Genomic DNA, 72,089 nt, shown 5'->3' on the forward strand with positions numbered 1-72,089 from the left:
GCTTTCCCTCTTTGTCCCAGGGCTTCACTTTCGCTAGTTGACGGTGTGCTTTCAACATGATCATCAAAGGTTGATGACACCGGATTGTGCAAACGAGGAGACTAGTCCCTTAGTATCCGAGGGATGCAAGGACAATCTCTGTGAAAGTGGTCTCCTTTGCAAATGACACATGGCGATTTAGGCCTGGTCGGTGCAGTGTGTGGATTTTCGTTAGACGACACTCGTTTTCCCCCATTCGCCTTTGGCTCCTTCTTCTTCTTCTCTTTCTTCTTCTTCTCCTTCTTCTCCTTAGGAACTTGACTTTTGGCTTTTCCAGCCCCATCAAGCGAAGAGGAAGGAGGAGAGGAAGAATTAGAGGAAGTAGAAGGTTGGTGGGCAACTCTGGACTCATCTAATTGCTGATTCGATTGTTCAGGAATAGTGGTGTTCTGAACGACATTGGTTGAGAAGATCCATACTGGCAAGCCAATTGTCAGTCCTGGAAGCGACAATGTGGCCATATGGGGTGCACCAACATCTCCCCAAGAGGAGAAGGGACTAGGATTTCCACCAAGGGGAATTCCTTGGTTGGTAGACTCCATTTTCTCAACCTAAGATCAACGTAGGAAAAGGGTATGAATATTCCATTTAAAATAAATTTTAAGACGCTTTGACACAACTTGTTTTTTCAGTTTTTAAGAGTCGAGAAAAAACAAAAGATGACTCTAGTCTCCTTCGATTTTTAATGAGCCTGAAGTGACAAGTGCTCAGATGGACCTTTTCCGTTAAGGAGTCTGAAAAGGAACGAAAGGGACTGCTCTGGAGATCTAGGTAGAGGGAGTACCAAACCAATCGCAAAACTGCAGAATACTTTTTATGGTACGGCAGTCAATCTTCCCGAATGCTGTGTTCGGTGTATTGCGATCAGTAGGGAGGCCGACACGGCTTCCTATGGATAAAAGGTTTTAAGCCTATAGGGGTCTCCCAATATATACTCGACGGTACGTGGGAGCACAAGTCCGTACTGGCACTTATCGTCTCAAAGTGGAGGAATCACCCAACCATCAGTGAGGACAACAGTTACCAGGCTTTACGACGTCGGAATACGTCTCTAGCCTAGACCTCTAAATGTTGTGTGTTAAGTTCCAAAGCGTTGTTAGATTCATTCAATTTTATTTTAAGTTGATCTTTCTTAGAAGTTTGCCTTTTCAGATCACCACGAGATGTAGATGTAATTCCTAAAATGCAATCTAAAGATGATAAGCAAGCTTTTATCTCTTTTCAGCAATGAAAATCCTAGCTACAAAGGGGAAAAGAAAGACACAATCTTTTCTCAAAGAGCAAAGAGCACACTGTCAATGCACTTTTCCTAAATCAAGACAAACAGACTATCAATATGCAAATGCACATATGCATGTATTTGTTTTCACTTTCTTAATATTGATGCCTAAAAAGAAAGTTGATGTACAAATCTGAATTTGCTTTCAAGCGACAAACACAAACAAGCTTCTTTTCGAAATCAAAAGGTAAAGAAGATTACGACACTTTATGATTTTGAAATAAACACTCGTTTCGATGCTAGAAAGTGACAAATTCAAACCAAAGGCAAAAGTAAAAGCATAATCGACTGTCAACAGCAAATAAACTTTCTCCTAAGATCAAAATCGACACTTACGACAGATCTAAATCCAAGGACGACAGTATGACTATTCTACTCTTTCAATGGAAAACTGTAAATGATGTAACAAACACACAAAGAACATCTACAGTCTTTTTGTACAAAGGAGGCAGAATTAAGGCAAAGAAAAGGGGTTTTTAAACAGACACACACTGATCACAGGCTGCAAAATCAGAGACAAAACTGAAAAAATGAAGCAAAGAACCTTAGTTGCACAGGGCTAGGCTGATCAGCGCACCTGTTACACAGAGAAACTGGATTGCAGCGCAGGTAGCCCTCTCGGGAACTACGTTGAAGTGCGGAATCTCTTCACAGAGCCTGCATTGGGGCAGAAACTAGAATTATATCCGGGTTCTGGGTCACGGTTTGCAGTTTAATCTATGGATTTTGGCCGAGTAAAAGCAATCAGTAATGCACAATCAGAGGGTGGATTTAAAGGAGGTCTAAGAGCTATCACAAAGGGTAATCAGATCATTTGTGAATCAGCTGTTCAAATCATAAACAAATCCAGTGAATGGATTGAAGTAGCAGGTGTCTACTTTGCATTTGATAATGGAAAATGTAGTTCGATTGCTACTTCTGTGTTTATGAAACAAACAACAAGAGAAACACAAACAAACTAACTAGACACGATCCCTAGTGGAGTCGCCATTTTGTTAACGGGAAAAGTGTCTACTCAGAACGCCCCTATCCCACTAAGGTGTGACAGTACCTTAGAAACAAACAGAGAAAACTATTTTCATATTCTTCTTTATGAACTATAAACGAAGAGGAATAGGATGAACCAACCTGTGTCTTGCGCTAGTCCTTTGATCCAATCTCTCTCCTCTTTGACAGCTTCCAGCTACCTGCTCCCTTATTGTCCCAGCTTCACCAAGTTCCTGCAAGATCACAGAAGAGGAAAACTATACAAAGACATGGATTTATATTCATAAATAGCTTAGGATCAGATTTAAGCTAAACATGCAAATATAACAAAACATCATTGATACACAAGCATGTAGGAGAAACTCAAATAGTTTTATTGATATAACAAGAAGATCCAGGAGGAGTTACAACCGATGATTCCCGATCCAACATCAATCCCCCAGCAAAGGAATCCCCTCTTCACCTCCAACAAAGCATAAATCACCCAATACTCTGATCTCTATCTCAAAACCAACAGCAATTCTCTGCAATGTACAAAATTCCAGCCTTTGGATCTCTGGGATGAGGGATCCATATATAGATGTATGCAAAGAGGATGAGTCAGCTTATGATTTGACTAGTGGCTTCTCTCTGTCAGTTCTTGCTTCCACTTGGAGACTGAGAGCCTCTTACTCATCCTTGGTCGAACTCAGTGAGGCCAGTGTCATTGGGGAAGATTCTGGAAGCTTCCATTGTCTGTCCACCTCGCGGAATGACACTGCCATTTGTCATTTCCCGCCCAGTGCACCCTGGTAGTGCTTTTAGGTGCGTTGTAACGCACTTAGCTACTGTACTTGGGTGCTATGCAACGCAGCTAGCTAGTCGAGCAGCTGAAATGATCCTGATTTGACTGATTCTGAGCAGTTTCTGGTGGAGAACTTCTGGGAGAAGCTGTAATTGGTTGACCTTGTTCCTCTAGGGGTAGGAAAAACACTTTTAGGGACTTAGGATCCCTTGGTTTATGGACATTTCATGCTTAGAGCTGTAAGGCACAAAAATGTCTATAACAATGATGTTGGTACTGTATGAGCCAATAAAAAGGTAAAAATGATAGGGAAAAATAAAAATTTAATACTTTCAGTAGTACAACAAAAACAAAGAAAACCCACACTACTAACTTTCTGGCAGGTAACATTTCAGGCAAGGAAAAAGGAGGTAGAACACTAGACGATTGCATAAATTTTTGGGAGACATCAGTAATTGGTATAGTGATAGATGTTGTGACCAGTTCAGCTAATCTAGAGGTAGAAATACTTCACGAATGAGAGACATAGTCTGAATTTTAGAACAGCCCAACTACTGAAACTGAGATACCACCACTAGAGACTGAGTTTAGCTTGTCAGGGGGCAGGAATATGGGAAAAGGAGAAGGTGAAAAAATACGAGGAAACCAAGGAGAGAATGAGGATAAGGCAACTTTTGGTTTTCTTATTGCTGATCACACTACGAATATTCATATGGAGAATATCTGTCCCTTAGTATTTCCATGTTTTCAAGGATTGATAAGTGAAGGCCCCGGTAATATTTTATTTGACTTTGATGTTCTATGTCGTAGCATGGGTTATTCAATTGATGCAAAAAAACTAAAATTATTCCCTACTAATCTTAAAGATGTTTCACTATGTTGGTTCATTGAATTCTCAGAAAATAGTAATAAAACCTGGGAGGAAATGAGAAAAATATTTCTTAAAAAATATTAGGATTACTATAAAGCCAAAGAAATGAAAGAAGAAATATATAGGATGGTCCAAAGAGAAGATGAAATTTTAGAGGACTGCTTAGAGAGATATTTTATATAACCTTCAATGTGTTAGGCAACACAAGCTATATATTGAAACTCAAAAAAATATCTTTTTAAAGGGTGTTTTCTAAGAATCTATCAATATTATTAATTTAATAGAGATAGGGGATATCTCTAAGTTTTCCGTTGATGACATTTCTGATATTTATAGAAGATGTTCCCTAATCCAAAGCAGAATTGGAAAAGGTCTCTGAGACAATGTCCCTAGAAATATTAAGGCATCCTCTACTGGTGTAACTTGGACCAAGATGGTAAATTTATTAGAATGTTTTAAGACTGATATACTAAATACACTCATTTTGTAACTCGACACTTTAATATTAAAAAAAAAACAAGAGGAAGAACATGTATCACTTGTTATTTTTGTCCTAGATGTCAGAAGAAGCACCTAAAGAAATATTGTCCTCTTGATAATTTTTCTGTTTGTGCAATGTGTGCAGAATAACACACTACTAAAAGTTTTCCATCCTTATCAGGGCTCGAAACAGTGTACTAGGGATATTTCTAAGCAGCAGAACAACCATATTCATTAGCAACTAAAATCCATGGTAACCTCGACCACAAGGTATGCATTTTGATTTATCTGTAGTAAATTTTTCACACTTACCTAGACAAAAATATATACCTTGGAATGTTGTAGCACCATGGAAAGCATGGCGCCAACAATCAACTCAAAATCAACCTTAGTAGCAAGGTTAGAGAGGGTTTGGTTATGGGACTGTGCCTTCACATCCTTACTCTAGACAACCTCAATATCCCATGCAACCACATTATTTTCCACAAGCTTATTTTCCACAAATAGTAGCACAACAGCTACAACCCCCAAACACACAACCTCAATAGTTGCAAATACCATCCACCCAACCTCCTAGGCCGAATCATTTACCAATCCATCATGTTACTAGTCCAAACAATAAGATATCCCAACTTGTTTTGCAAGCTGAGTTGTAGCCCTTCCCAACTTACACCATTACTCTGGTAGAGGTACAGGAAATTTATTTGAGGACTGGGAAGATGCTCCAAAACCATAGCCCCATTATTATCAAAGAAAAAAAAAGAAGAGGAAGACCCCACTCCTACAACTAGTAATAATTCTCTTATTGTGATTTAACAACACACAAGCCATTTCGAACAACCTTATTCATAAATGAACCCACCTTATCCAGAAAGGTTGAATGTGAACAAGACAGTGGTTCTCCTTGAATACGATTTGGTCACTGAGCTTAGGAATTTCTGTGTTATAATCCCTCTACTTAAATCTATTAGGTCATACCAATTTATTCTAAAAAAGTGAGGGAGATATGGTTGAAAAAATCTAGGAGAACAAGGAAGGACCCACGTATCATACATCTTGTTGGAGAGTGCATTGATTTAATTCCCAAATTTTTTTTAGCAAAGAAGCACATAGAACTTGGTAATCGTATCATTTATGTGCACATAAATGGATTTTTCATACCAAATACATCGATTGACCTTGGAGCAGCCATTAATATTATCACCGTGTAAACCATGAGACAACTTGAACTGCCAAATCTTCATCCTACCACAATTATTTTTGAGTTAGCTGATAGATATAAGGTTAATATGGAGGGAGTTTTGGATGATGTAATTGTTTCACTAAACTCATGGGAGTAACTTGTATATTTTATGGTTTTTTAGACTAAGACTTCAACATGGGAGCATCCTCTAATGTTAGGGAGACCATGGACTGCTTTTGTGGATGCCTTTATAGGATGTAAATTTGGTAGCACATTTATCTCCCATGGGGGTGTATTAAAAATATCTCATGGATTCAAAGGAAGTCTCATGCTTCAATGATTCAACAAGCGATGAAAATTTAGTTCAAACTATGTGTACAGTGGATCAAGTAAGGAATTTTAAATAATGTATAGAATAAGATCGACTCAATTCTTTCCTATGTAATTCTGATTTTTTCCATAACGCTGATGCTCATCCATTGGAACAAATTTTAAAAGTTGATGTACAAGAAATTAAAGATTTAATAGTTTTGTATTCATTATATAATATTATAGAAGTTTCTTTACATAAAATGGCACCATACTGTATTCCTATTGAAATCAATCCTAGGAAATTTTTAAATATTAGTAATGAACTCACTAATGTTTAATAGAAGGAATTGATTTAATTTTTACAAAACAGATAAAGGAATTTTCTTGGGACTACTGTGACATGAAGGGAATAGATCCTCATATTTTTTGACACCATGTTTACATTTATATTGATTCCCATCATGTCAAGAAACCCTAGAGGCACATGAACCCATCATTCAAGGAAGTGGTTAAAGCAGATTTATATAAGATTATTGATGTGAATTTAATCTACACAACATCCAAAATTAAATGGGTTTTACCCTTTAGTTATGGTACCCAGACCATGAAGGAAATGGTGTGTATGCGCAGATTTTTGGGAACTAAATAAAGCTACCATGAAAGAATACTTTCCTCTCCCTTTCATTGACCAGGTCCTATATAACCTAGTAGTAAAGAAGTATTTCTCATTCTTAAATGGGCACAATGGATATAACAAGATCGAAATAGCACCAAAGGATCAGAACAAGACTATGTTTACCTATCCTTGCGGAATTTTTTCTTACTAGGTGCTACATTTTGGTTTGTGTAACACCCATGCCACTTTTCAAAGAAATGTACTAGGTATTTTCTTAGACCTTATTCATGATTTTGTAGAGGTGTATATGGACGACTTCACTTTTTACGGTGACTCATTTGAGGAAGCTTTGAAAATCTCAAAAAAGTGTTCATAATATGCTAAGAAGCCCACATTTCCTTAAGTAATGTGAAATGTCGTATGTTTCTAACTAAGGGTGTAGTGCTCAGTTATGTGGTTTCTACTATAGGAATTGAGGTAGATCTGTCCAAGATCGAAGTTCTATCTCAAATACCAATCTGTAAAACAAAAATAGGTGAGCAACTTTCTTTGTTTCACTAGATATTATAGATGGTTTATTGAGAATTTTACAAAAATTTCCACACCTTTACTTAAGTTATTGTACAAAGATGTTTCTTTCTTTGGAATGATTGTTGTCATTATGTTTTTGAGACTTTAAAAGAAATACTTTCTATTGCACCTATATTGAAGGGGCCTAATTGGTCCCTCCTTTCTCATATTTCAGTAGACGCCTTACGCACTGCTTCGGGTGTCCTTGGGAAGAAAGAAGGCCAATACTATAATGCCATATATTATACTAGTAAGAACATAACCCCTGTTGAGTTGAATTTAACTATGATAAAGAAGTAGTTCTTAGTGATGGTGCATTCTATAAACAAATTTTGGTATTATATTATAGGTTATGAAGTTTTAATTCAGGCTAACCACACAACCATATGATACCTAATGAATAAATTGTTAATGAACGTGAGGAGCATGAGGTGGAGTTTTTTATTGGAAGAACTTAATGTCACGATTATGGAATGACCTAGTAAAGAAAATTTGGTTATTGATTTCTTTTCTAGATTGCAGAATGAAGGTGACATTGTTCTTGTAGATGTTAATTTCCTTTATGAACAATCATTTCCAATGTATAATCACTTGCCTTGGTTTGTAGACATAGAAAATTATCTAGCAACAAGAAAAATTCCTCAATAGATCTGGATCATGACAAAGGAAAATTCATAAGTGTAAGTGTTGCATACTCATGGATTAATGATGACCTATTCACACAGGGGTGGGCCTCATCTTTCGAAGGTGTGTCTAGGAGGACAAAATGCTTGAAATCTTAAAGGCATTTCACAATGAGCCATGTGGAAGTCTTTTTATCGACAAGCAAAAAACATACAATATATTGCAATCTAGATATTATTGGCCCATCCTTTTCAAATATGCAATGAAATATGTAAACCAATGTGATAGTTGTCAAAGAATGGGAAAACCAACATAAGTGAACAAAATGTCATTGCATCCACAAGTGTTGACTGAACCATTTAAGAAGTGGGCCTTAGATTTTGCAGGCCCCAGCATGCCAATGTCAGAGAAGAAAAAATGTATTGAATATGTATTGAATGTGTAAGAACCTGAATCCTATTATTAAAGCCTCTATTTTGTTATACACTAACAGATCTATTTTCCTGTTAATTTATAAATAATAAAAGGAGCTTGCTGACCTTTTCACATAGCTTTAAACATTTAACATCTTATCATTTTATCATAAGCAACATAAATTAAGGTAAGCATTCCATTGATATCAACTTAACAAGAGTAGTCCATGGAAAAATACCTGTTCCGGCGGTTGATGATGATACCTTTGTCTTATAGCTCCAGCTGAACGCTCCCTCTGGCCGACCCAACCGGATTTACCTCCCAGCCAACTAGGAAATAAATTCCTAGCCCAGGAAACCTCCAGAGGTTCCCTAGCCCTCCGTGCCCAAGTCCAACCAGATATAGCGTGTCCTCAAGAAGAATGTGCAAAACTAGATAATGATTTCATTTTTGGGATTCAACTGCGTTAAGTAAGTCATTCAAACGTATGACCATTTCCATGAGAGGTAGTCGTAACTGACTAATTTCTCATGACTTTTGAATAGTTCACTTAGCACTCATTGCATCGGGTGATGCTCACAGGGGTGAAGAAGTGGGATTGAAACTAGTGAAATGTGGAGAACGAATCACATAGCATCAATCATCACTTCCGGGGCTTGCACTCGGTAACCAGGACTTCCCAGGAGGTCACCCATCCCAGAACTCCTCTGGCTCAAGCGCGCTTAACTGTGGAGTTTTTCCCCACAATCAAGCCCACTTAGCTTGCTACCCCATTTGCAAAACCTTAGCAAGTATTGTGCCTCATGAACCATTCAAGTAGAGATCCCTTGACTCTTTTATTTACGCAGTGCATTATATTAGATTTCATTTTTGGGATTCAACTGCGTTAAGTAAGTCATTCAAACGTATGACCATTTCCATGAGAGGTAGTCGTAACTGACTAATTTCTCATGACTTTTGAATAGTTCACTTAGCACTCATTGCATCGGGTGATGCTCACAGGGGTGAAGAAGTGGGATTGAAACTAGTGAAATGTGGAGAACGAATCACATAGCATCAATCATCACTTCCGGGGCTTGCACCCGGTAACCAGGACTTCCCAGGAGGTCACCCATCCCAGAACTCCTCTGGCTCAAGCGCGCTTAACTGTGGAGTTTTTCCCCACAATCAAGCCCACTTAGCTTGCTACCCCATTTGCAAAACCTTAGCAAGTATTGTGCCTCATGAACCATTCAAGTAGAGATCCCTTGACTCTTTTATTTACGCAGTGCATTATATTAGATTTCATTTTTGGGATTCAACTGCGTTAAGTAAGTCATTCAAACGTATGACCATTTCCATGAGAGGTAGTCGTAACTGACTAATTTCTCATGACTTTTGAATAGTTCACTTAGCACTCATTGCATCGGGTGATGCTCACAGGGGTGAAGAAGTGGGATTGAAACTAGTGAAATGTGGAGAACGAATCACATAGCATCAATCATCACTTCCGGGGCTTGCACTCGGTAACCAGGACTTCCCAGGAGGTCACCCATCCCAGAACTCCTCTGGCTCAAGCGCGCTTAACTGTGGAGTTTTTCCCCACAATCAAGCCCACTTAGCTTGCTACCCCATTTGCAAAACCTTAGCAAGTATTGTGCCTCATGAACCATTCAAGTAGAGATCCCTTGACTCTTTTATTTACGCAATGCATTATATTAGATTTCATTTTTGGGATTCAACTGCGTTAAGTAAGTCATTCAAACGTATGACCATTTCCATGAGAGGTAGTCGTAACTGACTAATTTCTCATGACTTTTGAATAGTTCACTTAGCACTCATTGCATCGGGTGATGCTCACAGGGGTGAAGAAGTGGGATTGAAACTAGTGAAATGTGGAGAACGAATCACATAGCATCAATCATCACTTCCGGGGCTTGCACCAGGTAACCAGGACTTCCCAGGAGGTCACCCATCCCAGAACTCCTCTGGCTCAAGCGCGCTTAACTGTGGAGTTTTTCCCCACAATCAAGCCCACTTAGCTTGCTACCCCATTTGCAAAACCTTAGCAAGTATTGTGCCTCATGAACCATTCAAGTAGAGATCCCTTGACTCTTTTATTTACGCAGTGCATTATATTAGATTTCATTTTTGGGATTCAACTGCGTTAAGTAAGTCATTCAAACGTATGACCATTTCCATGAGAGGTAGTCGTAACTGACTAATTTCTCATGACTTTTGAATAGTTCACTTAGCACTCATTGCATCGGGTGATGCTCACAGGGGTGAAGAAGTGGGATTGAAACTAGTGAAATATGGAGAACGAATCACATAGCATCAATCATCACTTCCGGGGCTTGCACTCGGTAACCAGGACTTCCCAGGAGGTCACCCATCCCAGAACTCCTCTGGCTCAAGCACGCTTAACTGTGGAGTTTTTCCCCACAATCAAGCCCACTTAGCTTGCTACCCCATTTGCAAAACCTTAGCAAGTATTGTGCCTCGTGAACCATTCATGTAGAGATCCCTTGACTCTTTTATTTACGCAGTGCATTATAACTGCGTTAAGTAAGTCATTCAAACGTATGACCATTTCCATGAGAGGTAGTCATTCAAACGTATGATACTTTCCTCCTCTCAAACCCAAGAAACCTCCACAGGTTTCCAAGGTCTCCCAAAATCATAACAAGGCCAAACAATCACAACCAACCCCCACAATCCTAAGCAAGACTCCAACTCCCCCTTTTCTTCCTTCCCCCTTCCCTTTTATACCCTCTTTCCTCAACCACCTCTCATTAATGTCATTAACTCTCACCCATCCTTGGTTGACTTCTCTTCTAAGCTAAGAGTACATTTGGAATTGTGACATGAATATAAAATTGAGAATTTAATGGGAAAGGATCATGTCTTCTCCCAAGTAAATCTGAAAAGTACATTTGGGAATGTGAAGTGTAATTACATGGAGAGGACCATGTCTTCTCCTTAGTAAATGTGAGGGTACATTGGGGAATGTGAAATGAATAAATATATATTGTTGATAAGATGGAGAGGACTATGTCTTCTCCCAAGTAAATGTGAGGGTACATTGGGGAATTTGAAATGAATAAATATATATTGATGATAAGATGGAGAGGACTATGTCTTCTCCCAAGCAAATGTGAGGGTACATTGGGGTATGTGAAATGAATAATTATATTTTGAATTAATGGAAGGAGACCATATCCTACATAATATTCAAATTGAGAAGGTAAGTGGGGAATTTGAATAATGGAAATCATAAATTTATTTTATGACCAATATTTTCAGATAATGTAAATATTAACACAATTTGTAGGATAAAATTTAAGTGGGGCATTACAGAATGTACCACAAAATATGTTGAGGCTAAGGCCTTACCATGAGTTAATGAGCAGACAACTGCAAACTTTCATTATGAAGTACGTTTTACCAGATTTGGCATGCCTAGAGAGATTGTCACAGATTAGAGGACACAATTTACATATAGACTTATTAAGACTCTCATGGAGCAGTACAAAATCAGGCGTATAAATTCTACCCTATACCACACTCGAGAAAGAAGTCAAGTGGGGTTTACCATTAAGGTAGTGGAAGCCATTCTCACAAAAGCAATGCAGATTCATCACAATTGGTGGGAGGATTGGTTGAATGAAGCACTTTGGGCTTACATTACAACTTGGTGGAGTACCATAGTATGTACGCCATATGAATTAGTTTATAGGAAATAGTCCTCCTTCCAATATATTTTCAAATAAAGACTTTTTAGACTGCAACCTAGCTAGGAATGAGTTTGATAGAGGCATAATAATAGAGGTTACTACAATTAAATAAATTAGATGATATTAGGAAAGATGTTTTCCGGCATACCACTTTGTTGTAGGAACAAAGAAAGAAATCACATGATAGATTTATCCAATAGAAGTAGTTCGAGTCAAGAGACTACCACTGGGCTCTCCTCTTCAAATCAAGGTTTAAATGTTTTAAGGGAAGATCTACAACTCTATGGATGGAACCCTATGAGATATATACTATTGTTTAGAATGAATGAATTAAAATTAAAACCAGGGAAAATTTTAGGGGCTAATATTCGTCAGTGGGCTAAAATTCCATTCATTTTCCAAAAAAAGATTAATCAATTTCCATTTTTATAAAAAAAATATTTGCCCAAATTTTATAGTATAAAATCATTTTACCTTAAAAATTGCCAATAATATATATTGTCTAATATAAAATAATTATAAATCTATTTTTTTTTACAAAATTATCATCAAACATTTTAAAATTTAGATATCATGGACTAGTAAGATTCACCAAGGTTGCTAAACTTTAAGATAAACTTCCATCCTAAAAATTTTCCCTAATTAAAACCACTGATGAAAACCAAACTTATTGTCTTGGGAATGGCATAGGTTGAAGTTGTATCGAAAACCAATGACCAAAGAAAATTTTCTAGTAGATACTTATCAAGATGATGGTATGGAAGTGGTAAGAGAGGAAGATCATCATCCTACTCCTACTTTATCTTCTTGAATCCTTTATTTTTAATTAAAAGAAAAAGGAAAAAAATAAGAATGGAGCCTAATTGTGAAAACCAATTTGTGGCATGGTTGGGTGAGGGTTATGCTTGAAAACTTGTTTCTAGTACACAAAATTCATTGTTATGTAAGTTGCTAACTTTTCTAAATCATAATTCTTCAAATTATCGTTTGTTCTCATGTTAGTTGATCGAGGATCCTATAAGGCCCTCCTTCTAACAACCTTTTTCCCATCGACTCCAGCACATTATCTAAGAAAAGGTTATATACCTAGGGTCTTACATAAATTAATGGTAAGTTCTCTTACCAGTGATTATTGGGAATACATCAATGTATCATTTTCATTGGATCTTGTAGGAAGCACGACATTAGCACCATTATTCATACCTTGCATCAGTTAATGACATACATTAATGATCGACAATTCAATGATTATTTCTCATGCTCAGCTTCAACACATTTATTCATGTATAAGTATTATACCTAGATTGGACTAGATGTGTGAATACCTAAAATTTCATCCTGTTGGAAAATTTAACTAGCTTCATCTTCATAATTTTCAATGTATTCATGTCATTATGTATATATTATGTTACAAGAAAAAGAAGAGATAAAATATTATTTCAAGCATGGGTTTCATGCTCCATTTTTTTGGTCAATTTAGGTCAAGCATGTTCTTCATGCTTGTAGGATTCTTCTTGAGTCAAGAGAGTCCTTTTCATTTGAATAAGACCCCATTGGGCAAGTTGTAACAGAAAAATATATTAATTATGAGTCTAGAAATTCAAATATGTCTCCAAGCACATGTTGGTCCTAGTCAAGGGAAATTTGGTCTAGATAGGGTTATTCGACCTCTTGGAAAGGTTATATATAGAAGGAGATTCGACCCATTTGAAACCTACTTCTTCAATTCACATTTTTAAGTAAGAAGAGGAAATACAAGAAGAACGAAGAAGCTAGAAGATAAGGATAACTACCCCAGTGAAGGAAAGAAGTTGAAATGTTGAACTTTCTACTCACACATGTGAAATATGGGGTTTATGTTCTACTGCAGAAGGTCAAATATTGCAGGTCGAAGTTGCAAATCCAAGTGAGGGAAAAAATACGTGATCAAATCTAGTTTGAAGAGGGTTTGACTTTGGTTAGCTTGGAAGACCTTGATTCACTCAAAGAAGCATCCCTTGGAAGGTTGACACGTACTAAGGTTTTAGGGTTTCTGTTGTACTAAAAGGGCAAAGTTGCATGTTTTTAGCAGGAGATCGAGAAGTTGTTATAGAGGACCAAAATCTTAGATTAGAAAGGCTTGAATCTAATTTGGCTTATTGCAAAGGGGTTTCTTGGAGGGCTGACTTGGTGAGTGATGAGGTCTTGAATTTGGAGTTTTGGTCTTGGTTTTCTTATTATATCAGAATCTATAAGAAGAGAAGACATTATTTCTTGGTTTTCCCCTTGGAGGGGTTTTGTTATGGCTTGAAACCTATATCTTATGTCCATTGTCTTTTTTGTTTTTCATGGTTCATATGCTTGATAATTGTTTGATGAAAAGATATAATAAACAAGAATAAGAAGCTAACTAAGTTCACGAGAAATTAGTAAAGGAGAATTTGAATTAAAAGTTGCCCTACTATATTCTCCAACATTATATTAGAGCTAATGTGAACAAGAGAAGGCAACTGGAAGATCATTTTGAAGGGATTTCTTGTTAAGGGGAATCATTTGAAAAAGACACAAAGAAATATGATGATCTATTGACCCGAAAATAAGAGAACTACATCAAGCTTTCATTGAAGAATACCTCATCATCAAGCTCTCATTGAAGGAAGGAAGGACAAGTTCTTATTGAATATTCTCTAGTGCATCATCCTGAATAAGAGGAACCATCAAGGAATCTCAAGATCAGCATTCCCTCTTTGAAGTTGTTTGAAGACACCATTGTTGAACGCATCCTAGAAGTCATCATTCTAGGGCATCATTGAAGTCTCCTTGAAGGTCTTGAAAGCATCAAGATATTTGGAGACATCATTAAAAGGGAGGACTCTTGGTTGACAAGTAAGTATTATATTGTCTTCTATGTCTCAATCTATAAATCACATGGCTACATTCTACAAGAAAATAAACAAACTATTTGGATCAAAAAACTTCCTTGCATGGAAGAAAAAGATTGACTTGGAACTCACAGAAAATGAAGCTATGGAATATGTCCTTGGTGAAGTAGTTGTACCAAACAGAGAAAAGACTCAAGCATTAGAAAAATACAAGAAGGAAGAAGTAAGAGAACAAAGGATAATTCTTGAATCCATTAAGGATCATCTTGTTCCCTTTGTTTTTTATTTGAAGACATCCAAGGCTATGTATGATAAGTTGGTAAAGTTGTATTCTATAAGTACATCATGTCAAAATATTTCCTTGAGGAATCAACTATATAGGATAAGGAAGTCAAAGGATGAAGACATGGCCACTTATCTTCTGAACATCTCACAAATAAGGGACCATTTGCAAGGGCTTGGGGAAACTTTTTCTAACATTGAAATGACCATTTATGTATTAAATCCTTTTGCACCTAATTGGAGCAGGTTTGCAACTAGTATCTACTCAAAGAAGGATACTACACCTTTTGATGAGTTATGGGATAAATGTATCCTAGAAGAGTCTAGGATCAAGGAAAAATATGACACTAAATCAAATGAAAGATATCAAGCTTTTATTATAAGTTCCAAGAAGTTTAAGAAATTCCAAGAAAAAGATAGATATATCCAAGATTCGGTGCTTTGGATGCAATAAGTATGAACACTTTTAGAGGGATTGTCCAAACAAGATGAAAAACAAAAGAAAGGAAAGAAGTGAAGCTCACACAACTTAGGAGAATGGAGAACCTGAGAAGAAGCTCAATGAAGAATATCCCAATGATATTTACTATTGAAGGAAGCCTCGTCTCTGTCAAGTTCTTTATAAAATTTGTCTTTCTTTCATCAAGCAGAAAGTAGAGTAGCATGCATGTTTGCATTCTCTAGAAGGGTACTGATTTTTGTAAAAGCATGAAATCATGAATAGAATCATATGATAGTAGATGAATTATAGTCTACATGATCAATTTTCTTTGGTAGGGATCATCTAGCTTTCAAAAAAAGAGAGGATTAGGACCATATTGCATATTGATGAGCCCCAGAAATGGGTAACTATATGGGCTCATTTTGCTTATTGTTTCCATTTAATCCACTATTCTCCATAGTTTTATGCATGTTTTTGAATATATTTATGTTAATTGAGTGAATGGAGACAGTCACTTTACCACAAAGCCTAATGAGTGTTTATTGCAGATTTTTGGACATTTTTGGACCAAGACCAGGCATTTATGAGCAGATTGGTAGCCAAACCCGAAGAAACAAGGCTGAGGACTTATAGGAGGGGTGTCTCCTGCATTGAAGACCCCTTCCTCAAGTTCTCCACCAGCATCTCAGAGTTCAAAGGCCACCACATCGATGATTACAAGGGGCAGCCGAGCAGGTCTAGTGAAGTTGTTGTTGTCTGCAGTTTTAGGCAGCCGAGTTCTTAAAGTTTAGGAGGATTGTTGGGAATCCTCACTTGTATAAATAAGAAGGCTTCAAGCCTCAGTAGGTTATCCATTTGATAGTCTATTTTCGCACTTTAGTGCATCCTTGTATTCAGCTCATTTTCGAGCTCTTTTTGTAGACAGTTTTGTGATGTAACTATTTTTTTTTATCAATGAAGATGAATCCAGCCTTGAACCAACACTGATCTTTCTAAGGTGGTTGTAGCTCTTGGGGTTGGGCCCAACCTAAGTTCCCAGCACCTCCTTTGTGTATTTATATGTTTTTTTCTTGCATTCATGAAATAATTTATGTTGTTTAGGTTAAATCTTGCTTTATTACTTAAGTTGTTTTTGATGATTAGAATAGGTGTTCTTACTTCAGGTTGATTAGCTAGTTTGTTGCAATAATAGAAGAAGATCCAAAAAAAGGCTACCAAGTAGGCCTTGATCTCCTTTCTCCCTCCGTGGGACCATGAATTGAGACCAAGGCACTCTTGCTGCCACCAAAACATTGTTTTTTCTTGCCAAAGCAATTGCTAGTGTGAGAATTTGAGTTGAAGAAGTTGATATCAGTTGTATTTACATGCTTAGATCTGTTCTTGTTCCATTTCCATGGATTTTTTGCATAATTTCCTGTCCATAAAGTTCTGTTCAGCACTTTTCTGGTTTTTAGGTCAGAATTAGGTTAAAATAGGTAAAACTCTATTTTTTTAGTTTTTGCTTGGGACAGTTTTGAAAAGTAAGTGTGCAGCTCACTTGTAGAACCCTCCAACTTATCATTCTTACATCACCCAACCTGCTCCATTCCATCTCTCAATATTACCTCCACTCATTCGCCATACTTTCCCAAACTACCCTAATTTCTACATTCTTGTGCAAAATTGCTTCCTTGACCGTTGAACAAATCCAACCATCTCTTTCATGTCTGATCTTCACTGACAGAGTCCTATACCCTTTTACACCTCCATCCAACTTTCATTTCCATTTTCCCACCGTTTTCCCACCTTCAAACCTCCAAAAACCACTTTCAGCCTCCTCCTGTAGAACTTCCTATAGATCCCCTGCAGCCTCTTGTAGAAGTTCATGCGAGTGATTTTTTGAAGTCTAATCGCAATGGAAATATCTATAAGGGTAATAGGGACTTCTTAGGACCCCTCTACACCTTCCTCATCATCTACAAAAGCTAACTCCATCTCCCTTCGCCACCAAACCTCTGCATAGTCACAAATAGTTAAAACACAAGCATAATAATTCTGCATAAAATTGCCCAAAAGTACAAAAAGATGATTTTCCCACATTTTCCTTTAGAAGTTGCTTGAATACATGCATTTTACCTTTTCAGTAGTCAATGGCATCCTTTTCAGTAGTTTCATCCCTTTTTCTTGCAAAAGTAGGGTTAGTGGCTAAACTAGGGTTTGCTAGGGTTTGTGCTTCCTTTCAGTTTTCATCTTTTTTATGCAAGTAGAATAGCCTCTTTTGAGTTAGCTTTCTTCCATCACAGTTAAAATCTTCTTCTGAGAACTCATATAAGTTGGCTTAAGCTCCTAGCGAACTTGTGCCAGCTGATCAAGTGACAACCTGCAGTAAGAGCTAGTACTTGTGCATACAACACTGTCACTTCCAAGTTTGTTACGAACTATAGGGTTGATAAAAGTAAAGTAGGGAGTCCCAGGAGTTGCAACATCATTGTTTCAATACTAGAGCTCACCATCTTTTTGGCACCATTGCCGGGGTAGCGTCAGAGTATTTTGTGATTACTGCTTTTCTTCTATTTTCTACTGCAACCTTCTGCTAAGTAGTTTATTTCAGCAAGAGTAGAGTAGTTGTTTCATTTCAATTCTGCAATTTCAATTCTGTAAAAGTAGATTAGACATTTCTTGCTTTCATTTCAATTTTGCAATTTCAACTCTGCAAAAGTGGACTAGACATTTCCTGCTTTCATTTCAATTCCGCAATTTCATTTTAGCAAGCGTAGATTAGCTATTTCCTTATTTCATTTCAATTTTGCAATTTCATTTCAACAAAATAGATTAGTCCTTTTCTGCTTTCATTTCAATTCTACAATTTCATTTTAGCAAAATATATTAGTCCTTTCCTGCTTTCATTTCAATTCTGCATTTTCATTTTAGCAAGATAAGATTTTAGTTAGTTGCAATTTGTTGTTTAATCCATTCCATTTTTGCACGTACAAGCAGAAAAAGAAACAAAAAATTTACCCAAAAAAAAGATTTCCTTTCATGCCTCGCAAGAATAGAGACAATTCAGGAAAATTCCTACCCAACACCCCCACCACATCACTAAGTCACCCTTCTCTCTTCTTTGGTGGCAATGATCTAGAAGAACCTAGAGGTGAACCTCCAAAGATATAGGAAGATCCTATAACAGATGAAGAGCAAGAGACCATTCCTCCTGAGACCACGACTGAAAACAGAAATGGTAGGGGAAATGGGGAGAGAATAGAAGGTACATTTCCCATCTAGGAGACCAATGGGGACATAAAGATGAAAAACATAAGTCCCTCAGCCTTACCTCACTTCCATGGATTGACTACTAAAGACCCTGATACCTTCTTGTTTGAGTTTGTTGTCCTTTGTTGAACCTATGACTATGCAGAAGACGAGCAAAAGTTGAAACTCTTTCCCTCTACCCTCAAGGATGCAGCACTACGTTGGTTCATGGGGTTACCTGGAAACAATATCACAACTTGGGCTTAGATGCAGCAAGCCTTTAACAAAAAATATCGGGACTACTATAGGTCAAAGGATACAAAGGAAGAAATCATTCGAATGACCATGGGAAGTGATGAATCTTTAAAAGACTATGAAGAAAGGTTTCAACTCAGTTATAAAAGGGCTAGGTGCACACCTGACCCTGAATCTCTGAGGTTGGTTCTGCTCAGAGGAGTCCCTGAAGAGCTTCTAGATACCCTCCATTGCTAGCTGGGGGAGACATCTACCACCTACCTTATGATGGCATAAAGGCTATGTTTAGAAACCATTCTAGGGCAGCCAGAAAAAGAGGTAGGGGAAGTCAACTTTTAGCCAGTACCCCCTTATCTAGTTCATTCCTTAAAAATGAATTTGCAAATCAGATGGAAGATTTCAAAAGCGAGATGAGACAGACTATTGCCATGCAAATGAATACCTTGCGAATCCAAAAGAAGTAAGAGGAAGTTGAGAGGGCTTTGGCCCTCTTTTGTCCCAGATGCACTAGAAAGCATCCTAGGAACAAATGTCTATTGCACTTGGTAGAAGTGTGCTTTGTCTATGAAGAAGACCATCCTACAAATCAGTGTCCTTCCTTACCCGGATTTAAAGCTATGTACCAAGGGGCCAAAGGAGCCACTGAACCACTCTACTTCATGAACCAAAGGAGGCCACATGGACCCAGACCTTATCAGTAGGGAATGCAAGGGACATCCCAGACTTATTACAACCCCAATCAAGCCACTCCTATGCCTTCTTGGGGTCCCCCTGCTCATCCTTCCTGGTCCACACCCCCTCCTTGGTCATATCCATCTCAATACCATACTCAACCTGCTGCTCATTCGTTTCATTCTCACGCTCAGCCACAACCTCAATGGAATGCACCTCATCGGGGGTGGAGGCCCCAATACAACTCTCCTCCCGCTCTTTTGCCTCCACCACCTTCTCAACCACAACCATTACCTCCTGCTCCTCCAAGACAACCCCAAATACCTGCTCAACCAAACCCGAACCCCAATAACAGATAGGCCTAGTAGGTATATACTAGAGAAACAACATGCCCTACCAATGCTGTGGAGATTCAAGAGATCAACCTATGATCTGGGAAGGTCCTCCCACACAGCCAACCTCTGCCTAAGGAAGATGAGGAAGGGAAATAGGAAAGTGAACCAAAAGCCATTCCACCCTTTCCTGAGAGACTAACTGGAACCACACAACCGACCCCAAAAGAAACTAGACTTTTGGGAGAAATAAAACAGTTATGTGTTAAAATACCACTTCTCCAGGCCATAAAAGATGTACCAATCTACAACAAGTTGATCAAAGAGAAGTGTTTCAGGCACCCAGGCAGGCACAAGAGAGATGCCCCAACTATCAATGTCATAGGACAATTGTCTGACCTGATGTTGGGACAGGTATTCTGTCCAAAATATCTGGACCCTGGGAGTCTTGTAGTCGATGTCCACATCAATGGCAACATAATCCCCCACACCTTGATTGATCTAGGGGCTGCCATTAATGTAATGTCCAGGGACGCTATGCTCAAACTCAACCTTCATGGTTCCCTAAGAAAGACCTCAATAGTATTGCAGTTGGCAGATCACACCACTGTGACTCCTGAGGGGATGGTGGAAGATGTCATGGTCTCCATTGATTCCTGGGAGTACCTTGCTGACTTCTTGGTTCTTCAGCCAAAGGCAAAGCTCACTGGGTATCCTCTCATCCTGGGAAGGCCTTGGTCAGCCACTGCAGATGCTTACATCAGTTGTGGAGCTAGGAGTAGGACCATCAAGAATGGGCAGATGTCCAAACAGCTAGTCCTATATCTTCCTTCCCAACCTCTGCTAGAACACGACTTACCTCTATGGTTGGAGGAGGAAGATGAGGATGAAATCTACTCTGCACCATTGTGCACAATGGAAGCTACCAAGGGGGGTCCTCAAACCGAGGATGATCTTATTGAGAATTTGATTCAAAATCTGCCCTCGAGTGTGTTTCCATTAGAAGAGTTGGTGGAAGAAACCCAAGCCAATGCTTTAGTTGATCTCTATGTGGCTGATCCGACCTCTCTCTAAGTTAAGAATGTGGAATTTGGCCCAAAAAGAACCTTGAGGATCAACTCAGCCCTATCCACCTCTCAGGAGAAAGAGTTGTGTAGCTTATTGAGCAGCCATTTGGATGCTTTTGCTTGGAGCTATAAGGAGATGAAGGGAGTCCACCCTTCAGTCTGTACTCATCACATTTAAATTAAAGAGGATTGTAAGCCAGTCAAACAGCCTCAAAGGAGGATGAATCCAACCCTTAAGGACATTGTCAAAGAAGAACTACAAAAGTTGTTGGATGCAGGATTCATCTACCCCATCTCTGACAATGAGTGAGTTTCTCCTTTGGTGCTAGTGCCAAATAAAAATGGGAAGTGGAGAATCAGTGTAGATTATCGAGATCTTAACAAGGCCACCAAGAAGGACCATTTCCCTTTGCCTTTCATAGATCAAGTGTTAGATGGCCTGGCAGAGAAGAAGTTCTTTTCCTTCCTAGATGAGTTTAGCGGGTACAACCAGATCCAAATCAGCCCAGAAGACCAAGATAAAACCACTTTCACTTATCCATGGGGTACCTTTGCCTACTGGGTCCTTCCCTTTGGGTTGTGCAATGCTCCTGCCACTTTCCAAAGAGCAGTACTGAGCATATTTGTTGAGCTGGTTCATGATTCAATGGAAATCTATATGGATGACTTTACCCCTTATGGTTCTAACTTCCAAGAAGCTTTGACTAACCTGAGGAAAGTTTTAGCCAAGTGTATTGAAATGAACCTATCCCTCAGTCCTGATAAATGTGAATTCCTAATGACTGAAGGGACCATGCTAGGTCATACAATTTCTCAGCAAGGATTACAGGTGGATCCCAACAAGATTGCTATCATCCAAAGGGTCCCACCTCCTCAAAAGGTAAGAGATGTTCGGAGTTTTCTAGGCTTAGCAGGGTATTATAGAAGATTCATTAAGGATTTTAGTAAGCTAGCCTCTCCATTGTTTGGTCTTTTGGGAAAAGATGTTGAGTTCATATGGACTAACAACTGTCAAGAGGCTCTGGATGCCTTGAAAGGTAAACTGATAACTGCCCCAATCTTGAGAGGTCCAAACTGGGCCCTACCTTTCCACATTCACACAGATGCCTCGAACAAAGCTATAGGAGCAGCCTTAGGACAAGTTGAAGAGAAGCTACCGTATGCCATATATTTTTTCAGTAAAAACTTGTCCAAGGCAGAACTAAACTACACTATAACCGAAAAAGAGCTCCTGGCTGTAGTCCATTCCCTAAACAAGTTCAGACACTACATCACTAGCTATCAAACATTCGTACATACTGATCATGCTACAATTAGGTATTTGATGAATAAACCTAATGTAAATGCTCGTATCATTAGATTGTTACTTTTATTGCAGCAATTTGATTTGACCATTGTTGATAAGCCAAGTAAGGAAAATGTTGTTGCTGATTTTATGTCTAGACTAGATCTGCCTGCAAGTGAAGAAGGAATGGTGGAGGATCAAATGCCAAATGAACACCTATTTTCTATTTCAGTACTCTCTCCATGGTTTGCTGATATAGAAAATTATTTGGTTTCAACACAGTTTCCGCCACACTTGTCCTCAAAACAGAAGAGCAAGATCGTGAGGAAAAATGCCCCATTCACTTGGATTGGGGGCAATCTTTTTAAACTTGGCCCAGATCAGATTTTGAGGCGATGTGTCAGGGAGGAGGAAGTTTTCGACATCCGCCTAACCTATCATGATGGGCCCTATGGGGGCCACTTTGCAGTAAAGAGGATTGTCTTCAAACTTCTGCAGGCAGGTTACTCTGGGCCCACTCTTCATCAAGATTTCAGGAGATACATCAACCAATGTGACCGGTGTCAAAGGATGGGGAAACCTACTCCAAAGGATGAGATGCCCCTGTAGCCTCAAGTTATTTTTGAGCCATTTGAGAAATGGGGCATGGAATTTGTGGGTCCTATCAACCCTGCTTCAAAACAGAAGTCTTACATCATTGTGTGCATGGATTACCTGACAAAGTGGGCAAAAACAAAAGAAATCAAAGCAGCAATAGAAGAAAAAGTAGCTGAGTTTTTGAGGGAAAATATCTTCTACAAGTTTTGCTATCCAAGAGAATTAGTCACAGATCAAGGAAGTCAGTTTACCTCTAATCTGATTGAAGACCTACTCACACATCACAAGATTAAGCACAAAACTTCCACCCCTTATCATCCGCAAGCAAATGGACAGGTGGAAGTCACTAACAAAACTTTGGAAGGGATTTTAACTAAGGTACTGAGCAGAAGCAGAAAATATTGGGCAGACTGATTGGTTGAGGCCACCTAGGCCTATAACACTACTTGGAAAACCACCACAGGTTTCACACCCTATGAGCTGGTCTATGGGAAGAAGGCTTTGTTGTCCGTAGAATTTGAATATAACACATTAAGGATGGCAGTTCAGCTGGACCTAGATCTCAGCCATGCACAAAAGGAAAGATTGCTTAAACTTAATGGATTAGATGAACAAAGAATGCATGCCCTTCTCCACTTAGAGGTAGTCTAGCTTCAAAGAAAAATATGACATGACCGACACCTCAAAAAGAAACAATTTCAGCCGGGAGATTGGGCACTGTTGTATGATTCAAGGTACAAATATTTCAAGGGCAAGATGAGGACAAGATAGCTGGGACCATATACAGTATAAAAATGCAATGACAATGGTTTATTCCTTATCCGAACCATTGATGAAGAAGCCATCCCCATGCTCGTCAATGGGCATCGATTAAAGATCTACAGGAAGCCCCTTTCCAAGCATGAGTTCATTGAGACTCTCGGTGAATCAATGTTGGTAGTGGAGAAGGTCCCTGTCTCCACTCCACCCACACCCTGAGCAAAAAAAAAAAAATAGAGAAAAAATGGAATAAAAGATCCCTGGGTGAAAACCTCTTGGAGGTGCCCAGGGCAGGTAGTGAGGATGAAAACCTCCTGGAGGTGCCCCAACTGTCTCAAAGAAAAAAGAGAAAAACCTAACTTCTTTTGAATAAATTTCAGGTTGCAGGAAGGTCATCCCAGGTTGCAGGAGGGTCGCACGAGAGGAAAAAGACATGACCAGGCTGCATGCACCCTCCACAATCCATCACCCCATCCCCGTTATCCTTTCCCAAGTTTTGGTCTCATTTGTTCTAAAATTTTGCATCCTACAGAAACTCTGTGTATTCTACAGGAGGATCCTGTAGAAACTACAGAAAGGCCAAAATCAATCTCAGAGAAGGACTTGAGGGTTGGAAAGTTGTATATGAGGTATGTGAACCTCGCTACCACCATCCATCTTCCTATTTCGCCATTCCATCCCTGTACACCTACATTTCCACTCGTTTTATTGTGTCCCTACACAGCCACATACAGAAATTTTGTTTCTTTCATTCTGCAAACAAAAAAAAATGATGACAAACAAAAGCAGCAGCATTATTACTCATTCCTACTTGATACCTTCTAGCTGTGATTTCTTTTCAGTTGAGACCTTCTTCAGTAGTTTTAGCCCTACTCAAATGTTAGCTTGAATTTAAGAAGGAGAAGCAGCTACATGAAATCCTACAGGATTCCTGTAGCAGCTGATCCCTTTGAAAAACATACTCCAGAGACAGGGTCAGCATAGCAGGACATATGAAACATGCAAGGAGCAATGTTTGAATGGGAGATCATCAGCAAAAGCCCAAGGCCGAGCATGCAGAGTGCAAGCAGCAACAACAACGAGGAAATGAAGTGCCAAAGTCCGAAATATGCATAACACAACAGCGACTGAGCAGGTAAGTGCCTAAACCTATTCCTCGATTGCATGAATAATATTTCAAAACTGCATGAACTGTGGGAATGGTCAATCAAATGGAATTAGTGGCCAGCTAACTAGCCACCCTCATTTAGTTACGCACCCTCGTGGAATTCAAATGAGCCCCGTCAAATTCAAACTGTCGATCAGATACGCAGCCAGCACGTGTGGTATGTCAATCTGGGAAAAAACATTCGGGACTGGTAGTGGTGGCAGCGTATAATGGGAGTAAGGGAGGTGATGGCGTTAGACAGCATGTAGAACCATTATGACCGAGACATTGGACCAACGGTCCGGATGGGGATGACGTACCCATCTGGCCACCTCACCTCCTCACCACGGATTACACCAACAGTTAAAGGACAGTGCAGTCAAAGCCTCTGCCACCCTTTGTTTCATTCTTCATTCACGACGTTCTTGACTTCAATACTCACCTACCACTTCTAGAGCAGTAAACCAGTTGTCCTCCGCTAGTTTTCTACCAATTTTTCAAAATCCTCCTACCTATCGGGCTCTATAGGAGCACTGCTGCATTCTACAGGAGCTGGAATATTCCTATATGAAGATTTCTACAAGAAGGACAAAGAACAGCCCTGCAGAAGGAAAACCCAAGATTTTTATCAAAATTCTAGCTTGAAATGAGGTAGGCTTGGGAAACCTCTCTGCATATGACTTATTTGTATAAGATGGTGGATTAAAAACGCAGCATTGGATTGAAAGAAAGGAGAATGAAGCTTAAAAGTCTGCCTACATATTTTCCCTGAGTTCTACACAATTCTCTATTTTCTTCTCTGCATTTGAAGTCTGTCTTCTTCTTTCTCACATTCTATTGTAAAAAAAAAACACATGCAACCGTAGAAACCAGCCTGTGTGGAAAAAACCGAATTTGCATATCTGTCTACTCTCTGAAAAAACCCTGTGTTATTTATCCTCTATTTTGTCAAAAAAAAAAAAAAATCTTTCCAAAAGCAGAGAATCAAATTCAGGATAAGAGCAGTTTGAAACAAGGAAATATTGCAATTTGATGTTGTAGGGAGAAAGCACACGGGAAATTCCTTATCTAGTTTCAGAAAAAGACAAAATTCAGCTATCCCTCTGTTTTCAGTTTTGCCTGCTTTCTCACCTGAGCATTTTTAAAAAAGCACTAAACACCATGCCAGGAGGTTTTATGAGGAAGGAGCCTTTGAACTCCAACCAATTGCATGAACACCCTGAGGTGGTGGCCCTCTTCACCAGGGAAAATTGGATGATTTTCTTTGAAAGAATACATGGATATGATGATGAGGTGACTGAAGAATTTTTGATGTCCTTAAGACCCCACTCGAAAACACATGCTACAGCCAGTTTCAGGGGTCTGACCCTAGAACTTACACCTGATTTTATCAGTCAAATCACAGGTCTTCCACTTGGGCTCCCTTGGAGCAAGGAGGAAAAAGCATTGGGACAGGTTGCCAAGAAAACATTTTTTCAACCTGGGGAGCATCCTGTAGAGGATAAAAATGGGGTGAGAAGGACAAGCTTACCTCCTCCATGGAGTGAAGTCAGCTACCAAATAATGAAATACATCACTTGTGAAGGAAGGTTCAACATAATTTATGGTTATCACTTCAGGCTATTGCATGAATTGAGGTATGGGATGGACCTACCTCCAGTCAGGAAACTCAATCTCCCATATTTCCTCCTCCAGTCTTTGATAGAATGTGGCACCAAGCTAAATGCAAGGGTCCCAGACCAGCTGGCCCACCATGGGCTCATCAAACTGTTGGTAGAAGATGCCTTACACACATATACCATTCCCATAGCTTGGGAAATTTTCAGGAATATGTCCAGAGAAGATGACATCAAAACTTTGACTGAAGACATCAGCCCATTTGGTACTGAGAAATAGGAAGAGAAAGAGGAAATTGAGGAAGAAATGAAAACAGAGGAAGAGCAGGAAATAGAGGAGGAACAGAAAGCAGAGGAGAAACTTGAAAAACCCATTGTAATACCTAAAGAAAAAAAGAAAATAGCCTCAAAGGCAGAGGAGGAAAAGAACAGAAATTGAGAAGAAATCCCAAAAAAAGACTGCCATAAGAGAGGCAGGGACCCAGCAAGGAAAAGAGAAGACATTACCAGAGATAGAAAAAACACAAGCAGAAATAGCAGACACAAAAAACACTGTAGAAGATGAAGGGGAAGAACAGCAGAAAGAAGCATCCCCTGAAACATTGGCAAAAGAAGTAGCAGTTGTGCTGGGTGCATTGAGCACTCTAGCAAAACAAAAGGGAAAAATAAAACGAGAAACATCCATGTATTTCAAATCCAGAAGGAGCACCAGGATAAAGGTGGGCAAGCCCCAGCCACCATCAAAAGAACCAATAATAATTGAGGATGCACCTACTGAGAAAAAGGAGGAATCCCCCTCCAAAATCTCTATTACCTATGAGAGAGGGAGTCCCAAAAATTCCCCCTGGAAGGAAAGAATCAATCTAATGGACACCAAAGAAGTTCTATAGGAAGCTAAAACCTCTTTATAGGAAACACTATCCAAGCTAAAGGAGACTGAAAATTTAGAAGAGGAGGCAAAAAAATAGTCACAAGAGGAAGGCAAGGCCAAAGAGATACTTGAACCAAGCCCTCAGCCTAATTTAGGCTCATATTACAATTTGCTAGAAGGTGGGAAGATCATCCCATAGAAATTCGTTGTACCCCTTTTCTTTGAATTAGAACAAGAAAGGGTTAGAACCCACACCTGGATGAAAATTTCTAAATCCAAGGGAGTTGCAGATATAGGACACATGGAAGAACAGTTGAAAGAATTAAGAAGGGAGTTGGCAGTGGTGAGACACACCGAGAGCATTAAAAGAGCCCAGCTACGGGAGGAAAATGCACTACTAAAAAAGCAGTTATAGCAATAGGAAACTCAAAGGGGAGACATATCACAGATACTTGAAGAACAGCAACTACAAGAAGGTCCCCTAGCACATAAGGAAGCAGCAAAGAAACAACAGCAAGAGGAAGAGCCATAGCTTGATGTTGAAATGATGATAAAGCAGTAGCAAGAAAGGGAGTCTCAGGCAACAGCTGAAGTGCTGATGCTGAAGTAGCAGTTGCAGGAAAGAGAAGCCCAAATGGCCGGCATGGCCAGCTAGGCAATGGAAACCTTGCAATTTAGACAACCAGCTATATCTTATGCATCGTATCTTAAAGACCAATGGCTCCAATTCCAAATTAAAACATTGGCCCAAAGGGGCACAATCCCTTTCCAAAATTATGGTCAGTTTATGCATCTGTGTGCTACTAGTTCAGCTGAGGATAAAGCCAAATTAGCAGAGTTTTACTTACACAATATGGCACTCCCTGATATGAACTTTGGGATCCAAATGCTGCATTGGGAGACCTACAGCTCATGGCTATGGCTTCTTGGATGAGCCATGAGGAAAAAAGAGAAGTGGAAGTTCAACAGATCATGAAAAAAGAACTAAATGAGCCCCTACTAATAAGGGTAGAACCGGAAGACCCCTTAGCTCTCATATATGCTCATCAACACCTTGCAAGCAACCCTCAAGTTCTCCCTGATTATGTCGAAAGGTAAGCGCAAGCTATCGCCCATTTTGAAGATATGGAAAGATTATTTGGTGATGATTGCCTTCATGCTTGCATGAGGAGATGGAATACATTGTCATATAGCTTAAAGATCAGGGAGTATCACTCCCAACCAAAATTAGGGAGGATTTGGTGAGAGTACCCCTGTACAAACAATCAATGAAAAACTTGAAAGCCAACTAGATTGGCCTTGAGTTCAGTCCTCCACTACTCATAGGACTATTGTAAGGGGTTAAGGAAGAAGAATAACACAAGCAATGGGAGAAAGTGGACAGAAAGGCAGGTTTTCATGACAGGGAAGAGAACATCACCTCAAAAGCTTGGGATGTCAGGGAAGTTATTAAAGCTATCAAGGATGAAGAACTGGATTAGTTGCTTAGAGGATGAGCAACCCATTCAGTAGGGGGGTGATGATGAGCCCCAGAAATGGGTAACTATATGGGCTCATTTTGCCTATTGTTTCCATTTAATCCACCATTCTCCATAGTTTTGTGCATGTTTTTGAATATATTTATGTTAATTGAGTGAATGGGGATAGTCACTTTACCACAAAGTCTAATGAGTGTTTATTGCAGATTTTTGGACATTTTTGGACCAAGACCAGGCATTTATGAGTAGATTGGCAGCCAAACTCGAAGAAACAGGGCTGAGGACTTATAGGAGGGGTGTCTCCTGCATTGATGACCCCTTCCTCGAGTTCTCCACCAGCAGCTCGGAGTTCAAAGGCCACCACATCGATGATTACAAGGGGCAGCCGAGCAGGTCTAGTGAAGTTGTTGTTATCTATAGTTTTAGGCAGCCGAGTTCCTAAAGTTTAGGAGGACTATTGGGAGTCCTCACTTGTATAAATAAGAAGGCTTCAAGCCTCAGTAGGTTAGCCATTTGATAGTCTATTTTTTCACTTTAGTGTAGCCTTGTATTCAACTCATTTTCGATCTCTTTTTGTAGACAGTTTTGTGATGTAACTATTATTTTCTGATCAATGAAGATGAATCCAGCCTTGAACCAGCACTGATCTTTCTAAGGGGGTTGTATGTAATATTCCTAATTAGTTATGGATAATTGGAATATTTGATTTTGTTCGATTTTTTCCTTCTATAGTTATTTGTAAATAAAAAGTGAGGAAGGGGGAACATAACTCACTTTAGAATAAAAAGTCACTTCCTAGGTAGCACAACATTGTGACTTAAGGGGGAACCAAGGGGGCCAAAGGGGGATGCAAAAATGGGGCCCACGCAGACACATGGAGGGACTACACAGGAGGGAAGGAACACAAGGCAAGAAGGGGATCACACAGGAGAAAGTGAGCCTAGTGATTGTGAGAGGAAAAGGATATAAAATTGAGAGGAACCCCCTCATTTGGGATCATTCTGGTTATGAGTATTTGTGATAGTCATTTCGACTTAGATCACATTGGCTGTTTAGCTAGTCTGCATCATTATTTAGTGCATTGAGTGTCTCCGTTCGGAGATCTCACCCTTATCCCCGGGGGACTTCGAGTGCCTACTCGGGAAAGGTATTTCCATTGTCATTCTAGCAGTAGTTTCATTAGCATTTCAGAAGCAGTTTCATCAACATTACAGCAGCAGTTTCATCAGCGTCTTTGAGGAACTGCGCAGAACCCCAAGGGGGTGATTTTCGGAGGTCAGCCATTTCAGAAAATCTTTTTGGGTTTTTCTGGGTTTCTTGAGTAGATTCTGATTCTAGAGTTTCAGCCTTTTCTGAGGAGGGGAGCAGCCCCAAACCTTCATTCAATTTCCACCACCAGTAGTAGCACGACAGTTTCCCAGTAGCTGGGACGCAGATCAGTGTGAGCAGTAGCACGGCAGTTTCCCAGCAGCTGGGACGCAGATCAGTGTGAGGCCATTCCAGGAAAGCTTTCTAGGTTTTTCTGGGTTTCTTGAGTAGAGTCCGAATCCAAAGTTTCAGCTTTTTCCGAGGAGGGGAGCAGCCCCAAAGCATCATTTGTTTTCTAGTAGTAGCAACAGCACAACAACAGCATCCACACAAAGAGGCCATTCTTGTCATTTTGAGAGTATTTCTTCACTTGCCTTGTGCAAGTCGAGGTGCCATCTGTCTAATCACCTCTTGTACTCATTTATTGCTCAGTATAATAAAATGGCTTAGCATTTCTCGCTGCATTTCTTGTGTATCTGCTTATATTCCCAGTTTACATTATTATATGTTGTTCCACTGTTATTTTATCACTTCTGGCTTATTATATCATTTTCACATATTTGTTTGGATTTTTTGTTGGGGTTTGAGGAATATTCTGGGTTAGGAATATTATAGTGGTGTCGAGCATAGATCTGGCTCAACCTATGGAGCTAGCAATTTATCACACTGAGGGAAAAACCCTATATCTGCTACAAAGGTCAGAGATATAGAGACACTGGGCGTAGGTTGGAGAATACCTACGGAGAGGGAGATTGTGTTCTTGTGGCAGACGCAGAACAAGAAGAACCTGTGGTAGACGCAGAACAGAGAGAGCCAATAGTGGACACAAAGCAGATGGCAGACGAGGACGGGAAGAGATTTGCGTATATGCTCCTCAAATCAGTGCAGGATCTGTCGAGGTAGATTGAGGTGATGGGGTAGAGATTCATGGTAGTAGAGGCCAGATAGTGGGAGAGCCCATGAGTTTTTTAGATCGGTGAGGGATCAGGTGCATCCCATCACTTGCCAGAGCAACGTGATACTGCACAGCAAGGGGCCCCACATGCCCCTACACACTCTACCATGCCCACCTTCTTAGGAGCAGACACGGGGGCTGTAGCCCAGCAGGAGGCAGAGCCCAGACATATGGGCGATTATTTTGCAGAGTACCAAGCCTATGGGTAGGAGTTTAGGGAAGCCCTCTCTTTCAGAGATTTTGTTCAGCTCCAACAGGATAGTAGACCCCATGACCATCACAGAGGGTATTGGCATTACCATGATGGAAACACCCACCGTGCAGCGAGTAGATTCCAATTGCCTATGTTTGATGGTTCATCAAATAGTTCGGCAAATTCTTGGGTGGAGAAGCTGGATATTTATTTCTAGCTTAACCAGATGTCGGAGACAGAGGCCATCAAGGTGGAAAAATTGCATTTGGATGGTGAGGCCCAGGATTGGTGGTTTCATGGGATGGTTACACTAGGGCACTCCACAGTGATGACATATGTCGAGTTTACCAGGAGACTGATGGAGCGATTTGATCGGAGGGATCCAGAGCAGTATTTCGTTGAGCTGACGAGGCTCAAACAGACAGGGAGCCCAGAGACCTACATTGCAGATTTCTTGAGGGTCTTTGTGATGGTGCCAGACCTCTCCACAACACGGAGAGTCTATATGTATGTTGAGGGGTTAGCAGAGCCACTTCGGGATCTAGTCTGATCCATTAGACCAGCGACGCTCCAGGATTCTATCAGCAAGACCTGGACACCTTACCCCAAGAGACATACTTTCCAATCTAAGAGGAAGGATGTGAGGATTCCACTGCCAAAGGGGAATCGAGGACAAGTATAGCTTGACGATGATGCCAAGAGGGAGCTAAAGAAGAAGCGGTTGTGCTTCACTTGTCAGGAGCCATGGGCACCAAGACATAAATGTGCTACTGGTAAAGCACATTTTATTGAGGTCTTCTCCGAGAGCAGTGGAGAAGACGATGACAAGGAGGATGTGGAGGCAGGATATAGCCATGCCATACAAGGACCTTTGCCACCTCCACCACTAGCAGCAGGTGGTGCATCTTTTGCACCCACCGGAGGGGTCCTTGCAGCATCACAGGGAGTTCCCAAGTATCTGATGCTACGCGTACGAGGGACAATACGTGGCCAGCGCATATCAGTTTTGGTTGACAGTGGGGCAACCCACAACTTCATCAATGCCCAGATGGTTTAGCGGAGAGGTATACAGACAGAGAGCTTCGATGGGTTTTCAATCTTGGTCCTAGGAGATCAGACCATGACATGTGCTCGTTATGTTCTTGAGTTATCAGTGACAATGAGCACCTACAAATTGACTAACCACTTTTTCGTGGTCGATATTCCGGACACCAACATGATATTGGGTGTTCAGTGGCTCATCGCTCTAGGGAATGTCACGACAGATTGGAAGACCCTAGAGATGGAGTGGGATGATGAGAAGATAGGGAGGCATGAGAAGATACGAGGACAGCACACATATCCGCCTCAGACTGTGTCGGATCATCGGATGGAGGTAGTGTTCCGGAAGGGAGACATAGAGTGGGCAGTGGAGCTGCGTGCATCAGAGGCAGGGACTACAGGGCAGACGGTACATCCAGAGATACAGTCTCTCCTTGATCGGTATACCATAGTGTTTGGGGATATTCCACCAAGACAGCCCCCGGATCGGGGGTTTGAGCACACCATCAAGCTTGAGCAGGGCATACAGGTCGTGATTACCACCCCCTCTAGGCACCTCAAGGCCTATCCGGACGAGATTGAGCGGGCTATCTAGGATTTGATGGCTCTTGGGCACATTCGGCCGAGCACGAGTCATTTCGCTTCTTCCATGGTGTTGGTGAAGAAGAAGGACATTACGATGAGGATGTGCATTGACTACAGGGCTCTGAACAAGAAGACCTTGAAGAATAGGTACCCCATACCCAGGATCGATGAGTTGATGGATGAATTGAGAGAAGCATGGTTCTTCTCAAAGATTGATTTGAGATCTGGGTACCATCAAATTCGCAGGAGGGAACAGGACATTCCTAAGACTGCCTTCAGGTGTCACTATGGGCACTTTGAGTTTTTGGTGATGCCCTTTGGGCTAACCAACGCCCCAGCCACATTTTAGTCTTGCATGAACCACATCTTCCGCAGTCACTTGAGGAAGTTTGTGTTGGTATTCTTTGATGACATTCTCATTTATAGCAAAACTTGGGAGGAGCATCTCCAGCACATTGAGACAGTGTTGCGCATCTTGCAGGAGTAGCATTTCTATGCGAAGCTCTCCAAGTGTGAGTTTGGGTTGATGGAGATGTTGTATCTAGGACACATCATAGGGGTGGACGGAGTGAGAGTCCACAAGGAGAATATCGGGGCCATTAGAGATTGGCCAGAGCCGAGGAACGTGACAGAACTTCGGGGGTTCATTGGCATTTGTACTTACTACCGAAAATTCGTCAAGGGTTTCTCACAGATTGCTGCATCCCTGACAGATTTGACGAAGAATGGGGCATTCAATTGGACAGATATAGTGCAGCAAGCCTTTGACAGGCTCAAGGAGGTTATGAGCACCTGCCCAGTGTTTGCATTGATAGATTTCACACAGCCATTTGTTTTGGAGCGTGATGCGTCGGGAGAGGGGATCGGCGTAGTATTGATGCAGGGAGGTCATCCTATAGCCTATGAGAGCCAGAAGCTCCTTCCACACGAGAGGTTGTATCCTATATATGACAAGTAGATGTTGGCCATCATGCATGCATTGGCCAAGTTCCGGCAGTATTTAGTGGGTAACAGGTTCAGAGTGAGGACTGATCACAACAGCCTCAGGTTCTTTTTGGAGCAGAAGCAGTTACAGGAGAGGTAGCAGAAGCGTATCAGTAAGATCCAAGCATATGACTTTGACATTGAGTATGCTAAAGGTAAGAACAACATGGTAGCAGATGCCCTTTCACGTAGACCAGCCACGTCGTCTCTTATGAGCTTGGATACAAATTGGAGGGCTCGACTCTTAGTAGAGTACTCCAAGGACAGATTTGCATGTGAGGTTTCGGATGGGCTGGTGGTAGATGACAGGTACAGGGTGATTGATGGAATCATCTACTACAGGGACCAGATCTTCTTGACTGAGGGATCTCAGCTCAAGAAGAAGATACTTCAGGTGTCACATGACTCACCATTGGTAGGACATCAGGGGTTTACCTAAACTTACAAGGCCATTAGGGAGAGGTTCTCATGGAAGGGCCTCAAGGAGGACGTACTCCAACATATCCGGGAGTGTGACGTTTGCCAGAGGAACAAGGGGGAGATGAGCCATCTTTCTGGTTTATTGTAGCCTCTTCCCATTCCGAAGGGGAAATGGGAGAGCATTTCAATGGACTTCATCACAGGGTTTCCCATGGTATAGGGCAAGGATTGTATCTTTGTCGTCATTGACCGACTGACGAAGTATGCCCATTTCTTTGCCATATCCACACACTACACAGCAGCACAGGTGGCCGAGTTGTTTTTCAGATAGGTTTTCAAGCTACATGGTCTTCCTAAGACCATCATCAGTGAGAGGGACAGTCGTTTCTTGGGCGGGTTTTGGCAGGAGCTTTTACGACTAGTGGGGACAGAGTTGACACCGAGTACCAGTTACCACCCATAGATAGATGGACAAACAAAGATAGTTAACAAGTGCCTGGAGGGCTACTTGCGTAACTATGTCAGTGTGCAGCAAAGCACATGGTTGAAGTGGCTGCATCTGGGGGAGTACTGCTACAACACTACACATCACATGTCCATCGGCATGTCACCATTCTATGCTTTGTATGGATATCATCCTTTATCTTTTGCTGACGTGATGTTTGGTGCTAGCAAGGCTCCGAGAGCCAAGATTTGGATCCAAGAGAGTCAAGATATTCTCCGAGCTCTCAAGGATAACATGGCTACAGTGCAGAACCAGCAAAAGTTGTATGCTGACAGGGGTCAAGTGGAGAGACAGTTTGAGGTAGGAGACTTGGTCTATCTACGATTACAGCCACACCGACAGTCGTCACTGAAGCAGAAGGGGGCTGAAAAGCTCAAGCCCCGTTTTTATGGGACATACAGGGTGATACGTAGGATTAGACAGGTTGCATATGAGTTGGAGCTGCCCCAAGGCAGCAAGATTTATAACATTTTTCATGTATCATGCCTGAAGAAAGCATTGGAGCAGCAGGTGACCGTGACGTATGAGCTACCACCCATGGATGATGAGGGGCATTCGATATTATAGCCGGAGGCTATCATTGACTCTAAGGAGAGACGGTTGCGGAGCAGGACGGTCCGAGAATTCTTGGTGAGGAGGAAGAATTTGCCGGATGAGGATGCCACTTGGGAGAGTGAGGAGATCTTACAGCATCCATCACTTCAGTTCCTTGAGAACAAGCAACATTTTTCTGGGGGAGACTGTAATATTCCTAATTAGCTATGGCTAATTGGAATATTCGATTTTGTTTGATTTTTGCCTTCTATAATTATTTGTAAATAAAAAGTGAGGAAGGGGGAACATAACTCACTTTAGAATAAAAGGTCACTTCTTAGATAGCACAACATTGTGACTTGACGGGGAACCAAGGGGGAAAAAGGGCGATGCAAAAATGGGGCCCACGCAGACACATGGAAGGACTGTGCAGGAGGGAAGGAACACATGGCAAGAAGAAGATCACGCGGGAGAAAGTGAGCCTAGGGATTGTGAGAGGCAGAGGCTATAAAATAGAGAGGAACCCACTCATTTGGGATCATTCTGGTTATGAGTATTTGGGATATTCATTTTGACTTAGAGCACGCTGGTTGTTTAGCTAGTCTACAGCACTGTTTAGTGAATTGAGTGTCTCCATTCGGAGATCTCACCCTTAGCCCCGGGGGACTTCGAGTGCCTGCTCAGGCAAGGTATTTCCATTGGCATTCCAGCAGTAGTTTCATCAGCATTTCAGCAGCAGTTTCATCAGCATTTCAGCAGCAGTTTCATCAGCGTCTTTGAGGAACTGCACAGAACCCCAAGGGGTGATTTTCGAGGGTTGGCCATTTCAAAAAAGATTTCTGGGTTTTTTCTGGGTTTCTTGAGTAGATTCTGATTCCAGAGTTTCAGCCTTTTCTGAGGAGGGGAGCAGCCCCAAATCCTCAGTCGATTTCCACCAACAGCAATAGCACGGCAATTTCCCAGTAGCTAGGACACAGATCAGTGTGAGCCCATTCCAGGAAAGCTTTCTAAGTTTTTTTGGGTTTCTTGAGTAGAGCCCAAATCCAGAGTTTCAGATTTTTCCAAGGAGGGGAGCAGCCCCAAATCATTATTTGTTTTCTAGCAGCAACAACATCCACGCAGAGAGGCCATTCTTGTCATTCTAAGAGTATTTCTTCACTTGCCTTGTGCAAGTCGAGGTTTCATCTGTCTAATCACCTCTTGTACTCATTTATTGCTCAGTATAATAAAATGGCTTAGCATTTCTCCCTGCATTTCTTGTGTATCTGCTTATATTCCTGGTTTACATTATTATATGTTGTTCCACTGTTATTTTATCACTTCTGGGTTATTATATCATTTGCACATATTTGGTTGGATTTTTTGCTGGGGTTTGAGGAATATTCTGGGTTAGGAATATTAAATTGTAGCTCTTAGGGTTGTGCCCAACCCAAGTATCCAGCACCTCCTATGTGTATTTATATGTTTTTTTCTTGCATTCATGAAATAATTTCTGTTGTTTAGGTTAAATCTTGCTTTGTTACTTAGGTTGTTTTTGATGATTAGAATAGGTGTTCTTGCTTCAGGTTGATTAGATAGTTTTTTGCAATAATAAAAGAAGATCCACAAAAAGGCTACCAAGCAGGCCTTGATCTCCTTTCTCCCTTTGTGGGACCATGAATTGAGACCAAGGCATTCTTACTGCCACCAAAACATTGTTTTTGCTTGCCAATGCAATTGCTAGTGTGAGATTTCGAGTTGGAGAAGTTGATATCAGTTGTATTTACATGCTTAGATCTTTTCTTGTTCTGTTTCCATGGCTTTTTTGCATAACTTCCTGTCCATAAAGTTCTGTTCAACACTTTTCTAGTTTTTAGGTCAAAATTAGGTTAAAATAGATAAAAATCTATTTTTTTAGTTCTTGCTTGGGACAGTTTTGAAAAGTAAGTGTGCAGCTCATTTGTAGAACCCTCCAGCTTATCATTCTTCCATCACCCAACCTACTCTAGTCCATCTCTCAAGATTTCCTCCACTCATTCGCCATACTTTCCCTAACTGCCCTAATTTCTACGTTCTTGTGCAAAATTGCTTCCTTGACCTTTGAACAAATCCAACCATCTCTTTCATGTCTGACCTTCACTGACAGATTCCTAGACCCTTTGAAACCTCCATACAACCTTCATTTTCCTTTTCCCACCGTTTTTCCACCTTCAAACCTCCAAAAACCACTTTCGGCCTCCTCCTGTAGAATTTCCTGTAGATCCCCTGCAGCCTCCTGTAGAAGTTCATGCGAGCGAATTTTCGAAGTCTAATCGCAATGGAAATCTCCAAAAGGGTACTAAGGACTTATTAGGACCCCTCCACACCTTCCTCATCATGTGCAAAAGCTAACTCCATCTCCCTTCGCCACCAAACCTCTGCACAGTCACAAATAGTTAAAACACAAGCATAATAATTCTGCATAAAATTGCCCAAAAGTACAGAAAGATGATTTTTCCACATTTTCCTTTAGAAGTAGCTTGAATACATGCATTTTACCTTTTTAGTAGTCAATGATATCCATTTCAGTAGTTTCATCCCTTTTTCTTGCAAAAGTAGGGTTAGTGGGTAAAACTAGGGTTTGCACTTCCTTTCAATTTTCATCTTCTTTCTGCAAATAGAATAGCCTCTTTTGAGTTAGCTTTCCTCCATCATATTTAAAAGCTTCTTCTAAAAACTCATATAAGTTGGCTTAAGCTCCTAGCGAACTTGTGCCCGCTGATCAAGTGACAGCCTACAGTAAGAGCTAGTACTTGTGCATACAGCACCATCGCTTCCAAGTTTGTTACAAACTACCGGGTTGATAAAAGTAAAGTAGGGAATCCCAGGAGTTGCAGCATCATTGCTACAATACTAGAGCTCACCACATATCATTTTTCATCCAAGCATTTTTTTAATATCATGTTAGAGGTAGTCATTTTGCAAAGAGGGATCATCAAAGATCCTATAAGAACCATCATTTTGGAAGTTTATTGGAAGAATAATTATGATGTTACTAGTACATGTTCTATCTAGTATGGAAACAATACCCTTGAAGGAGGAAGGAATGCAGATGTTCAAGTTGCAGTGTGAAGGACATAATGAAAGTACTTCCACTACTAGGAAAAAAAACATATATTCGACAAGTATAAGAAGGAAGCACATTCAAGAAAGGATTGCTAGGTGGTTATAGGGAAGAAAATATATGCATCTTTTAAGTAACTCTTCTCTAGGATAATGTTTATATCTACAAGAATATTGCAGAAAAGAGTTAGTTATAAAAGTGTGCTTCATAAGCCTTCCATATGGCTACATGATGCTTGAAAGAAGAAATTTGACATGATTTGGAATATATAGAGAACAAGACTGTCTCACAAAACAACATGGCACAAACATGACAATATTGATCAATGTCAAGTATTGTCTCCAGAAGAAAGAAAGGGAGTTAATAATGACAAATCCAAGGAAGTTATTGTAGCTTAGTAATCAAGTTTGATCCATGGGCACTCTAATTAAAATGAATGCATGGAGAAAGATTCTTGTACAATATCAAGAAGGATCATGTCAAAGGATGTTTATATCTAAGGACTTAAGTATGCAAATATCTTGATGAAAAGGGCCATCATGATAAGGTAAGTCTAATATTAATATTTTGATTTTGGTTATCTGGTTAACATATTGTTTTTCTACTTGGAAGTATATTGTACAAATATATAAATAGTTGAGGCAAGTTCAACTGTGGGTGTTGAACTCAATTCAAAGAATATTTTAATTAAGTGATCGGTTTTGGTAATCCTTGAAGGATTATGTAGTCAAGATGTTCATACTATCATCTTGGGATTAATAGGTAGTAGTATAAGAAAACCTAATGTTCATGTTCCTACATCAACAAAGATCACTTTCATGTTTAAGAGGAAGCTATCACCAGCTTGAAGTTTGATAAGGCTCAATATAATACCTTCATTGAGGAAAGTTATATGTAATATTGATGGCCTCAATCATGTCACAAGATTGAAGGAAGAATATGGCTCCATAACATCTAGGAAGAAATAAGCTCAATATGATGAGATACAAAGGAAAGAAGAAGCCATGTAGCTATCTCCATGAATAACTGGTAGTTTATACACTTACAAAGACAAGTTAGAGAGCTTGTGACTTCCCGAATGAAAGCAAGTGAAAGAATCTCCTCTATGATTTAGAGGGAGTATGAAGACTCCTTAATGTTTGTGAAGGAGAAAGGATCTATTCCCTAAAACAAGTGCGAATAGAAATATCCTCTCTAGTTGAGAGGGAGTGATGATAAACATCACATTTGTATTATTTACTTCATGTGTCATGCATTAGTCCAGGACTAATAGTCATACGTCTAAGTGAAGGCCATGGAGAGAGAATAGTGAATGAAGGTTTAGATAAGCATTTGTGATTTCCTTGAGTTAGGATAGAAAATCCAAGATATGAAGTGGACCGACACTCTTTGAGGATTGGACATATATCCAAGACAAGAGTGGTCGAAGAGGATCGATATTCTTTGAGGATGGGGAATCCAATATAAGAATAGTCCTTAAAGGACATACCTAGTAAACATCCATATGGGGTATGTACCTTGAAGAGGTAGTGTTATATCTCACGTAAAGCCTCCCAACATTATGCTCTTATATAAGAAAGATCAGATTATCAAAGTTAAGACCTTACTATGTTGACAATGTTGGTCATGATGTTGATGCTTAAAGATGGCTTACAAATCTGACTCTTCTTATGAGAACTCTTCAGTTTGGGAATAACCTTCTACTAGGTGTACAATTATGAATACCTCCCTAGTTAAGAGGGAGTGTTGGAAAATGTAACTAGTTCTGGTATTAATAATTATCAATTTACTCATGTCATTATGTATATATTATGTTACAAGAAAAAGAATAAAGAAAAATATTATTTCAAGCATGAGTTTCTTGCTCCATTTTGTTGGTTAATCTAGGTCAAGCATGTTCTTCATGCTTCTAGGGTTTTTCATGTCAAAAGAATTTTTTTCTTGAGTCAAGAGAGTCCTTGTCATTTGTATAAGACCCTATTGGTAAAGTTGTAACATTAAAAATATATTAATTATGAGTCCTCTAAATTCAAATATGCCTCCAAGCACAAGTCGGCCCTAGTCAAGGACAAGTTGTCCTAGAGCATGTTATTCGACCTCTTGGAAAGGTTATATATAGAAGGAGATCTGACCCATTAGAAACATACTTCTACAATTCACATTTTCAAGTAATAAGAGGCAAGACAAGAAGAACAAATAAGTCGAAAAAATTGATCTTTCTACTCACATGTGCAAAACCTAGGGTTTTGTTTTATTGCAAAAGGCCAAATATTTTAGGTCGAAGTTGCAGATACAAGTGAGGGTGTTATCACCAAAAAATTGATCATCTAGCCTAATTTACTAGATGGATCGAAGTACACCATGTAAGGCCAATTTTACCATGGTAAAATTGCTTTCATTATGAGAAATTACTTAATAAAGCACATTTGTTAAGTAATTTATAATTAAACCCATGAAGAATAATTAAATAAATCACTATTTATTTAATTATCTTCTAGGAATAATTAATTAAACCATTGATTAATTAATATTCCTTGTCATATTTGACCCAATTATGAAAAATAAATAGATAAATTATTAATTATCTTATTTTTCTCTACGAATAATTAATTAAACACTAATTAATTATTATTCCTTGTCAAGTTTGACTAAACCCCTTAGGAATAATTAAATAAATCATTATTTGTTTATTATTCCTTAACCATATTTTTTGAGATGATAAATAAATCATTTATTTATTTATTATTTCTAAATAAAATTTTAAATACTTTTTCCCTCCTAACCAAATATAATAAAATATTCCAAGTGGTTATTTCTAGAATGGGGTTAATAATATTTTATTATTCCTCATTATTCAAGGATAACTCAATATTTTGTTATAAATAGAAGGGTTTTCCATTCATTATTCACTTTTGATCATTTTCATTGTTGCACTCACTGTTGCAACTCTGATTATTATCACTATCACACACCATTTTTCTTTCCATTTGAGTTCCCATTGAGCTCAAACATTTTATTTGTTGGGTTTTCACACTATAGAGAAGAGAGACTCTACAAAAGCTGAAGACATTTGAGGATAGCCAAGAACCCATCCCATAGAGGGGGGTTGGTAACATTTATTTGTTCCCTCCACAGGTGTTATTTAATAAAATCTATTCTTTGTATATCTGGTTTCCATTGGATTACTAGAGTTACCTGCATTTATTACTGTTTCATTTTGTTATTTAACTATGATTGTGGCATAGATCGGGACTTTGGCAGGTATTGTTTCTATCATTTGTTGCAGATCTACAATGTTTAGCAACCATTTATATTGTCGAGATTGTTTGTCATCCACAGTCTTAGGTGATTTCTTTCGTACACCTTTGACAAGAAAACACTACAACAAAGGGTTGAAATCTATGATCAAAGCTAGTTTGAATAGGGTTTGACTTCTTTTGGCTTGGAAGACCTTGATTCACTCAAAGAAGCATCCCTTGGAAGGTTGACATGTATTAAAGAGCTATGGTTTATACTGTACTAAAAGGCCAAAGTTGCATGTATGTTGCAGGAGGTCAAGAGGTTGTTCTGAGTGTTAACACCCAGGTTGTTCCCTATGACTCCCAAGGGAATACGGCCAGGGTAACCACTAACCAATCTTTGGATTACAGTTTCTAGCCAAACTGTAATCAGAGAGGGCTCTCTCTTTATGATTTGTCTCTGTTAGATAGTGTTTTAGGCTAGCTATTGTGCTCAGGTTTTTGGTTTATGTTTTGGTTGAAGGACTTCTTTCAGTGCTTAAGATGTAGTGTTCAGACGGTAGTATATCATTGGGCAATGGAGTCTAGAGCTGTGAACTGTTTTGAAATGCTGGAGTGATGATGTTCAGACTACAGGGCCTATTGGGTACCTCAAACAAACAAAATCTAAACTTAAGTGGTGATGTATGGTCAGCCAACAGAAAGCAATTAAGAATTCTCCATTAAGCTGGTGATGTGAAAGTGAAACATGTTGCTCAGGAGCGAACTTGAATTCCTGAAACAAAGGTCACTGTGAAAGATATATTCTGAAAGTGCAGCAATTAAGAATTACACTTATCAAGATTATAGCTGAAGAAAACATTCATTAACAACAGAGATTGAACTCAGGGTATTGCATGAATAAATCCTGAAGGTTATTATTTTTCTTTGTTGCTAAATACTTAGAAATTAGAAATATATATGGATTGTACAGATTGAAACACATAACAAAGAGAGTTACAGAAAAACTTATTGTATTGTGAGGTACACAGGAATCCTGCAGTGTTCAACAAACACCAGAACGCATTCAACACTTCAGAACTTTGAGAAATTCCATCACTTTCTTTATCAAACTCTGAAAGGGTTACAGCATAAGAACTTCTTCAATAGAAATCAACAACAACCCTCGCAAGCTTGTGCGAGGGGCCAATATATACAAACAGTATTACAAAATATCTAAGGCGTTGAGTCATCTGAGAAATGAATATTTCACCAACTTTGTACAGAACAGCAGATAAGAAGTTATTGCTGCCTTTAATACAACATAAATGCATCTTTCTATCTGTCAGAAGATATTTTGCCTTTTGAAAGCCAATGAGTCGGTTGGAGTGATCTGCATTAATGCTGGAAGATGCGCTTTTGGAGCTGCTCTGCTGTAGCTTCTCGGCCTGGACACCTGTAGCTTCTCATCTTGCTTTGTTGGCTGTAAGTTCTGCTAAGTTGGCTCAGCTTTCATCTTTAATGCATGCTGATTCCTTTAAACTGTCCTGTGTATGACAATTTGCATTTTCCATGAACAAAATTTATTGAATGGCTTCCTATTTATAAAATCATCTGTATGGCCTTAGTCCACCATTCTAGCGTAGGTAGTTGATGCCTGAGAATTGCATCCATAGTCTCCTCTGCCTCTGTATATTTATAAAAATTGGGAGGCACTTCAAACAGGTGTTTAATTTCATTCATTATAAAAAATAAACTCTCTACTCTGTTGTAGAGAGTCTGTCCTGTGGCTAGCCCTGTTTCCTCTGAGGTGCTGGGCTTCTCATTGATCTAACTTGTGGCAAATGCATTAACCCTCTTGGCATACTGCTCATGTGTAAACAGTCTCCCTGCGCTGTTCAGTAAGCTAGGGAGCCCTCTGTTTTGTAATACCTGAAATTTATCCATAAACCTGTTTACCTCAGTCTGCATGTCTTGGGTTCTTCTCTCTAATGTCTGCACCAAGTTTCTCAGTGTGAGAACCCTCTTGATTAACTGAATGTGCTCAGTTCTGTTTGTTATTCCCATGGTAGCCAACTGAGTACTTGTTCTATTGTTAAGCACATTAATCATCCTGGTGGCCACTTCAGGCATGTTGCTTAGAGCAGCCCTTGATCTCTGAATTTCAGTCTGTGCTTTTGGAATGAGCTCTAGCTGCTCATGGATTGTTTCAATATACTGCCACTGGTCATTAATAGATTGGCCAATATTAGCCCACAGCACTATTCTAAGCTCAGCCACAACCTTATCTAATTTGAGCTCATTCTCTAGCTCTTTGATCCTGTCTTTAAGGGCTTTTATCTCCCTGCCCTTTTCTGCCACAGACTGCTTGGATTTGTCATATCTTTCATTGACTTTGGCTAGTTTTTCCTTGGCCTCATTCAATTCTGTCATTTGTGCTTCCAAGGCCTGGATCTCATTCCTCAGCTTTTGCATGTCCAGGCTTGGGGCCTGCTCTGTTGTTGGTGGTGCTGCTGAGGTGGATGTTACTGCCTGTTCTGTTTGCTGAGGAGGAGGAACAGTAGTTGGAGCAGTCTCCTCAAGGTTTATTACTTCAGGAGGAGGCTGGGAGGTCTGACCTTCTTCTCTTTGCTTCAAAGCTGCCTGTAATGCTGCCTGTGCAGCCTCTAATTCTCCAAGCTTTTCTTGTGTCTGGATTAGTTGCTTATATAGAGACACCAGCAAGGTTGAGGCATCTTGATCATGCCTTTGTTGGGCAACTTCATCTGTTTGAGGGTGAATTGTGGCTGGGAGTTTGATCTTTCTCTTCAAAGCTGCCATGTCTGCATCCCTCAACTTCAATATTTCCTGTATGCCCTTGATATCCTTGGGATCATGCCCAATCTCTATAATTATGTCTTCTAAGGACCTTATTCTATTGTCCTTTGCTTGAGAGGATGCTCTCTCCAACTCAAGTTGTGCAGCTGTATTATTAAGGCTATTTTCCAGCCTATAATTGTCCAATGTTTTGTCTGCCAAGGAGGCATACACCATCTCACCCGTTTGTTTGTGTAGCTCGATTTTGTCCATCGGGTGGATGTCCTTGGCAAGGACCTCAAGATTGGTCCTTATATAATCTGCAGGGGACTGGGGCTGTGCTACAGCTGGCAAGAAATGACTCATGATCATTTTGCCTTCACTAACATCAAAAGCAGACATGAGTCTTTGCTGGTTAGTGGGAGCCATCTTCAGCAAATGATTGTACAGCTATATTTTTATGGGCTCATTCCTTTTCTTTATGTCTATGAACTGCTGTTTAATGCTCAGTTCACCCTCTCTCTGCTGGCTAGAGGAGCTGACTTCTCCTCCCACAGTTCTGTTCTGTTCCTCTTAGAAGGAACTTGCAGATGCTTCCCTGCTAGGTGGGCCCATGCCCAGAGACTGCCCTGTTGGCATTTCCTCTTCAGAGAAAGGATTCAATCTCTGCCTTTTCTCACCATGACTTTCTGATGTGGTCAAGGGAGTCTCTCTGTCCCTTTTTCTGCTAGTATCCTCCTTTTGTGGAGTTTGGAGGATTGATGCATCAGCTGATGTTTCTTGCCTAGGAGGCACCGTGTTTTGTGCCTGCTGTTCCATGAAAATTGGGGCCTCAACTGCCCCTTCTTGCTGTGGGGGCTGCTCTTTGTCATGCTGCCCTTCTTCTTGCTGTAATTCCTGTTGTTGTTGTTGTTCTACCTGCTGCTGTTGTTGCTGCACCTTTTCATGAGGTGGTTGTTCGGTCTCCATTTCCTTTTCCTTGCCTTTGCTAGATATATCTTCAGTGGCTTTGGGTGCTTGCTGATTTACAGTCGAGGAGGATGCAACTGCTCCCACTTGTGTGCTTGGAAGGGAAAACACCTGTGAACAAAGTTCAAGGTCAGCCATCTTCTTTAGATTCCTCACTGCTCTTTGATTCAGCTCTTCTTGTGTAACAGGCTCTTCTAGGGTTCCTCTCCTCCATTTTACTTGGTTTGCATGTTTTTCAATGTGAGGAATCTTCACATGATCATAGCCAGACAGCTTGTATTTGAGCCTTCTCAAAGTTATGAAGTGGTTGGGGTCATAAGGTTTCCAAAGGAAACTGGTTTGAAGGCCAAGGGACTCAAGCATCCTGTCTGCTTCTTTCCAACCTTCCTCCCTCTGGTTATAGACAAAATGGCCAAGTTGGTTCCTGACTTTCAACTGTGCTTTCTTGCCTTTGCCTGAAAAGTGAAGCACATCAACATTGCCAAATTGCCTGAAGTATTCTAGGGCAAACAGCCTCATAGGAACATATTTGGGTAGTCTGTAGGGAGGCAATTCACACCCATATATCCTGATGACGGTGTGGTTCTGGTAAAAGTACCAGTCCCCAATGCTGTATGATTTGGATAACTGCAGGATCCTTTGCATGTCATCAGTGAGCCTTGGAGGAGGTGAGCTCATCAACATTGACATAGCTGGGTGGATGAAGAGATCTATGAACTCACAATAAGTATAAGGAGACTCGAATCTACAGTGGAAAACAGAGGACCAATAGACCACTGATCTTGGATTGCCTTGGGCATCCACTCTCTTGATTGGAAAAGAGAACTTCTAATGTTGATGATATAAGATTAAGTGGTAAATGTAAGAGGTGTATCTAAACACTCTTTCTCTTGCCAGGTTCATTAGTTGCTCATGTATTTTGTCTGCTATATAGGTGGCATAGTCATAGCAGATAGGAGACTTGCCAGGAGCAAACATGAGCATCATTACCAGCACAGTTTGATCAACAAACTCAATTGAGTTGTAGCCCAAAATGGGACTGATCATGTCTGCAAGATCTCTGCCCAGTTGGTTGAGGTATACTTGATTGATAGGAGGATACTTCACAGAGTCAGAGTCAATGTACAGCTGATTCAATTTGGTGACCTGAGCATCTGTCATTCTGGCTCCTTGATTTATCAGGTCTACAAGTGATAGAGGGACCAGTTTCTTCTCAGTCCTGAAGCAGAGCATGTCTTTGATAGCTTCTCGGGTGATATAAAACACAGCTGAGCCTGAAGGGTCAAGAACTGCCCTCTGAGTGGGGTCATAGTTTTCAGCACACAGATGGATCAAATCAGGGAATTGTCTAACCTGAGGGAGCTTGAAAATAGGGAGGAATGACTCCCATATGCCCAGCACATCTATTCCAGTCTCATGCTTGGCCTTCAGTTCATTGAGCAGGTGAATGTGGAACTTGGTCCTCATCAGCATTTCCTCTGAAATCTGATAGTCCATGTCTGCCAAAGGCTGCCATTCCAATTGTCTCTGAGGGGCATTCAATGGAGCAACGTTCAACGCTATAGGAGCTACTAGTGGATCCATGATTTCTCCTAGGATTTATGGATGGAGTTGCTATGCAGAGCAACACAAAAGAGTTTTCTTCGACGGAAAAAATGTGAATTGTATGGAACAGAGGGTGAGAGAAACAGCTGCAGCAATTGAAATACTGCTTGAAGTGTAAATAAGACCAATGTGTGGTCTCAATCTGTCTTTTTTAGCAGGTAGGTACAGTTTGAGTAACTTGTTTCGCGATTGCGCGAACAGAGTACAGTTTTTTTTTATGAAAATGTGGGCAAACAAGGCTCAGCTGGTGCTTTTCGACCTCACAGTTGTGAATGGGGGCTAGGCACAGGAATTTTGCCGGCAATTTATCAGTTTCGGTGTCTTTTAAGCTTTTTGAGGGAATTCACAGACAAATTAGGTATATGAAGGATTTACAAAGGTAAATACCTGGTAAACCGCGAGCAACGGTCACGAATCTATGTAGAAATGGCGCGCCGGAGGTCTCCAAATCGATTTCAGCAAGGTGGTGCAAGTTTGGACGTGAAGAGACCATGCAGATAAAGCAACAGCGAATTTGCAAAAAGTATGAAAAAACGCGAAAATTGGCCAAAATATGGAGTTTGGGCATATTGGCGCGTTTTTGGGATGACGTCAGCATGACGTCATCAGGTGATGTGGCGAGCCATGAGTGGTCCACGGATATGATGAAGTGGCAGACATATCAGCGCGGGGGCGGACGAATGAGCTAACGCGACGGCGGGGTGGCACTGACGTGGGTATGACGTGGTGGTGACGTTGGCCGGGCGGATTGACCGAAAACCGGAAGCGGTTAGCGGTTTCTCATCGCACCGCTTTTGATACGGAAGGGGAATTGTCAGGCGTACCTCCGATAAGCTGTGGGGATGACGCGTGGCGAAGGCCTGACGTCACCTTCTGACAGATATCGAAAGGTATCTGTCGGACGTCGGGGTCGGTCCGATATGGATGAGGACCGTCGGATCAAAAGGGTCCGATCCGACGGTTGACGGATCAGTGAGGTGATCGGACAATACGGAAGGGGGGGGGGATTATTTTAATATTTCTTTCGGGATTTGTGCATGGCGGAAACCCTTTGGGATATGGCGGATTATAATGGTTTTTTCAATGAATTTTTAAATAAAAATGATACGGCGCCGATACTTTGGATAAGTGCAAAAAGTGGGTTTTTTTAGGTGGGTTATTTGCAAATGAAGCGGGTCATAGGTAAAAAAGGTTTTTCCAAGGTTTTCTTAGTAAATGAAGGTTACAATGGGCCAAATGGATTCAGAAGAGGGGACGGGGGTAAGACTTAGGTTTATCAAAGTGACCAGATGTCATTTTGATCCCTGACAGAGAACATATGGCTAAAATGCCAAGGGGAGGGATATATGTACAATGTTTGGGGTTTATACACCATGGTGTTATAATACTAGGGAAAGGGTAACATAGGGGAATTATATAATAGAGTTATGGTTAATATGGATGAAAAAGGGTGGATGAAGGGAGATATCACTAAGTTGTCTAAAACTCACTTAGTTTAGGGAGTAGATCAAAATGAAAAGAGTTTTAGACAAGAAATGTGGCTTCTAATAGGACCAAGAACCACCATAAAACCATCATTTCTTCCATGAATCTCAATTGATGATGGGATGTTAGTAATGAATGGGAAGAGGGGAAGAAGGGAGGTTAGACATGCTTCTTTGCTTTGCTGCCACCTGATGGAGAAGAACACCTTCTCAATTCATTGATTTTGCTTTATGAACAAGGCTAACACACATGCAATTTGTAAGAAATGACATTTCTGCAACCCCAACTGCCTACCCATCTATTTGCCTAGCATTTTTTGTTTTCTTCTTGGAGGGTGCACTTAGGCTTGCAGACCCTTATTTGCCTTTTCTTTTCTTTGGCTTTTTTCTTTTGTTTTTCTATCTACTTCTACCCTTATTTCTTCCAAGGTCCCAGATTAAGCAGTTGGGAGCCTTTCTTCTCTACCTAAACTACTTGTCTGCCAAGATTAAACAGTTTGGACAAACTTCTTTCTCTATTCTACAACTGAAAATTTAAAACATGGCATGATCCAAATTAGGCTGTTGGACCATCCATCAAAATTTAGACAACATCAAGCTATATACACAGATTGTTTTCTCTTGGAAATATGTGATCTTTGCATCATCAAAGCAGAGCATATTTGGACCTTTTCATTGTCAATCATGAAATATGAAACCTATTGATATAGGTAGCTAACAGTGGCTCCACATGGGGATGGTTTTTCATTTGAAAGACCAAGAACAGCAGGTCAGATTGCCTTGCCCCTTGACTGCTTTTATCAAAATTTTGAAGTTTGCTGCTTTGAAATGCCAAATTGTGTACTTCCCTTCTTGGTAGACCTCTGATCCTATTTACCCTTTGCTGATGGTCAACAAAACTTTGAGAAACTGCATTTTTACATCTTAACAGAAAGTAATATATACATCTGGATATGTACAAGGGAAAACTCAGGCTGTACTTATGGGTGGTAGTCAAAATAGTGCTTGAGCATCCTGCCATTCACAGGACCTTCATCCAAATCAGTTCCATTAAGACTTTTAAGGAAATAAGTGTTGTTTCCTTGTACTGCTTGGACAGCAAATGGTCCTCTCCAAAGGGAATCAAATTTTCCATGTTTTCCCTTATCTTCTCTTCTTGAATCCCACTTGAGGACTTTGTCACCAATGTTGAAATCTTCTGCCTTAGTTCTTCTGTCAAAGGCCTTCTTTAATTTTTCTTGTAGAACTTGAACTCTGCTGAAAACTTGGTCTCTAGTTTGCTGTAAACATATTATTTGATTTATCCTTCTTTGCATATCATTTGGTTCAGCTTGGCTTTCTTGAAGAAGTTTCATAACAAGCACCCCTAGTGATGAAGGAAATTTGGCTTCTAATCCATAAACCAACTCATATGGGCTGGTCCCAATTGATCTCTTGGTTGTTAGTCTATCTGCCCATAGAGCATTCACAAGCTTCTTATGCCAATTCTTTTTGTTCTCTTCTAGCACTTTCTTTATAATGTTTACCAGGCTTTTATTTGATGACTCAGCAAGGCCATTTCCTTGGGGATAGTATGCAGTAGAATGGCCTAAGGTAATGTGAAATTTGTGGCAGAAATTCACCATTTTCTTGGATCTGAAAGCAGCAGCATTGTCTGTTATTATTTTGTCAGGACAACCAAATCTAGCCAATATGTTGTTCTCCAAAAACTGAATGATTGTTGAATCATTTGCTTGTCTGCATGGAGCAGCTTCAATCCACTTGGTGAAGTAGTCTGTGGCTGTTAAGATCCATCTATGTTGGCCTGAAGATGAGGGATGAATTTCCCCAATGAAATCCAAGCCCCATTGTTGAAAAGGTCTCTCTGTTGCAATAGGCCTTAAGGGAAGTGGCAGTAACTGTCTCTTTCCCTCAAACACTTGACATTTATGACATGAGGTGGTGAATTTCTTGACATCAGAGAACAGGGTGGGCTAGTAGTAACCAGCCCTTAGTATTTTATCCACAGTGGACTTCCAATACAAGTGTCCACCACAGTCACCTGCATGAAATTCTTTTATGATATTGTCAGTTTCATTCTCAATTAGGCAGTTTAGCAATATCCCTTCATGGTTTTTCCAAAATAAATTTCCATCCATAACACAGAATTTAGAAGCTTTCATTTTTAAGAACCTACATTTAGTTCTGGACAATCCTGGGGGAGCACACAGGTTTTGCAATACATAACATATATCAGAGTACCAAGGGGATTGTTCAAAGGCTACATTGATCTTTGGAGTCGCCATCTCCGGTTCATTGTCCAGCTGGTTGATGTCTAAGGCTTGGAAGTTTGCTTCTGTCATTAGTTTGGCCAAACCTTGCCCTTTTATTAGTTTTGTAGGTTTTATCTCAATATCAAATTCCAAAATGTTGGCAATCCATTTTCCTCTTCTGCCCTCTAGGTTTTCTTGAGTGAGTATGTCTTTTACAATAGGACTTGGCACATATGCTACAACATGGGAATAAAGGATGTAAATCCTAAAGTCTTTAATGGCTTTGACCAAAGCATAAGCTTGCTTTTCCATGATTTGATATTTTAAAGGTGCATCTCTAAGAGCTCTGCTAAAGAAAGCAATTGGCTTCTCATTTCCTTGGTCATCTTTCTGTAACAAAACAGCAGCAATAGTATGCTGGGAGGCAAAAGAGAAAATGATAAATTCTCTGTCAAATTGAGGATTGGTCAAGACTGGGGTTTGGGTAAGGGCCAGCTTTATACCTTCAAAGGCTTGGTTTGCTTCAACTGTCCATTTTATTTTTGAATCTTTCTTTAGCATATTATTTAGTAATCTGATTAGTTCTGCTAAGTTTGGGATAAACCTTCTCAAGAAATTGATCTTTCCCAAGAATGCTTGTAATTCTTTGATATTTCTTGGGTGGGGCATTTGTAAGATAGCCTGAATCCTGTCTGGATCTATCCTAATGCCATCTTTAGAAATGATGTGGCCTAATAGTTTACCTTCCTCTAAACCAAACAGGGATTTCTTGGGATTCAATGAAATTCCATATTTCCTGCATGTTAAGAAAATCTGCCTTAAGTGTTTTAAATGTTCTTGGTCAGATTTTGAAAAAGGTGTGAGGTCATCTAAGTAAATGACCAAAAAGTCATGAATCTCCTTTGCAAAAGCAATATCCATTGCTCTTTGAAATGTTGCCCCTGCATTTTTCAATCCAAAAGGCATTTTTACATATTTGAAGGTTCCCCATGGGGTTGTAAATGCAGTTTTGTCTTGATCATCAGGGTGTACTAAGATTTGGTTAAAACCCGAGAATCCATCAAGTAAAGAGATCCTTGAGGCCCCTACCACTCTCTGGAGAATGTGGTCCATCTTGGGTAAGGGATAGTTGTATTTGAGGGATACCTGATTCAGATTTCTTAGATCCACACACAACCTTATTTCACCAGTTTTCTTTCTTGTAGGAACTAAGTTTGAAATCCACTCAGAGAATCTGATAGGTGCTATGATGCCTGCCTTGAACATTTTCTGTACCTCTTGTTCCATTGCTGGGAGGAGCATAGGATTGATTCTCCTCAATTTTTGTTTAAAGGGTTTTTGATCAGGCTTGAGAGGGATAGTATGTTGAATTACAGAGGTGTCATAGGATTTTAAATCCTCATAACTCCATGCAAAGACATCCTGGAACTCTTTGAAGAGGTCAATGTATTTAGGCTTTTGATCAGGAGGTAAAGATGCAGACAATTTTATTATTTTGGGCTTGTCAATGGTACCAATGTTGCATTCTTCAATGGCTGCATTTAAGGGCTGCATTTTTGGTTTTGTGGGAATGTCATTTGAATCAAAGATGTCCTCTAGTGGAGTTAGGCCTGTTGGCAGAAAATTGTCTTTCAGCTCTATGATTTCAGCCTCAGCATTGGCCACTTCTTCACAACTGATTGGTTGAATTTGCTGAATGTTTTCCTTGTTGAAAATGGTTGGGTGTAGTATTTGTTTTGCTGTTCTAGGTGATATTGGGTGAGTAATCTGTTGAAACTGTATTTGTGATTGACTTGCTCTATCAAGTATTTGTGATTGACTTGCTCTGTCAGTGTCAATATTTAGTCCAGCAAAATCTTGTTGCAAGGTCAAGAAATTGTTTATTTGTGCATCATCCTCAAATACCTGCCAGTCTTTGACATTGTTTGGGACAGAAGGTCTGTGTTTTACCTCAGCTGTAAAGCAATGATGGGGCTCAAAAGGCAGCTTGCAGGTACTTGCAAATGTGGCTAAACTATGAGCATGCAGATTGTGGGTTCTAGGAATTTTAGTGATTTGGAATTCAGAGAAAGAGTTTAGTACTTCAGCAACAGCAGACCTATAAGACCTTAATCTTTTGTCATTTGTGACAAAATTTCCCTTCACTTGTTGGATGACTAAATCTGAATCTCCCATGATTGAAACCCTGGCAGCTTGCAAGAACTTTACTAACTTGAGGCCTAGTAAAAGAGCTTCATATTCTGCCATGTTATTAGTACATCTAAAGTTTAATCTATAGGCTTTGCCTTCTGCATGACTGTTTTCTTTATTGTGTGCCCAAACTCCAGCTCCTGCCCCTAATTTGTTGACTGAGCCATCAAATTCAAGGAACCATAGAATGTTTTGTTGTAGGGGAGAGTTAATGATCTATTCATGAGTTGGAATTGTTAGTTGCAGATCTGGTTTTTCATCTGGTTTGTGTTCTAGGACAATCTTATCATTTAATTGAATATCCTTGATTACTAGAGCAGCAGCAGTGTTTAGTGATTGATTGACTGTTGTTTCATGGGTAGCATTTTGCTCATTGGTATTTTCCTCTTGTATGAGTGTCTTGGTTTCAACATCATTATTTGAGAGAGTTGTATTGTCATTGAAGAGAATATATGAGTCTATGTCAGAATGGACAGCATATATGGGAAAATTTTGAGGCTTTTCTTCACTGCTGACCATGTATTTCATGAGTGTTTCTCTGTATAGTCTTTTTGGTTGCCCAAAAACAGTGATGGTGGCATATGACATATCTAACTGCAGGGAACCTTGAAGTTTAGCCCCCCATGACCTTGATAACAACATCCCATACTTGGGTGGGATGTCAGCAACTACAACATCCATTAGAATTGTTTTGTTTGGGTACTGTACAAGAGACACACATAGATCTTTTATTAGGCCTAAGCACTTGACTTGGCTTGAATCAAAGGAGAACAGGTCCTTGTATGGTCTTGTAATATCCAGGTTTAGTCTTTCCATGACTGATTTGGGCATCAGGTTGTGAGAGGCACCTGAGTCAAACATTGCATTGTGTAATATTTTGTCATGAACATGCAGGCTGACATAGAAAGGTAAAATGCCTACACCTGCTGTCTTTCCAACCACTTCTGGGCCAAAAAGTAGCTCTGGGGTATCATCCAGCACATTAACATCATCTTTGTTGTTAGTAAGTTGGAGAGACTTTTTGATTTGTTGTTTGTAGATGGTGTGTTTGGCCAATTCTGACAGAGGAATTGCTATTTTCAATTTACTAATTTCAGTTTCTAGGTCAAAAGGTTTTTCAGATTGGATTTTTTGGCTGTGGATGACATTTCTTTCCTTGTTCACTAACTCTTCCTCTTGATTCTTATCCTGATTTTGAGGCTTGTCTTTATTACTCATCTCTTGAGGAGTAACATTTAGGTTAGGGTGCAAGGAAGATGTGTCCATGGGCTGTTGTTTTGCAGCAGCTGGTTCAGTGACTTCTTCAACGACTACTTCTTTTGCAAGTGAATCTGTTTTGTCATTAAGCTCTGTGACTATGGCTCCTTTAGGCTGCTGATTATCCTTTATCTTTTCAGGCTGATTTACATTCACAGTTCTGCTCCTTAGCTTGTATTGTTTATGGACTTCATAAACAGCAGTGTCATAGCCTTGTTTAAAGTCAAAGGATTCACCTGATTTGATTGGGAACAGCTTGATTACCTCATCCTCATGATCTTCTTGTGTCAAAAAGACTTGACTTTCACCATCTAGACCCATTAAATTAATCTGAGAATCTTCATTGGGTTCAGTTGATGTGGAAGTTTCAGCATAGTTTTCTTGGAAAGGGGGTCTTATGTCTTGGTCAGCACTGGCCTTGCCAACGTTTGGGTTTTGAGTTCTCCTAAAATTTGGATTCCTAGGAGGGTTGTTCAGTGGTGCTTCCCATGATGATTTTCTCTCAACCGATTCCACTCTATCACCCAATCTTTTCATTCCATTGAGTATTGCATCCAGCTTTTGATCAAAAGCAGAGGGTTCTTCTTTGAAGGCTGTTCTTTTTTCCAACCTTGCTCTGTTTCTTTTGGCAATCAGGTTAGCTTCCACTGTGACAGCAACCCTTTGGGCCTCTGCAAGGGTTTGAGGGTCTCTTTCCTTTAACTGATAAGCCATGTCAGGGTCAAAACCATCAGGGAATTTGTACAAAGCTAAATCAGGAGGGGGTCTTAAATTTTGTGGGATTGCGTTATATACATTGTTGAATCTTGCACAATACTCCAAAACAGTCTCTTGGGGACCTCTTTTGATAGTGTCATATTCATCAAGTATGTGCAGAGGATCTTTCTTTTTCTCCCATCTGTTAGTAAAGGCTTCATACAGCTCATCAGGAGTTGTGATGGAATTTGCATTCAGGGATCTAAATCAAGTTCTTACATCCCCAGTTAGGCTTTGAACAAACATCCTCATTCTGACACTGTCATCATCTATTTCATAGGTCTCAAAATGGTCTTGCATCCTTTTAGCATGCTGAACAGCTGTCAAAGGGCCATTGGAGTCAAAATATGAGATTTTGGTTTGGTAGTCTTGGGGTAGAGCTGCAGCATTAGCTGGTATTTGCAAGGGTGCATATCTGTTAGCCATATTCACAGGGTTTAAGGGGTTGACAGGGATGAATAAGACCGGGGTGACTGGTATAACAGGGTTAATGGGAAGGGTAGAAACTAGGATGTTGGTTAAAGGAGTATGTGCAGTGGATGAAGGTGTGAAAGGAGGGCTTTGAGATGTGGATGGTGAACTGGGGGAGACAGGGGTAGAGCGAAATAGAACCTTGATAGGGGTAGGAACCGGTTCAGGGTGGGCTGTCTTAGGACTCAAATCACTAGGATTTTCCTGCCTTTGCTGCTTCCTAATTATTCTAGGGATTATATTAGGATTTTCAAAAACAGCTTGTGGGTTTGGGTCAGGGTTTGACCTAGTGTGCCTGGTTTCCCTTTTAGGAGCCAGTTTCTAAACTTCTTTTTGGTATTTTGCAGGATATTTTTGTGTCTACAGAGGCCAGACAAGATTTTGAACTTACTGTATATTTTCCAAAGCTAGCAACAAAGGGAATGAGCAGCTTTCAAGAGATAAACAGAAATTAGAAAATCTTGAGGAAGTCCCCAGTGGAGTCGCCAATTATGTTAACACCCAGGTTGTTCCCTATGACTCCCAAGGGAATACGGCCGGGGTAACCACTAACCAATCTTTGGATTACAGTTTCTAGCCAAACTGTAATCAGAGAGGGCTCTCTCTTTATGATTTGTCTCTGTTTGATAGTGTTTTAGGCTAGCTATTGTGCTCAGGTTTTTGGTTTATGTTTTGGTTGAAGGACTTCTTTCAGTGCTTAAGATGTAGTGTTCAGACAGTAGTATATCATTGGGCAATGGAGTCTAGAGCTGTGAACTGTTTTGAAATGCTGGAGTGATGATGTTCAGACTGCAGGGCCTATTGGGTACCTCAAACAAACAAAATCTAAACTTAAGTGGTGATGTATGGTCAGCCAACATAAAGCAATTAAGAATTCTCCATTAAGCTGGTGATGTGAAAGTGAAACATGTTGCTCAGGAGCGAACTTGAATTCCTGAAACAAAGGTCACTATGAAAGATATATTCTGAAAGTGCAGCAATTAAGAATTACACTTATCAAGATTATAGCTGAAGAAAACATTCATTAACAACAGAGATTGAACTCAGGGTATTGCATGAATAAATCCTGAAGGTTATTCTTTTTCTTTGTTGCTAAATACTTAGAAATTAGAAACATATATGGATTGTACAGATTGAAACACATAACAAAGAGAGTTACAGAAAAACTTATTGTATTGTGAGGTACACAGGAATCCTGCAGTGTTCAACAAACACCAGAACGCATTCAACACTTCAGAACTTTGAGAAATTCCATCACTTTCTTTATTAAACTCTGAAAGGATTACAGCATAAGAACTTCTTCAAGAGAAATCAACAACAACCCCCGCAAGCTTGTGCGAGGGGCCAATATATACAAACAGTATTACAAAATATCTAAGGCGTTGAGTCATCTGAGAAATGAATATTTCACCAACTTTGTACAGAACAGCAGATAAGAAGTTATTGCTGCCTTTAATACAACATAAATGCATCTTTCTATCTGTCAGAAGATATTTTGCCTTTTGAAAGCCAACGAGTCGGTTGGAGTGATCTGCATTAATGCTGGAAGATGTGCTTTTGGAGCTGCTCTGCTGTAGCTTCTCGGCCTGGACACCTGTAGCTTCTCATCTTGCTTTGTTGGCCGTAAGTTCTGCTGAGTTGGCTCAGCTTTCATCTTTAATGCATGTTGATTCCTTTAAATTGTCCTGTGTATGACAATTTGCATTTTCCATGAACAGAATTTATTGAATGGCTTCCTATTTATAAAATCATTTGTATGGCCTTAGTCCACCATTCTAGCGTAGGTAGTTGATGCCTGAGAATTGCATCCATAGTCTCCTCTGCCTCTGTATATTTATAAAAATTGGGAGGCACTTCAAACAGGTGTTTAATTTCATTCATTATAAAAAATAAACTCTCTACTCTGTTGTAGAGAGTTTGTCCTGTGGCTGGCCCTGTTTCCTCTGAGGTGCTGGGCTTCTCATTGATCTGACTTGTGGCAAATGCATTAACCCTCTTGGCATACTGCTCATGTGTAAACAGTCTCCCTGCGCTGTTCAGTAAGCTAGGGAGCCCTCTGTTTTGTAATACCTGAAATTTATCCATAAACCTGTTTACCTCAGTCTGCATGTCTTGGGTTCTTCTCTCTAATGTCTGCACCAAGTTTCTCAGTGTGAGAACCCTCTTGATTAACTGAATGTGCTCAGTTCTGTTTGTTATTCCCATGGTAGCCAACTGAGTACTTGTTCTATTGTTAAGCACATTAATCATCCTGGTGGCCACTTCAGGCATGTTGCTTAGAGCAGCCCTTGATCTCTGAATTTCAGTCTGTGCTTTTGGAATGAGCTCTAGCTGCTCATGGATTGTTTCAATATACTGCCACTGGTCATTAATAGATTGGCCAATATTAGCCCACAGCACTATTCTAAGCTCAGCCACAACCTTATCTAATTTGAGCTCATTCTCTAGCTCTTTGATCCTGTCTTTAAGGGCTTTTATCTCCCTGCCCTTTTCTGCCACAGACTGCTTGGATTTGTCATATCTTTCATTGACTTTGGCTAGTTTTTCCTTGGCCTCATTCAATTCTGTCATTTGTGCTTCCAAGGCCTGGATCTCATTCCTCAGCTTTTGCATGTCCAGGCTTGGGGCCTGCTCTGTTGTTGGTGGTGCTGCTGAGGTGGATGTTACTGCCTGTTCTGTTTGTTGAGGAGGAGGAACAGTAGTTGGAGCAGTCTCCTCAAGGTTTATTACTTCAGGAGGAGGCTGGGAGGTCTGACCTTCTTCTCTTTGCTTCAAAGCTGCCTGTAATGCTGCCTGTGCAGCCTCTGATTCTCCCAGCTTTTCTTGTGTCTGGATTAGTTGCTTATATAGAGACACCAGCAAGGCTGAGGCATCTTGATCATGCCTTTGCTGGGCAACTTCATCTGTTTGAGGGTGAATTGTGGCTGGGAGTTTGATCTTTCTCTTCAAAGCTGCCATGTCTGCATCCCTCAACTTCAATATTTCCTGTATGCCCTTGATATCCTTGGGATCATGCCCAATCTCTATAATTATGTCTTCTAAGGACCTTATTCTATTGTCCTTTGCTTGAGAGGATGCTCTCTCCAACTCAAGTTGTGCAGCTGTATTATTAAGGCTATTTTCCAGCCTATAATTGTCCAATGTTTTGTCTGCCAAGGAGGCATACACCATCTCACCCGTTTGTTTGTGTAGCTCGATTTTGTCCATCGGGTGGATGTCCTTGGCAAGGACCTCAAGATTGGTCCTTATATAATCTGCAGGGGACTGGGGCTGTGCTACAGCTGGCAAGAAATGACTCATGATCATTTTGCCTTCACTAACATCAAAAGCAGACATGAGTCTTTGCTGGTTAGTGGGAGCCATCTTCAGTAAATGATTGTACAACTGTATTTTTATGCACTCATTCCTTTTCTTTATGTCTATGAACTGCTGTTTAATGCTCAGTTCACCCTCTCTCTGCTGGCTAGAGGAGCTGACTTCTCCTCCCACAGTTCTGTTCTGTTCCTCTTGGAAGGAACTTGCAGATGCTTCCCTGCTAGGTGGGCCCATGCCCAGAGACTGCCCTGTTGGCATTTCCTCTTCAGAGAAAGGATTCAATCTCTGTCTTTTCTCACCATGACTTTCTGATGTGGTCAAGGGAGTCTCTCTGTCCCTTTTTCTGCTAGTATCCTCCTTTTGTGGAGTTTGGAGGATTGATGCATCAGCTGATGTTTCTTGCCTAGGAGGCACCGTGTTTTGTGCCTGCTGTTCCATGAAAATTGGGGCCTCAACTGCCCCTTCTTGCTGTGGGGGCTGCTCTTTGTCATGCTGCCCTTCTTCTTGCTGTAATTCCTGTTGTTGTTGTTGTTCTACCTGCTGCTGCTGTTGCTGCACCTTCTCATGAGGTGGCTGTTCGGTCTCCATTTCCTTTTCCTTGCCTTTGCTAGATATATCTTCAGTGGCTTTGGGTGCTTGCTGATTTACAGTTGAGGAGGATGCAACTGCTCCCACTTGTGTGCTTGGAAGGGAAAACACATGTGAACAAAGTTCAAGGTCAGCCATCTTCTTTAGATTCCTCACTGCTCTTTGATTTAGCTCTTCTTGTGTAACAGGCTCTTCTAGGGTTCCTCTCCTCCATTTTACTTGGTTTGCATGTTTTTCAATGTGAGGAATCTTCACATGATCATAGCCAGACAGCTTGTATTTGAGCCTTCTCAAAGTTATGAAGTGGTTGGGGTCATAAGGTTTCCAAAGGAAACTGGTTTGAAGGCCAAGGGACTCAAGCATCCTGTCTGCTTCTTTCCAACCTTCCTCCCTCTGGTTATAGACAAAATGGCCAAGTTGGTTCCTGACTTTCAACTGTGCTTTCTTGCCTTTGCCTGAAAAGTGAAGCACATCAACATTGCCAAATTGCCTGAAGTATTCTAGGGCAAACAGCCTCATAGGCACATATTTGGGTAGTCTGTAGGGAGGCAATTCACACCCATATATCCTGATGACGGTGTGGTTCTGGTAAAAGTACCAGTCCCCAATGCTGTATGATTTGGATAGCTGCAGGATCCTTTGCATGTCATCAGTGAGCCTTGGAGGAGGTGAGCTCATCAACATTGACATAGCTGGGTGGATGAAGAGATCTATGAACTCACAATAAGTATAAGGAGACTCGAATCTACAGTGGAAAACAGAGGACCAATAGACCACTGATCTTGGATTGCCTTGGGCATCCACTCTCTTGATTGGAAAAGAGAACTTCTGATGTTGATGATATAAGATTAAGTGGTAAATGTAAGAGGTGTATCTAAACACTCTTTCTCTTGCCAGGTTCATTAGTTGCTCATGTATTTTGTCTGCTATATAGGTGGCATAGTCATAGCAGATAGGAGACTTGCCAGGAGCAAACATGAGCATCATTACCAGCACAGTTTGATCAACAAACTCAATTGAGTTGTAGCCCAAAATGGGACTGATCATGTCTGCAAGATCTCTGCCCAGTTGGTTGAGGTATACTTGATTGATAGGAGGATACTTCACAGAGTCAGAGTCAATGTACAGCTGATTCAATTTGGTGACCTGAGCATCTGTCATTCTGGCTCCTTGATTTATCAGGTCTACAAGTGATAGAGGGACCAGTTTCTTCTCAGTCCTGAAGCAGAGCATGTCTTTGATAGCTTCTGGGGCGATATAAAACACAGCTGAGCCTGAAGGGTCAAGAACTGCCCTCTGAGTGGGGTCATAGTTTTCAGCACACAGATGGATCAAATCAGGGAATTGTCTAACCTGAGGGAGCTTGAAAATAGGGAGGAATGACTCCCATATGCCCAGCACATCTGTTCCAGTCTCATGCTTGGCCTTCAGTTCATTGAGCAGGTGAATGTGGAACTTGGTCCTCATCAGCATTTCCTCTGAAATCTGATAGTCCATGTCTGCCAGAGGCTGCCATTCCAATTGTCTCTGAGGGGCATTCAATGGAGCAACGTTCAACGCTATAGGAGCTACTGGTGGATCCATGATTTCTCCTAGGATTTATGGATGGAGTTGCTATGCAGAGCAACACAAAAGAGTTTTCTTCGACGGAAAAAATGTGAATTGTATGGAACAGAGGGTGAGAGAAACAGCTGCAGCAATTGAAATACTGCTTGAAGTGCAAATAAGACCAATGTGTGGTCTCAATCTGTCTTTTTTAGCAGGTAGGTACAGTTTGAGTAACTTGTTTCGCGATTGCGCGAACAGAGTACAGTTTTTTTTTATGAAAATGTGGGCAAACAAGGCTCAGCTGGTGCTTTTCGACCTCACAGTTGCGAATGGGGGCTAGGCACAGGAATTTTGCCGGCAATTTATCAGTTTCGGTGTCTTTTAAGCTTTTTGAGGGAATTCACAGACAAATTAGGCATATGAAGGATTTACAAAGGTAAATACCTGGTAAACCGCGAGCAACGGTCACGAATCTATGTAGAAATGGCGCGCCGGAGGTCTACAAATCGATTTCAGCAAGGTGGTGCAAGTTTGGACGTGAAGAGACCATGCAGATAAAGCAACAGCGAATTTGCAAAAAGTATGAAAAAACGCGAAAATTGGCCAAAATATGGAGTTTGGGCATATTGGCGCGTTTTTGGGATGACGTCAGCATGACGTCATCAGGTGATGTGGCGAGCCATGAGTGGTCCACGGATATGATGAAGTGGCAGACATGTCAGCGCGGGGGCGGACGAATGAGCTGACGCGACGGCGGGGTGGCACTGACGTGGTGGTGACGTTGGCCGGGCGGATTGACCGAAAACCGGAAGCGGTTAGCGGTTTCTCATCGCACCGCTTTTGATACGGAAGGGGAATTGTCAGGCGTACCTCCGATAAGCTGTGGGGATGACGCGTGGCGGAGGCCTGACGTCACCTTCTGACAGATATCGGAAGGTATCTGTCGGACGTCGGGGCCGGTCTGATATGGATGAGGGCCATCGGATCAAAAGGGTCCGATCCGACGGTTGACGGATCAGTGAGGTGATCGGACAATACGGAAGGGGGGCGGGATTATTTTAATATTTCTTTCGGGATTTGTGCATGGCGGAAACCCTTTGGGATATGGCGGATTATAATGGTTTTTTCAATGAATTTTTAAATAAAAATGATACGGCGCCGATACTTTGGATAAGTGCAAAAAGTGGGTTTTTTTTGGTGGGTTATTTGCAAATGAAGCGGGTCATAGGTAAAAAAGGTTTTTCCAAGGTTTTCTTAGTAAATGAAGGTTACAATGGGCCAAATGGATTCAGAAGAGGGGACGGGGGTAAGACTTAGGTTTATCAAAGTGACCAGATGTCATTTTGATCCCTGACAGAAAACATATGGCTAAAATTCCAAGGGGAGGGATATCTGTACAATGTTTGGGGTTTATACACCATGGTGTTATAATACTAGGGAAAGGGTAACATAGGGGAATTATATAATAGAGTTATGGTTAATATGGATGAAAAAGGGTGGATGAAGGGAGATATCACTAAGTTGTCTAAAACTCACTTAGTTTAGGGAGTAGATCAAAATGAAAAGAGTTTTAGACAAGAAATGTGGCTTCTAATAGGACCAAGAACCACCATAAAACCATCAATTCTTCCATGAATCTCAACTGATGATGGGATGTTAGTAATGAATGGGAAGAGGGGAAGAAGGGAGGTTAGACATGCTTCTTTGCTTTGCTACCACCTGATGGAGAAGAACACCTTCTCAATTCATTGATTTTGCTTTATGAACAAGGCTAACACACATGCAATTTGTAAGAAATGACATTTCTGCAACCCCAACTGCCTACCCATCTATTTGCCTAGCATTTTTTGTTTTCTTCTTGGAGGGTGCACTTAGGCTTGCAGACCCTTATTTGCCTTTTCTTTTCTTTGGCTTTTTTCTTTTGTTTTTCTATCTACTTCTACCCTTATTTCTTCCAAGGTCCCAGATTAAGCAGTTGGGAGCCTTTCTTCTCTACCTAAACTACTTGTCTGCCAAGATTAAACAGTTTGGATAGACTTCTTTCTCTATTCTACAACTGAAAATTTAAAACATGGCATGATCCAGATTAGGTTGTTGGACCATCCATCAAAATTTAGACAACATCAAGCTATATACACAGATTGTTTTCTCTTGGAAATATGTGATCTTTGCATCATCAAAGCAGAGCATATTTGGACCTTTTCATTGTCAATCATGAAATATGAAACCTATTGATATAGGTAGCTAACACTGAGGACCAAAATCTAAGATTGGAAAGGCTTGAATCTAGTTGATTTTGAGTTGTTGCAGAAGGGTTTCTTAGAGGGTTGACTTGGTGCTTGGAGGAGGTCTTGAATTTCGAGTTTGGGTCTTGGTTTTCTCATTAGATCAGTTTATATAAGAAGAAAAGAGATTATTTTTGGGTTTTCCCCTTGGAGGGGTTTTGCGCTAGCTTGGAGCATATATCTGGCATCCATTGTCTTGTTTTTTTCTTCATGGTTCATGCTCTTGATAATTTTTTTATGAAAATATATAATAAACAAGAATAAGAATATAGCCAAGTTCACAAGAAATAATTAAGATTAAAGGATAATTTGAATTAAAATATTCCCTACTATATTCTCCAACACATCCTACACATCAACTAAAGGTTTCAAGGTTGGTGATGAGAAGAGAATGAAGACTATTGGAATGGAGCATATATAATAGCCTATTGCAGAGTTTTTGGACCAACCCCTATTCTACTATAAAAAATTATGTTTCCTCATGTTTTTATTTTGAATGAATATTCAAGGATAGATATTAGAAATTGGAGGGGAATCATTCAACTAAATTACAAATCACATCACAACACAACGCATGAACATATTGCAATAATCCACGAAATAAAGTACTGGTATTTTTAAATTTTGATAGTTAGACTAATTTTTGTGTATTGTAGGAGTTAATGAGTCTTTAATGTCCATTTTAACATAATGATGTGTTGTATAACCCTTTGATTTTGGTAACTGGATAACATGTGAAAATGAATAAGAGAACTATGGGATCCCATGATTATGGCAGTCAACAACAAGTACTTCTGGTAGAGCATAAACACCAGACATATCCGCTCCATTAGAAATCACCAAAAGGGTAATTAAGTTAAGATCGAATTGTTGTTTTAAACATATGATTGATTTTGGGGAAATGCATATAAAATCATTATTATCGTCGTACACGCATGAAAGACTAATTGTTGTTGTACTATGCATCCATGTAGCCATTTCACCTTGTCATCTTCATTCCAAATATCTATATAGTTTACACATATACATTCTCCTAAATGAATTAATCTATGTCAAGTCAACAAAACCCTAATTTAAACCACAAATTGGGTGACAACTAAAAAATGTAAAATTCCACTCGTTTGCCACCTTTTCTTGTCTGACAATGCACAACGGTGAAGAACTAAGAATGAACCAATCTTTCACATACCAAAAAAGTATGCCAAATACTTCATTGTTGCGACATGAACCAAGTGGAATTAAATTTCTTAATAATTTTCTACAAGGAAGGAAGTGTTTTGAGGAAGTGGGTTGGAATCCCTTTTAAGAAAAGTTTCAAGGGCATAATTCTAAAGTACCCAGGGCCTTTGCAAAAAAAATTGACAAGATCATAGCTCAATTCAATCAATTAGAACTCATAATCTCAGAAGAATCAATTTCCCAAAGCACTGATATTCTACAAGGGGAGCAATGTTTGTTCAAGAATTCTATTAGAGTTTGACTACAATTAATTTATGGTGCTAGAATGATGGAATCCTAATTGGAGTAAAGTAGTCCCACGCTCTTGGATTAGTGAGGAATGCCATGAAGCTCTTTATATGGTACATAATTATATTACCTACAAGGGAAGGTACCTTATCACGTTTAGGTATCAGGTACAATTTATTTCATACTTCTAGGAAAAATGAAAAATGAACCTTACTTTCTATATTTTGAAGAGATTAACTAAAATGTCCAAAATAGTGCAAGATTACCCTAACCGTGCGAAACTCGAACTATTTCATCATGGATTAGTTAAATTGTAGTGGAAAAATCAGACTTGAAACCACTTTCTTTTCGTGAGATGGTTTGAAAAAAAACCTTCGTGGTTTGTAGCCACACAAAAAACATGAGAATTGTTGAAGAAAGGGTGAGAATCCCTCCTTAAACGGAAGAAGAAGTATGTGGAAGGGGAGTCCTCCCACAAGAAATAGGTGATGGAAGTAGAATATCATGTCTCTATGGAGCCCAAATTGTATCTATTTCGAAGAAGCCCTCCGGGGGGGGTTAAGGGAGTTGTGTCCATGAAATAAAATGAACCCCTTGAAGAAAGTGTATATGCTCCCATATATGAGGAAGTCACACATGATAAAAAGGTTTTCTAGCAGAACAAGAGGTGAGAATGAGAGAAGGGAAAACCCAAAAAGCACCATAAGTAACCCCTCTTAGAGTCACTCATGTTAAAAAAAATTGTCATTTGATAAAGTCAAATAGGACTCTGAAGATACAGATGAGGTTGTTATTATGAAAATCACACCTCACAGACCCCGAACAAAATTTCATGGTGATTAAAGCATAAGACTTGATGAATTTGTTGAACCTAAAGCATTTTCCTTGAGCTCAATGGCAAAGCCAATTCCAATGGAAACTATCATGTCTCATATATGTGAGGACAAAAATCAAAATATACTAAATCTTCCTTATTTTGACTTTAATAAGGAGGTCAAAGAGTTTGTGTAGACTAAGTAAAATGTGATATATGATGCCCTAAGCTTGAAGGGCTTGAATTGACTTAGGGAGTATGGGTGGTTTATTTCCTAGATACATCCTAGTGAAATAAAGGACTTGGATAGATTAATGGAATCGTGATACCTAATGCTCTTGGGCTTGAAGAGTTTAAGTAAATTGAAGTATACTAGTAGCTAATATTCCTTAAACCTCTCAGTGAAAGAAGGGGAGAAGTGAAAATATACAAAAACTAAAGCAATATATTAAAGAATACAAGGTGTTGGTTAGGTATATGAAATAGGAAAACCAAGCCTTACAAGAAATGAATGCACAACTTAGAGAATCTAAGGAAAAGGTAGCAACCCAATTTTTTAGCTAAGAGGGGTAAGAATTGGTATGAGAAGATAGGCCAGATGGGAAAACATTACAGAAAATTAAATTGAAAGTTTTTCAAGCAAGGCAAGAGAAGGGTTCAACACAACTTAATCTTCTAGTCTAGGTAGTAGAGGACACTATGCACAAGGACATGCAAAATTTTTGGTGTGGGGGAGATGATGAGTCTTGCCTTTGACCCATATTTTGCATGTATCATTCTGCCCTTTTTACTTTCATACCTCATTTCACCTATCTATGTTCCATATTTTGTTATCATTTATATCAGCCTTATGGTCTCGACAATTTTAAGTTCAATAAGTTGATTATTCATAATTTAATGCATTTCCTAAATAATTAGTCTTTTTTGTTTTTGCCTTGATTAACCTTGAATACCACATCTCTTATATATGGTACAGGAATAGTAATTAATAACTGGGCTACCTAAAGTGCACAACCTATGCAAGGAGAATTACTAGAAGTGATTGAACTTTGGAAGTCGCTACATGAAACAGACAGTTACACTCAATTTTGGATTTCACACCCAACGATGGGTTTAACCACTTAGATCGGCACAACTTAGGATCCAAATTTTTTCAAACAAAAAATATTTTTACATCATAGGGATGTGGTTTCAATAAAAAATATTATCAAATAGTTGCAATACATATTCTTATTTTGTACAATTGTTACCATGGTTGTAGTGCTAAGTCATTTTTGTAATGAATGGATTCAAGATCCCCATTTGGGTCTCATGGTCCAAGATATTAGAGACTCGGTTTCTATATATTGATGTAAAAGGAATTTACATGGGTTAGTCACCGTAATACTGATATTGTTGTAGAAGTCAGGTTTTGTAAATAAAACTCTATACTCTGTAGTTTTTTTCTAAGACTTAATGACAAATCCTTGTTGTTGATCCATTTTTGAGTTAATTTGGTTTTCTTGTAGTGCTCCAACCAGGAAGGCCCCCCTGATCTAGGATGCACTTGTAGTGTATTATGGTTTGCGTATTGTGTTATTTTATTTTTTCTTGTTTACATAGAGTAGATTAAGTCATTTACAATACTATTCCATAATATGCACGTTGTAGTATTTATATTGGAATGGTGTGAGGGCCCTTGGTGTGGAGATTTATCAACCCTGGTAATTCACAGGAAGTCAAGAGACTCCATGACTCAAATCGATAACTTTTGAATGATTTACTTTTGCTCTGTGAGATTGATTTCTTCTAACATTAAATGATCTTTCTATTTGTTTATTAAGCTTCAAGAATTATTAAACCCATTGGACACTTTTAGGATGTTGACGAAGGTGTTGATGTTTTAATTTATTATCCTTTTGTTTGTATGTCATGTAAAGGGTGAATCAATGTTCAACTAAGTTCATGAAGAGGGTCATTGTAGCAAATTATTGTAGTGTCTTTTGTTTTCAAACTAGTTAGGCTTACTTTTGCGTATATTTTGTCGTCACCTTGTCATTGTGTAAGCCTCGATCAATAATTTAATGAAGAACAATTTAAGCAATTAAATTTACCAAAAATTCTATTGAAATTCTTAAAATGAACTCGAAATTACATAATAACATAATTACATAGAGACTGATAAATAAATACACATACAATTGTGAACTAGGATATGGTTCAATCTTATAATATTTAAACACATGAAGAACATAATATTTTCTTACAATTCCACTTTCTATGAACTTGGAGACAAACACATCAATGATAAGGAGATATACACTACTTAAATGCATAGACACACTATCTCATTTCAACCAAATCTATACATAATCTCCATTTCGAGACTAAATTCATCAATTTGTCTTTGAACACTCCCTTGTCTTGACTTCGCATAGTTTAGGCCCTCCCTTGTCCTTGAAATCCCCTCAATCCATGCCTAAAGGATTACATAAATACTTGGAAAAATAAAATTCCTGATTTTTTCAGATCTGAAATTACCTCCATAAAAACATAACTAATTACTCAAATTAAAACTCTTATCTACTTGGTGGTTTCATGCCTTGAAGGCTTAAATAGTGCATAAAGTATATCTTAACTATGTCCAAATTATTTGCTAACTAGTAAATTGACTCCCTCTAGATGATTGTTTACATGGTTATGAGGATGTTGTCATCTTACTAGAATTCACCTTCTATAATGGATCAATTCAACTATAATTAGCTTGCAATCTTAACTATCAACCCAACCTTTGAAAAATGATTACATTATGGTTTCTAGGAAACAAATCCTTAATGTTATGCTCTAAATATAAATTAATGGAAATAAATCCCTTTGGTAAATGTTTGTTTGACCTTATAGAGGTCAAGAATTGACTTCAAGGAGATGCTCCTACAATAGCTCCCAAGGTACATAAATCATGGACTCATGTTCATGAGTCTTTTATATAATTCATTTCACTTAAATTCCATTTGTTATGTTGTTCTTATCCACTTGCTTCACTAAACTATTTCTTTTCTAATTAATGAAATCTTCTAGGAACCCATATTTTACTTTATTATTGTTTATCTGTCTCATGATTAGAATTTTTTACATCCAATTGAGTTTGGTTGTTGATTTTCCTTTCCATTTCGTTTCTTTCCCAATTGAAAATATTTTTTTCCTACCGAAAGAAAACCACCCAATTGATAATATTCATCGAGCATTCCCATAATTCTCTTATCCCAATATCTAGTTTTTCCTTTTGCTGGTGTACCCAATAAATTTTTGTTTGTTGATTCAGTCCTTTATATAAATTTTATATGGTTTTTGTTGTCTCTTTGCCTTCAAATGTTTTCTTCTCCTCAACTCACTAAAGATACTCTTCACATATCAAAATATATTTTTGTCGATGCACACTAGGATTATTTTCCTGTAGCATCCCCTTAGTAATGCACTGATATGAGGGAGTTGAGGGAGTTATGAGGGAGCTGAGGCATTTAACTAATTTCTCCATTCTTCTTCAAGTAAGGCGGATGAACTTTCCTCCAACATGCCCACTATCTTGCATAAAATTATTCAGTTCGAAATACTATTAACTCCTCATCAAATGAATACATATGCAACCAATAATTCATGTGTCCAAGATGCTTGTTCAATATACATGTTTGTGGATGTTCAAACATACTCTATTTCACAATCACTATTATTAATTTCTCCTACAATGAAAATTTAGTAATGAATACTTCATATATATTTGTAGATATTTTTCCATGATTATGTACCAATGATCAACTGCTTCATCCACGTTATCATTCTTCACTATCATCCCACCTCTATAATTGTTTTAAGGCTCCATACTTGCACCATTACAATGTTGCATAACCCATTTTATGACTCCATATACGTTATCATTTGAAGTATCTATAAACCAACATATGACTTTCTTCATGTCTTCATTTTGCTTAGAATATTTCCTCAATTCTAAAATATTACCTTTAGCTTTCCTCCCTTGGATATCATTGCATCCATCTTTCCACTTCTCCTAATGTTAGGTGAACTCTTCATCAATGTATCTATCCTTATGATTTCTTTAGAAGGCTAGCTTCTAACTTCCTCCTCTAAGCTATCTTCTTGCATCTCAAATATATCATCTCCTAGATTCTCCTTTTTACCTTCAAATCTTACAACTATACCACTAATATTCAATATTCTTGGGTACTCTATATAACTGACTTGAACCATGTCTATGGCCTTTGTGTAATCCTCATCAAACTTGGGATTTTTTAAACAACCTTCTAGAAACTTTAATTCTTCTTCAAGATTTTCTAGAGTCTTCATAATTCTAGACTCTTTTATGCCTTCATGAGCAATTCTTCATCTTCTTTCATGGAAAATTTTGATGTTGTTACATATTCATATCCTTCATAACCTACATACACACATAAATACTTCATTTCAAAATCATAAGATTCTTAAGTTCATATCGATGCGTCTAACATCATCTCCTTATTCTTTAATCCAACATTCTTCAAGTATTCTATAAGATACTCTTCAAGTCTCTCATATTCCTCATCTTCTCCATGCATTTATCCCTACTCTAGTTCACAAATTTGGACTTCTTTCTTTAAATATCTCTTTATATCCTCATCTTCCCTAAGTTTTTCTTTTGTTTTGACCCAGACATTCAACTTGTGTATCAATTTCATTTCATACATATGAACAATAGGTTTTTCTTTTTGAAATTCCACCCACATCTATGGTCTTTTGCAATTTTATTTAGAATTAACATCATCATCCCACTAAGTTGTTATTTTAACTCAACTATTTCCCTGTCGAATTCTTCATTGCTTACCTTCTTTCTATAAATTGCCTTGGTATCTTCTCTTATCTTGTTATATCATTCTCCTGAACTCTTTTCCTAACCCTAAAAGGTCATCTCTATATATTTCTTTGTGAGATTCTCCATGCTCAAATATGAGTTGCAAATAAGACCTTGTAGTGTATTTTTTTCACCTTGCTACAATATATCTCACAAGCTTCTCTCTTGAACTTGGCCTTTTGGTATTTATAGTTCCTTTACTAGAACACTTTAAGATTCCTCTACTCCTCTAGGTTTATGCAATCTACTCACACTCTCATCCCGATAACTTCCATTATTCTCCTTACTCTTAATCATTAACTAGAAGTTGTTAAAACTTCTTTGTTGTAAGGGTTTTCCATTATTTACCTTACTTTTCTACTACAGGCACGAATAAAAGCTACTTATACCATAGTTAATTGTAATACATACTTGACTATGTTTACTTATTTGATATCATCAAATTATTATCTTCAAAATATTCTATGGATTTTGCAACATCTATTTGCATAATTTCCAATCCTTCTGGCACATAAATCTTGATCTTAATACATGATGCATTCAACACCTCAACAATGGCTCCTTCTGAATGATAACTATTTGTAAAATAATGATTGGATGGAAACCTTTGACATATGATGGATCAACTAATTTTAACATCGATCAAAAACAATATTTTCAACATTTATAGATTTACACTTCACCTTTTCAACCACATATGATTCTCCTATTCTAATACCAAAATTGATGTAACTAGGAAAATTTCCCACTCTTGTTGTCTCTCTCATTGGCTCTCTATTTTTCTATTTCTCCTTATCATGTGCTCAAAGAATCCAAAAAAAATTCTCCATATACACGTAGAAAGCAATACACTTCCCCTAAATCACCTTTGTTCTTAGTGATTGTACATAGTAGAATGTTGGCCCATCATGACATCAAGTTTCAATACAACTCAAAATTTTCCAAGTATATTTCTATACCAGTATACAAAATATCAAGTGATGAAACCTTTCTTGTGAACTAACACCCCTGGTTATCAAGCTTCGACATACCAGGATATTGGCACTCCACCACACTGGTGAAACATAATCACAAAATTGTTGATATGTATCCATCCCAGTAGATGGATAATTTTATGTCCCAGTAGAAAAAATTTTACTTCCAACTAAAGTTTGTTCCCTAATACTCTAAGATATTGGCTATTAGGGCATCAAAGAGTTCAATCTTAAAACTTAAATTTTTCGCTCAATTCAATATGGAACCTTGTATATCAAGGATCGGGAGATGATGTACCAAATGATTGGTAATGTTGGGAATATCAAGTACTGATGATAAGGATTTTGAGATTTTGGGAGATTGGGAATACACCTCCATTTTCAAATTTATGATATGCTTTTGTATACATACTAATAGAAACTATATGAAACATTCTTACTCTAATTACTTAAAATTTCTGGTGTATGGTGTTGTGTTTCACTATTTCTTATTAAAATAAACCCATAGAAAGGTCAACCTAATATGGGGATCTTCACTCTTGGAACTTTGAAGCATTGTAGAAAAAACACACTTTGGTGGCTGAGCATTGGTATAACTCTAACCTTCTACTGAATTTATTAACTCAACCTTGAAATTACACAATAACATAGCCATGTAGAGATTGATCTATAGATAAATACACATACAATTGTGAATGGGGATACAATGAAATTCTATAATATTTAAACACACAAAGAGCATAGGATTCACTTAAAATTTTACTCTAAATAAACTTGGATAAAAACACATCATTTAAAAGAGATATACACTAATGAGAGGCATAAACACATTATCTCATTTCAATCA

Source organism: Pinus tabuliformis, chromosome 4_2 (assembly GCF_031772625.1).
Source record: "Pinus tabuliformis cultivar Carrire ecotype Pingquan chromosome 4_2, CPIR1, whole genome shotgun sequence".
NCBI lineage: Eukaryota > Viridiplantae > Streptophyta > Pinopsida > Pinales > Pinaceae > Pinus > Pinus tabuliformis.